The sequence below is a fragment of the Cetorhinus maximus genome, unplaced genomic scaffold (genome assembly GCF_964194155.1).
Source record: "Cetorhinus maximus unplaced genomic scaffold, sCetMax3.hap1.1 HAP1_SCAFFOLD_393, whole genome shotgun sequence".
Classification (NCBI taxonomy): domain Eukaryota; kingdom Metazoa; phylum Chordata; class Chondrichthyes; order Lamniformes; family Cetorhinidae; genus Cetorhinus; species Cetorhinus maximus.
In genome coordinates, this window is record NW_027596339.1 from 9,192 (window position 1) to 81,280 (window position 72,089).

General features: G+C 40.1%; 1 protein-coding gene across 1 annotated transcript; it reads left to right on the forward strand.

The window, feature by feature from the left end:
• The first annotated feature begins 10,690 nt into the window (after window positions 1-10,690).
• wfdc2 (WAP four-disulfide core domain 2) lies at window positions 10,691-38,363 on the forward strand. Its single transcript, XM_078535350.1, has 2 exons — window positions 10,691-10,850; window positions 36,601-38,363. Exons 1-2 carry the CDS (start codon window positions 10,691-10,693, stop codon window positions 36,732-36,734), a joined length of 294 nt encoding a protein of 97 aa, XP_078391476.1. The 3' UTR covers window positions 36,735-38,363.
• The last annotated feature ends 33,726 nt before the right edge of the window (window positions 38,364-72,089 follow it).

Below are 72,089 nucleotides of genomic sequence, written 5' to 3' on the forward strand. Positions count from 1 at the left end.
AGGAGGGTGGAGGAGAGATGAATGAACTAGGGTGGAAGAGAGTGGAGGAGGGAGGAGGAGAGATGAATGAAGCAGAGTGTAGGAGGGTGCAGGAGAGTTGAATGAACTAGAGTGGAGGAGGGTGGAGGAGATGTGAATGAACAAGAGTGGTGGAGGGAGGAGGAGGGAGGAGGAGAGTTGAATGAACTAAAGTGGATGTGGGTGGAGGAGAGATGAATGAACAAGGGTTGAGGAGCGATGAATGAACTAGAGAGCAGGAGGGTGGAGGAGAAATGAATGAACTAGAGTGGAGGAGGGTGGAGGAGAGATGAATGAACTAGAGTGGAGGAGGGTTGAGGGGAGATGAATGAACTAGAGCGAAGGAGGGTGGAGAGATGAATGAACTAGAGTGGGGGAGGGAGGCGGATAGTGGAGGAGAGATGAAAAAACTAAACTGGAGGTGGGTGGAGGAAAAATTAATGAACTAGAGAGGAGGAGGGTGGAGGAAAGATGGATCAACTAGAGTGGAGGAGGGTGGAGGAGAGATGAATGAACTGGAGTGGAGGAGGGTGGAGGAGAGATGAATGAACTAGAGTGTGGTAGGGTGGATGGCAGATGAATGAACGAGGATGGAGGTGGGTGGAGGAGATAAGAATGAACTAGAGTGGAGGATGGCGGAAGAGAGATGAATGAACTAAGGTGGAGGATGGTTGAGGAGGGTGGAGGAGAGATGAATAAATCAGGGTTGAGCAGAGCTGAATGAACTAGGATGGAGGAGGGTGGAGGTGGGTGGAGGATAGATGAATGGAATAGATTTGAGGAGGGTGGTGGAGAGATTAATGAACTAGAGTGGAGGAGGATGGAAGAGGGTGGAGGAGAGTTGAATGAACTAGAGTGGAGGACGGTACAGGAGAGATGAATGAACTAGGCTGGAGGAGCGATGAGGGGAGATGAATGAACTAGAATGGAGGAAGGTTGAGGAGGGTGGAGGAGAGATGACTGACCTAGGGAGGAGGAGAGTGGAGGATAGATGAATAAACTAGGGTGGATGAGGGTGGAGGAATGATGAATGAACTTGGGTGGTGGTGGGTGGAGGAGAGATGAATGAATTAGGGTGGAGGAGGGAGGATGAGGGTGGAGTAGAGATGAATGAACTAGAGTGGAGAAGTGTGCAGTGGAGATGATTGAGCTAGGGTGGAGGAGGTTGGAGGAGAGATGAATGAACGAGAGTGGATGAGAGATGAACGAACTAGGGTGGAGGACGGTGGAGGAGAGATAAATGAACTAGACTGGAGGAGGGTGGAGCAGAGATGAATGAACTAGAGTGGAGGAGAGTTGAGGAGGGTGGAGGAGAGATGAATGAACTAGAGTGGAGGAGGATGGAGGAGGGAGGAGGAGAGATGAATGAACTAGAGTGGAGGAGGGTGGAGGAGAGTTGAATGAACTAGAGTGGAGGCGGGTGGAGGAGATACGAATGAACCAGAGTGTTGGAGGGAGGATGAGGGTGGAGGAGAGATGAATGAACTAAAGTGGATCTGGGTGGGGGAGAGATGAATGAACAAGTTTGGAGGAGCGATGAATGAACTAGAGAGCACGAGGGTGGAGGAGAAATGAATGAACTAGAGTGGAGGAGGGTGGAGGAGAGATGAATGAACTAGAGTGGAGGAGGGTTCAGGGGAGATGAATGAACTAGAGCGGAGGAGGGTGGAGAGATGAATGAACTAAGGTGGAGGAGGGTGGAGGAGAGATGAATGATCTAGGCTGGATGAGGGTGGAGGAGAGATGAATGATGTAGGCTGGATGAGGGTGGAGGAGAGATGAATGAACTAGAGTGGAGGTAGGTGGAGGAGAGTTGAATAAACTAGAGTGCAGGAGGGTGGAGTAGACATGAATGAACTACAGCGGAGGAGGGTGGAGGAGAGATGAATGAACTAGGTTGGAGGAGGATGGAGGAGGGTGGAGGAGAGATGAATGAGCTAGGGTGGAGGAGGGTGGAGGAGAGATGAATAAACTAGGATGGAGGAGGCTGGAGGAGAGATGAATGAACTAGGGTGGCGGATGGTGGTGGAGAGATGAATGAACTAGGGTGAGGAGGGTGGAGGAGAGATGATTGAACTAGGATGGATGATGTTGGAGGAGAGATGATTGAACTAGGGTGGAGGAGGGGGGAGGAGAGATGAACAAACTAGGGTGGAGGATGTTGAAGGAGAGATAAATGAACTAGAGTAGAGGAGGGTGGAGCAGAGATGAATGAACGAGGGTGGAGGTTGGTGAAGGAGAGACGAATGAACTAGATTGGAGGAGGGTGGAGGAGAGATGGATGAACTAGAGTGGAGGAGGGTGGAGGAGAGATGAATGAACTAGAGTGGAGGTTGGTGAAGGAGAGACGAATGAACTAGATTGGAGGAGGGTGGAGGAGAGATGAATGATCTAGAGTGGAGAAGGATGGAGGAGAGATGAATGAACTAGAGTGGAGGAGGGTGGAGGAGCGATGAATGAACTAGGGTGGAGGAGGATGAAGGAGGGTGGCGGAGAGTTGAATGAACTAGAGTGGAGGAGGATGTAGGTGAGTGGAGGAGAGATGAATGAACAAGGGTGGAGGAGGGTGGAGGAGAGATGAATGAAATAGAGTGGAGGAGGGTGGAGGTTAGATGAATGAACTAGAGTGGAGGAGGATGTAGGTGAGTGGAGGAGAGATGAATGAACAAGGGTGGAGGAGGGTGGAGGAGAGATGAATGAAATAGAGTGGAGGAGGGTGGAGGTTAGATGAATGAACTAGAGTGGAGGAGGATGTAGGTGAGTGGAGGAGAGATGAATGAACAAGGGTGGAGGAGGGTGGAGGAGAGATGAATGAAATAGAGTGGAGGAGGGTGGAGGTTAGATGAATGAACTAGAGTGGAGGAGGATGGAGGATGTTGGAGGAGAGATGAATGAACTAGAGTAGGGGAGGATGGAGGAGGGTGGAGGAGAGATGAATGAGCTAGGGTGGAGGAGGTGGAGGAGAGATGAATAAACTGGGATGGAGGAGGGTGGAGGAGAGATTAATGAACTAGGGTGGAGGAGGGTAGAGGAAAAATGAATGAACTACGGTGTAGGAGGGTGGAGGAGAGATGAATAAACTAGGGTGGAGGAGGGTGGAGGAGATATGAATGAACTAGAGTGGAGGAGTGTGGTGGAGTGATGAATGAACGAGTGTGGTGGAGGGTGGAGGAAAGATGAATGAAGTAGAGTGGAGGAGGGTGGAGGAGGGTGGAGGAGAGATGAATGAACTAGGGTGGAGGAGAGTGGAGGAGGGAGGAGGAGAGATGAATGAACTAGAGTGGAGGAGGGTGGAGGAGAGTTGAATGAACTAGAGTGGAGGAGGGTGGAGGAGATACGAATGAACCAGAGTGTTGGAGGGAGGATGAGGGTGGTGGAGAGAATAATGAATTAAAGTGGATCTGGGTGGAGGAGAGATGAATGAACAAGGTTGGAGGAGCGATGAATGAACAAGAGAGCACGAGGGTGGTGGAGAAATGAATGAACTAGAGTGGAGGAGGGTGGAGGAGAGTTGAATGAACTAGAGTGGAGGAGGGTTCAGGGGAGATGAATGAACTAGAGCGGAGGAGGGTGGAGAGATGAATGAACTAAGGTGGAGGACGGTGGAGGAGAGATGAATGAACTAGAGTGGAGGGGGGAGGAGGAGAGTGGAGGAGAAATGAAAAAACTAAACTGGAGGTGGGTGTAGGAAAAATCAATGAACTAGAGAGGAGGAGGGTGGAGGAAAGATCAATGAACTAGAGTGGAGGAGGGTGGAGGATCCAGTTGTCCAGTTGTGTATCATCATCTGCTTTTCCAGAATGCCCAGTTGCATATAGACATCTCCATTTATCAAAGATAATGGCTGATTGTAGACAACATAGAAGGTGTGAATGATCTGTCGCTGCTTGTAGCGATGGGCGGTGATTTGCTGAAGTTTTATTTAAAGATTCATACCACCTAGACCTTGCAACGTAATGTCTGATGGATAGAGGGGTATTGTTTGGAGTCAGTCCAGGAGATCGGTTAATATTGTAACGCCAGCTCTAGTGTCAATTTTAAAGTCAGTGTTAAAGACTTTAACTTCCACTGTGACTGGCCAATAGTCTTGATCATGACCATTTACTTTAATTTCGTATCTGTCATTATTTCCAATTTCTTGGATAGTTTGTATTTCATTAATAGAGGAAGAAAACAGGAGAATGTTTAAGTTGTTGGATTTACAGAACCTCTTGGAGTGTCCTGTCTTTCTGCACTGGAAACGCTCTGCTTCCCCTGCTGAGCAACCTTGGCCCCTGTGCTGCTTCTTTGTGCCGTAGCATAAACACCTCAAGATGGCTGCTGTGGGGTTTCCCGCCCTTTTGCCCATTTTGGCAGGCTTTAGAATGGGTTGGCCTGCCACCCTTGGGGCTACCCAGCTAACAGAGTCATCTAGAGCCTCAGTGTCACCATGAATGATAGCCTGATTTAGCTGTCAGAGTTCAGCCTGCTGAGCATACTGAACCACTTGATCAAGAGTGAGGTAATCTTTCATCTGGAAACAATCCAAGAGGTTTTCATCATGGACTCCAACCACGATGCACTTGTGAATAAATTTATCTTTCAACGCACCATATCCGTAAGAACTAGCTAGGCGATATAGGTCAGTAAGAAATAATACAACTGATGCCCCTGGTCTTTGAGATCTTTGAGTAAATCAAGCTCATTCAATCTTGAGGTTTAATTTCAAACTAAAATACATGTTGAAGGCTTTGAGGATGGTCTATGGATGTCACTTCCACCATCTGTCTCAAGAGGACATCGTCAGCGACCGGTCCTAATGTGTAAAGGAGTGAACTAACCTCATGCTTCTGCTCTATAGCATGAAGGTCCAATGCTGCTCGATACTGGAGCAAACGTTTCTTCCTGAACTCCCATTTTTGGACTCTCTGTGGGCCCTTGAGACTTTCAGACAGGCGAGGTAGGGGCAGTGACTGCTCACCTGGTGCTGACATTGTTACAGTTTTCCAGGGTGCCTCCCTCGTAGGTACATGTGCAGATTCTTACTTTTAACAGGCTTTCTTCTGTTTTCTTGCTGTGGATGTTGTCGATGGCACCAACCCTTCATTAGTAGCAGCGGTAGTGACACCAGTCTATGTTTTGTATGTTGGTTGCGTGGCATATCTAGAGTTCTCTGCTTTATTAGCACTGAGTCACACCAGTTTGAAGTAACTGACCTATGTACAAGAAAGGCTACAGAGTCGGTACACCTCTCTCGAGTACAGACTATTCCATCTGCCCTACTGAGTCCCTAGCACATGACTGCTGATGCCACTGCTACATCATGATAAACATCAAGCAGCTTGACACCATCCAGGACAAAGCAGCCACTTGATTGGCACCTCATCCACAAACATTCTCTCCCTCCACCACCGATGCACAGTAGCAGCAGTGTGTACCATCCACAAGATGCACTGCAGGAATTCACCAAGGCTCCTTAGACAGCACATTCCAAACCCACGACCACTATCATCTAGAAGCACAAGGGCAACAGACACATGGGAACATCACCACTTGGAAGTTCCCCTCCAAGTCACTCACCATCCTGACTTGGAAATATATCACCGTTCCTTCACTGCCTCTGGGTCAAAATCCTGGAACTCCCTTCCTAACAGCACAGTGAGTGTACCTACACCACAGGGACTGCAGCAGTTCAAAAAGGCAGCTCACCACCACCTTCTCAAAGGCAACTAGGGATGGGCAATAAATGCTGGCCTAGACAGCGATGCCAACATCCTGTAGATGAATAAAAATAAATCACCAACTCATAATCATAAGTATTCTATTAACCTATTATATTACATTGCTACATTTGGACATGGACTGCTTCAGTAACTGACGAGTCGCGAATGGTGATGAACATAGTGCAATCATCAGCGAACATCCCCACTTCTGACCTTATGATGGAAGGACAATCATTGATGAAGCAGCTGAAGATGGTTGGACCGAGGACACTACCCTGAGGAACTCCTGCAGAGATTTCCTGGAGCTGAGATGACTGACCTGCAACAAGCACAACCATCTTCCTTTGTGCTAGGCATGACTCCAACCAGTGGGGAGTTTTCCCACCTGATTCCCATTGACAGTGATTCTGTGATTCTGTAGCTCCAGTTTTGCTAGGACTCCTTGATGCCACACTTAGCCAAATGCTGCCTTGATGTCAAGGGCAGTCGCTCTCACCTACTTTGGGAGTTGAGCTCTTTTGTCCATGTTTGAATTAAGGCTGTAATGAGGTCAGAAGCTGATTGGCCCTGGCGGAACCCAAACTGGGCATCAGTGAGCAGGTTTTTGCTGAGTTAGTGCCACTTGATAACACTTCCATTTCTTTATTAATGATCAAGAGTAGACTGATGGGGCAGTAATTGGCCGGGTTGGATTTGTCCTGTTCTTTGTGTACTGTACATACCTGGGCAATTTTCCACATAGCCGGGTAGATGCCAGTGTTGTAGCTGTACTGGAACAGCTTGGCTAGGGGCGTGACAAGTTCTGGAGCACAAGTCTTCAGTACTATTGCAGGAATATTGTCAGGGCCCATAGCCTTTGCAGTACCCAGTACCTTCAGACGTTTCTTGCTATCACATGGAGTGAATTGAACTGGCTGAAAGCTGGCATCTGTGATGCTGGGGACCTCCAGAGGAGGCTGAGATGGATCATCCACTCAGCGCTTCTGGCTGGAGATTGTTGAAAACGCTTCAGCCTTGTCTTTTTGCACTGATGTGCTGGAGTATATACCACTATGCCACTGCTACCTCTGATGGGTCTGTCCTGCCAGTGGGTCAGGACATACTCAGGATGGTGGTGGAGGGGTCTGGGACACTGTCTATAAGGTATGATTCAGTGAGTCTGACTATGCCAGGCTGTTGGTTGATCAACTGTGGGACAGCTCTCCCAATTTTGGCAGAAGTCCCCAGATGTTAGTGAAGAGGGCTTTGCAGGGTTGACTGGGCAGGGTGTGCTGGTACAGTGTCTGCTTACCGAGGGCAATGCAGCTGGCCGTTTTACTTATTTCTTAAACTGGTTTGATGCAAATGAATGGTTTGCCAGGACATTTCAGAGGGCAACCCCATTGCTGTGGGTCTGGCATCACATGTAAGCCAGACTGGGTAAGGATGGCCGATTTCCTCCTTGGGGTGGGGGCATTATTGAATCAGGTCTTGGTGGACAACCTGGCAGTTTCATGCTTTTTCGTCCAGATTTCCAAAATTAATTGAATTTAAATTCCCCAGCTGCCATGGTGGGATTTTCTGGAGCATTATTCCAGGTTTCTGGATTACTAACCCTGTATCAGTCCCATTGTGTTACAGTACCCTTTGACTTAACATTTGACAAAGATGAGCGACTGTTAGCTAAAGTTGAAGCTCATGGGATTAAAGAAGACTTTTTGACTTGTGAGGAAATTGGCTGGGCACCGTGAGGAAAAGGGATGGATTTTCAGGCGATGGACTCTGCCAAATTGATACCAGGGCCCCAAATCCGGAAGTCCCATGTGCAAACCTGGCACCCGCCATTTTCGCTGGGAGTGGGGAGGGAGGGTGGGGTAACAGAGGCGGATTGTAGTTTGCACATCCCTGTTAAAATGCAGCTGCCTTCAAACAGATGCAATTTTAATAGTTAGTGGGATGTGAAAAACACAACTTGTTGGCTTTAGGCATTTGAGCAGAAGTTCTAAAGCTGAGGAGATATTTGGAGAGGGAGGGTACACTTTTAGGAGAGGTCAAGTGCCTTTTGGAGAAATAAGGTGCCTCTTGGGATTTACAAAATTAGACATGAATGTATGGAAAAAGTGGATAAACTCATTGGAAATGTGAGACTGTCAAGGCACTTAAATTCCCAAGCTCTTCAATTTAAAACAATGAAATCCAACCTTCTGTGGCTGTTTGCAATTTCGATAGATGGTTATTGACATTAGCCTGAGGATTATCATTATAGGATTAGTGCTGCATGACTGATTCCACAGCCTGTAAATTTGCCGTTTGATTGACAGCTCCATGCAGTTATAAATCTTTGATGTGGGGCTATAAATACAAATGGTTATTTTCAAAAAGGATTAAGCATTGGAGGAATTTAAGTATCAATGCATTGAATAGGCTTTTATCAATGAGAATTTTTTTAAACATTGAAGTCATCAATAGACACAATGGGATTGCCCTCTGAAATGTCCTGGCAAACCATTCATTTGTACCAAACTAGTTTAAGAAATAAGTAAAATGGCCAGTTGCATTGACCTCAATAAGCAGCCATTTTTAAAAATGTAATCTCAACATGGCTGCCAAGGTCTGCCCTTGGTGGTTACTGGGTGAGTTGTCATGGAGGGTGTAAGGGCAAATGTTGGTGGGCGGGGGGGGGGCGGGAGGGGTCATGGGTTGGCATGAGTTTGCACTAAGTTGGCATCGGGGTTATAAAGGGTCATGAGGGTGGGTAGAGGGGTCTAGGTTGACATGGAGGGCCTGAGGGGCCATGAGAGAGTGGGTGGGGCATGAGGCAACATGAGTTATCATGGATGGGACATGGGGAGTGTGTGGCGGGGGGAGGGGTTGGAGGTGAGAGTTGGAGAGCTGTTTTTTGTTTTATAGTTTTTTTACAGCTGGGATGAAGTCCTGGAGTGCCCACATGGGCCTTTCACACAGGTCGCCTATGTACCCGGCAGCTCCTATGCTGCCCCCTCACTGTTTCCGGGGGCAATGGGCCTGACTCCTGTTAACACCTGCATCACAGAACAACAATTAGGACATCCAGGGCACTTTCTGCCGAGTCGGGTTGGAGATGTTGGGAATGTGTCCGACTCTGTGCTCCAGACTCAGGAGCAAAAAGTCGGCCCAGAAGTGCAGATAATGGGCAGATACTCTCATTGGCAGGGTGTGATTAGTGATGTCCCATAAGGATTTGTGTTCGGAGCTCAACTAGTCACCCTAAATTATTAAAAATAACCAGAAAGGCTAATGGAATGCTGGCATTTATATCTGGAGAAACATCTGGTCAAAGTTATACAAAGTTCTGGTTAGACCAGACTTGAGAATACAGTGAGCAGCTCCAGGTACCACAACCTAGACAGGGCATATTGGCCTTGGAGGGAGTGGAACATAGGGTTATTGGAGGGATACCTGGACTCTATGGGTTAATTTACAAGGAGAGGTTACACAAACTGGAATTTAGAATTGAAGTTTTCTAGATATTAAGGGGATAGAGTAGACAAAGAGAACATATTTCTCCTGGTTGGAGAGTCTGGGACTGGTAGCATAGTCTAAACATTGGAATGAAATTAGGAAACACTTCAACACACACAGGATGGTAGAAGTTTGGAACTGGCTTCCACAACAACAGTTAAAGCGAGATCAATTATGAATTTTAAATCTGAAATTGAGCAATCTTTGTTAACCAAAGATATTAAGGCGTATGGGTTAAAGGAAGGTATGTGGAGTTGGGTCACAGATCAGCTATGACCTCATTAAATGGCAGAAGAGGCTCGAGGGGGTAAATGGCCTCCTCCTGTTTCTGTGTTTTTTGTGATTGCAGCCACCTTGTGTTTCCACGTCATCTCTCAATACGATCATGGCTGATCCTTGGCCTTAACTCCACTTACCTGCCCGCTCCCCATTTCAGTGGATTTCAATCAAAGAGATTAGATATCTATCAATCCCAGCCTTGGACTGGTTTACAACAGTTATTCTCGTGAACCTTCACTGTACCACCTCCAGTGCAAGCATATCCTTCCTTAAATATGGAGACCAAAACTGCACAGAGTAATCCAGGTGTGTTCTCAGCAAACCCGGTACAATTGTGGAAGATTCCTTTGCTCTGTACTCCCCTTGCAGTAAAAACCAACATGCCATTTCTTGATTGCTTGCTGGGCCTGCATGCTAACTCTGTGTGTTCCTTGTACACGTCTCTCTGAATACCAGCATTTACTACGACACGTGAATAAACTCACACTTCCACACATTATACTTCATCTGTCATCTTGTTGTTCACTCACTTAATATCTCTTTGCAGCCTCTTTGATCCTCCTCATAGCTTACATTCCCACCTGGCATCGTATCATCAGCAAACTGAGGCAAGGAGACAGAGGGTAAAGTATCTAAGTCTACAAAGCTTATTTCCTGAATGGTTTAAAGTGGGAAAGGGTAACACTGGATATTTCTTACAAGATCTAAATGTTTATTGAAGGGTGTAGACTAAAACTACGACTGCTGAGAACAGAACGTGGATGGCTATTCAGCAAAAATTTTCATTTATATATCACCTTTAATATGTCAAAACCAACCTTCCAATGGAAAAGGAATAGGCCTAAAGTCGATTGAATCCGACACAAGAAGAAACCTTAAAACCAGAGCCAGGTTATTCAGCAAAGAAATGAGAAAACACTCCATCACATACAAGAGGGAGAAGTGTGGAACTCTCTCCCACCACAAATCGATGTTAGCTCGGGTTTTTAGATTTAAATCTGGCATCGATAGAAATTTGATAGCCGGGGGTGGTAAACACTATGGAGCCATGGATGGAATGAGGACACAGAACTGCCACGATCTAACTCAATGGCTGAATAAAGTCAAGGAGCCGAATGGCTCAATACTGTTCCTAACAGCTGAGCAAGAGGGACATCAGAGCAGCAATGTGAAAGGAAGTTTTACATGTGATAATCTGATCCAGTTTAACAATGATGTGTTTCTACTCCACAGGTAAACCTGGGGTCTGTCCACAGAGACACGGTGGAGTTGGTGTGTGTGCAGAATATTGTACAGACGACAGTGACTGCCCTGGCGATGAGAAATGCTGCAGTAATGGATGTGGCCATTCTTGTGCTGCTGCCCAGAAAGGTACAAAACAACACCCAGGCACAATGGAGCTGAATCCTCAGCATATACATAACTGTAGCACATACTGGATATCCACAGATTACCAACACAGTTTAATACCAAACATACCTCAGACAGGTACATGAGACACACTCGCACCTCAAACAGGTACAAGATACACACTCACAGCCCAGACAGGCACAAGATACAAGCTCACAACTCAGACAGGTACAAGATACACTCTCATAACTCAGATAAGTATCAAGATACACACTCACAGCTCAGACCGGTTCAAGATACACACTCACAGCTCATACAGGTACAAGATACACACTCACAGCTCAGGACAGTTCAAGATGCACACTCAGAGCTCAGACAGGTACACGATACACTCAGAGTTCAGACAAGTACCATGGTACACACTCACAGCTCAGACAGGTACAAGATACACACTCACAGCCCTGACAGGTGCATGATACACACTCACAGCTCAAACAGGTACATGATATACACTCACAGCACAGACAAGTATCAAGATACACACTTACAGCTCAGACAGGTACATGACACACACTCACAGCTCAGACAGGTACATTATACACACTCACAGCTCAGACAGGTACAAGATACACACTCACAGCTCAAACAGGTACATGATATACACTCACAGCACAGACAAGTATCAAGATACACACTTACAGCTCAGACAGGTACATGACACACATTCACAGCTCAGACAAGTACATTATACACACTCACAGCTCAGACAGGTACATGATACACACTCACAGCTCAGACAAGTATCAAGATACACACACAGCTCAGACAGGTACATGGTACACACTCACAGCTCAGACAACTATCAAGATACAACCTCACAGCTCAGACAGGTACAAGATACACACTCACAGCTCAGACAGGTACACGATACACACTCACAGCTCAGACAGGTACAAGATACACACTCACAGCTCAGACAAGTATCAAGATGCACACTAACAGCTCAGACAGTTAGAAGATATACACACTCACAGCTCAGAAAGGTACATGACACACACTCACAGCTCAGACAGGTACAACATACCAACTCACAGCTCAGAGATTACAAGATACACACTCACAGCGCAGAGAACAATCAAGATACACCCTCACAGCTCAGACTGGTACACGATACACCCTCACAGCTCAGACTGGTACACGATACACACTCACAGCTCAGAGAGGACAAGATACACCCACGATGCACACTCACATCTCAGACAGCGCAGACAACTATCAAGATACACCCTCATAGCTCAGACAGGTACATGATACACACTCATAGCTCAGAGAGTACAAGGTACACACTCATAGCTCAGTCAGGTAGAAGATACACACTCACAGCTCAGACAACTATCAAGATACACCCTCACAGCTCAGACAACTATAAAGATACACCCTCACAGCTCAGACAGGTACACAAAGCATACTCACAGCTCAGAGAGTCCAAGATACAAACTCAAAGCTCAGACAACTATCAAGATACACACTCACAGCTCAGACAGGTACTTGACACACACTCACAGCTCAGACAGTACAAAATACATGCTCATAGCCCAGACAGGTATCACGATACACACTCACAGGTCAGACAGTACAAGATACACACACAGGTCAGACAGTACAAGATACACACTCACACTTGAAACAGGTACATGATACACACACACCTCAGACAGTTACAAATACGCACTCACAGCTCAGACAGGTACAAGATACGCACTCACAGCTCAGACAGGTACAAGATACACACTCACAGCTCAGATAGGTTCAAGATACACACTCAGAGCTCATACAAGTATCAAGATACACACTCACAGCTCAGACAGGTACAAGATACACACTCACAGCTCAGACAGGTACAAGATACACACTCACAGCTCATACAGGTACTAGATACACACTCACAGCTCAGGTAGGTTCAAGATACACACTCATAGCTCATACAAGTATCAAGATACACACTCACAGCTCAGACAGATACAAGATACACAGTCACAGCTCATACAGGTACAAGATACACACTCACAGCTCAGGTCATTTCAAGATACACACTTAGAGCTCAGACAGGTACACGATACACTCACAGCTCAGACAAGTACCATTGTAAACACTCACTGCTCAGACAGGTACATGATACACACTCACAGCTCAGACAAGTATCAAGATACACACTCACAGCTCAGACAGGTACAAGATACACACTCACAGCTCAGACAGGTACAAGATACACACTCACAGCTCAGACAGGTAATTGACACACACTTACAGCTCAGACAGGTACAAGGTGCACACTAACAGCTCAGACAGGTACACAATACACATTCACAGCTCAGGCAGGTACATGAAGAGCACTCACACCTCAGACAGGCACAAGATACACACTCACATCTCAGACAGGTACATGATACACACTCACATTTCAGACAAGTATCAAGATGCACACTCACAGCTCCGACAGTTAGAAGATATACACACTCACAGCTCACAGAGGCAATTGACACACAGTCTCAGCTCACACAGGTACATTATATGCACTCACAGCTCAGAGAGGTACATGACACACAGTCACAGCTCAGACAGGTATATGATACACACTCACAACTCAGGTCAGTTCAAGATACACATTTAGATCTCAGACAGGTACACGATACACTCACAGCTCAGACAAGTACCATGGTACACATTCACAGCGCAGACAGGTACATGATACACACTCACAGCTCAGATAGGTACAAGATGCACACCATCAGCTCAGACAGGTGGGAGATATACACACTCACAGCTCAGACAGGTACATGACACACACTCAGCTCAGAGAGGCACAAGGTACACACTCACAGCTCAGACAAGTCTCAAGATACACACTCACAGCTCAGACAGGTACATGACACACACTCACAGCTCAGAGAGGCACAAGATACACACTCACAGCTCAGACAAGTCTCAAGATACACACTCACAGCTCAGACAGGTACTTGACACACACTCACAGCTCAGACAGGTGCACGATACACACTCACAGCTCAGACAAGTCTCAAGATACACACGCATAGCTCAGATAGGTACTTGACACACACTCACAGCTCAGACAGGTACAAGATACACACTCACAGCTCAGACAAGTACTTGACACACACTTACAGCTCAGACAGGTACAAGGTGCACACTAACAGCTCAGACAGGTGCACAATACACACTCACAGCTCAGACAAGTATCAAGATACACACTTATAGCTCAGACAGGTTGAAGATACACACTCACAGCTCAGACAACTATCATGTTACACCCTCACAGCTCAGACAACTATAAAGATACACTCTCACAGCTCAGACAGGTACACGATACACACTCAAAGCTCAGAGAGTACAAGATACACACTCAGAGCTCAGACAATTATCAAGATACATCTTGACAGCTCAGACAGGTACACGAAACGCACTCACAGCTCAGAGAGTACAAGATACATGCTCACAGCTCCGACAGGTATCAAGATACACACTCACAGGTCAGACAGTACAAGATACACACTCACACTTGAAACAGGTACATGAAGCACACTCATTGCTCACACAGGTACAAGATACACACTCACACCTCAGACAGGTACATGATGCACACTCACATCTCAGACAGGCACAAGATACAAGCTCACAGCTCAGACAGGTACAAGATACACTCTCACAGCTCAGACAGGTACAAATACACACTCACAACTCAGACAGGTACAAGATACACACTCACAGCTCAGGTCGGTTCAAGATACACACTCAGAGCTCAGACAGGTACATGATACACTCAGAGCTCAGACATATACCATGGTACACACTCACAGCTCATACAAGTATCAAGATAAACACTCACAGCTCAGACAGGTACAGGATACACGCTCTGCTCAGACAGCTACAAGATACACACTCACAGCTCATACAGCTACAGGATACACACTCACAGCTCATACAGGTACAAGATACACACTCACAGCTCAGACAGGTACAAGATACACACTCACAGCTCAGACAGGTACAAGATACACACTCACAGCTCAGACAGGTACAAGATACACACTCACAGCTCAGACAGGTACAAGATACACACTCACAGCTCAGACAGGTACAAGATACACACTCACAGCTCAGACAGGTACAAGATACACACTCACAGCTCATACAGGTGCAGGATACACACTCACAGCTCAGGTCGGTTCAAGATACACACTTAGAGCTCAGACAGGTACACGATACACTCAGAGCTCAGACAAGTACCATGGTACACACTCACAGCTCAGATAGGTATAAGATACACACTCACAGCTCAGACAAGTATCAAGTTACACACTCACAGCTCAGACAGGTACAGGATACACACTCACAGCTCAGGTCGGTTCAAGATACACACTTAGAGCTCAGACAGGTACACGATACACTCAGAGCTCAGACAAGTACCATGGTACACACTCACAGCTCAGATAGGTATAAGATACACACTCACAGCTCAGACAAGTATCAAGTTACACACTCACAGCTCAGACAGGTACAAGATACACACTCACAGCTCAGACAAGTATCAAGTTACACACTCACAGCTCAGACAGGTACAAGATACACACTCACAGCTCAGACCGGTTCAAGATACACACTCACAGCTCATACAGGTACAAGATACTAGCTCACAGCTCAGGTCAGTTCAAGATACACATTTAGATCTCAGACAGGTACACGATACACTCACAGCTCAGACAAGTACTATGGTACACACTCACAGCACAGACAGGTACATGATACACACTCACAGCTCAGATAGGTACAAGATGCACACCATCAGCTCAGACAGGTGGGAGATATACACACTCACAGCTCAGACAGGTACTTGACACACACTCACAACTCAGACAGTTACATTATATGCACTCACAGCTTAGACAGGTACATGACACACACTCGCAGCTCAGAGAGGCACAAGATACACACTCACAGCACAGACAAGTCTCAAGATACACACGCATAGCTCAGACAGGTAGAAGATACACACTCACAGCTCAGTCAATTATCAAGATACACCCTCACAGCTCAGATAGGTACTTGACACACACTCACAGCTTAGACAAGTACTTGACACACACTTACTGCTCAGACAGGTACAAGGTGCACACTAACAGCTCAGACAGGTGCACGATACACACTCACAGCTCAGACAAGTATCAAGATACACACTTATAGCTCAGACAGGTTGAAGATACACACTCACAGCTCAGACAACTATCAAGTTACACCCTCACAGCTCAGTTAGGTATTTGACACACACTGACAGCTCAGACAGGTACAAGATACACACTCACAGCTCAGAGAGTACAAGATACATGCTCACAGCTCCGACAGGTATCAAGATACACACTCACAGGTCAGACAGTACAAGATACACACTCACACTTGAAACAGGTACATGAAGCACACTCATTGCTCACACAGGTACAAGATACACACTCACACCTCAGACAGGTACATGATGCACACTCACATCTCAGACAGGCACAAGATACAAGCTCACAGCTCAGACAGGTACAAGATACACTCTCACAGCTCAGACAGGTACAAATACACACTCACAACTCAGACAGGTACAAGATACACACTCACAGCTCAGGTCGGTTCAAGATACACACTCAGAGCTCAGACAGGTACACGATACACTCAGAGCTCAGACATATACCATGGTACACACTCACAGCTCAGACAGGTACATGATGCACACTCACAGCTCATACAAGTATCTAGATAAACACTCACAGCTCAGACAGGTACAGGATACACACTCTGCTCAGACAGGTACAAGATACACACTCACAGCTCATACAGCTACAGGATACACACTCACAGCTCATACAGGTACAAGATACACACTCACAGCTCAGACAGGTACAAGATAGACACTCACAGCTCAGACAGGTACAAGATACACACTCACAGCTCAGACAGGTACAAGATACACACTCACAGCTCAGACAGGTACAAGATACACACTCACAGCTCAGACAGGTACAAGATACACACTCACAGCTCATACAGGTACAGGATACACACTCACAGCTCAGGTCGGTTCAAGATACACACTTAGAGCTCAGACAGGTACACGATACACTCAGAGCTCAGACAAGTACTATGGTACACACTCACAGCTCAGATAGGTATAAGATACACACTCACAGCTCAGACAAGTATCAAGTTACACACTCACAGCTCAGACAGGTACAAGATACACACTCACAGCTCAGACAAGTATCAAGTTACACACTCACAGCTCAGACAGGTACAAGATACACACTCACAGCTCAGACAGGCACAATATGCACACTCACAACTCAGACAGGTAGACGTTATACACACTCACAGCTCAAACAGGTACTTGACAAACACTCACAGCTCAGACAGGTACACGACACACACTTACAGCTCAGACAGATACATTATATGCACTCACAGCTCAGACAGGTACATGATACACACTCACAGCTCAGACAAGCATCAGGATACACACTCAGCTCAGACAGGTACATGGTACACCCTCACATCTCAGACAACTATCCAGATACAACCACACAGTTCAGACAGGCACATGAAACACACTCACAGCTCAGACAACTAGCAAGATACACCCTCACAGCTCAGACAGGTACATGGTACACACTCACAGCTCAGACAACTATCAACATACAACCTCACAACACGGACAGGTACATGATACACACTCACAGGTCAAACAACTATCAAGATACACCCTCACAGCTCAGACCGGTTCAAGATACACACTCACAGCTCATTCAGGTACAAGGTACACACTCACAGCTCAGAGAGTACAAGATACACACTCACAGCTCAGACAGGTACAAGATACACACTCACAGCTCAGACAGGTACATGATGCACACTCACAGCCCAGACAGGCACAAGATAGAAGCTCACAGCTCACACAGGTACAAGATACACTCTCACAACTCAGATAAGTATCAAGATACACACTCACAGCTCAGACCGGTTCAAGATACACACTCACAGCTCATACAGGTACAAGATACTAGCTCACAGCTCAGGTCAGTTCAAGATACACATTTAGATCTCAGACAGGTACACGATACACTCACAGCTCAGACAAGTACCATGGTACACACTCACAGCACAGACAAGGTACATGATACACACTCACAGCTCAGATAGGTACAAGATGCACACCATCAGCTCAGACAGGTGGGAGATATACACACTCACAGCTCAGACAGGTACTTGACACACACTCACAACTCAGACAGTTACATTATATGCACTCACAGCTTAGACAGGTGCATGACACACACTCGCAGCTCAGAGAGGCACAAGATACACACTCACAGCACAGACAAGTCTCAAGATACACACGCATAGCTCAGACAGGTAGAAGATACACACTCACAGCTCAGTCAATTATCAAGATACACCCTCACAGCTCAGATAGGTACTTGACACACACTCACAGCTCAGACAAGTACTTGACACACACTTACTGCTCAGACAGGTACAAGGTGCACACTAACAGCTCAGACAGGTGCACGATACACACTCACAGCTCAGACAAGTATCAAGATACACACTTATAGCTCAGACAGGTTGAAGATACACACTCACAGCTCAGACAACTATCAAGTTATACCCTCACAGCTCAGACAACTATAAAGATACACTCTCACAGCTCAGACAGGTACACGATACACACTCAAAGCTCAGAGAGTACAAGATACACACTCAAAGCTCAGACAATTATCAAGATACAGCCTGACAGCTCAGACAGGTACACGAAACACACTCACAGCTCAGAGAGTACAAGATACATGCTCACAGCTCCGACAGGTATCAAGATACACACTCACAGGTCAGACAGTGCAAGATACACACTCACACTTGAAACAGGTACATGAAACACACTCATTGCTCACACAGGTACAAGGTACACACTCACACCTCAGACAGGTACATGATGCACACTCACATCTCAGAGAGGCACAAGATACAAGCTCAGAGCTCAGACAGGTACAAGATACACACTCACAGCTCAGACAGGTACAAATACGCACTCACAACTCAGACAGGTACAAGATACACACTCACAGCTCATACAGGTACAAGGTACACACTCACAGCTCAGGTCGGTTCAAGATACACACTCAGAGCTCAGACAGGTACACGATACAATCAGAGCTCAGACAAATACCATGGTACACACTCACAGCTCAGACAGGTACAAGATACACACTCACAGCTCAGACAGGTACAAGATACACACTCACAGCTATGACAATTGCATGTTACACACTCACAGCTCAGACAGGTACATGATGCACACTCACAGCTCAGACAAGTATCAAGATAAACACTCACAGCTCAGACAGGTACATGATACACACTCTGCTCAGACAGGTACAAGATATACACTCACAGCTCATACAGGTACAAGATACACACTCACAGCTCAGGTCGGTTCAAGATACACACTTAGAGCTCAGACAGGTACACGATACACTCAGAGCTCAGACAAGTACCATGGTATACACTCACAGCTCAGATAGGTATAAGATACACACTCACAGCTCAGACAAGTATCAAGTTACACACTCACAGCTCAGACAGGTACAAGATACACACTCACAGCTCAGACAGGTACAATATGCACACTCACAACTCAGACAGATAGAAGTTATACACACTCACAGCTCAAACAGGTACTTGACACACACTCACAGCTCAGACAGGTACATTATATGCACTCACAACTCAGACAGGTACATGATACACACTCACAGCTCAGACAAGCATCAGGATACACACTCAGCTCAGACAGGTACATGGTACACCCTCACATCTCAGACAACTATCCAGATACAACCTCACAGCTCAGACAGGCACATGATACACACTCACAGATCAGACAACTAGCAAGATACACCCTCACAGCTCAGACAGGTACATGGTACACACTCACAGCTCAGGCAACTATCAACATACAACCTCACAACACGGACAGGTACATGATACACACTCACAGATCAAACAACTATCAAGATACACCCTCACAGCTCAGACCGGTTCAAGATAAATCATCACAGCTCATTCAGGTACAAGGTACACACTCACAGCTCAGAGAGAACAAGATACACACTCATAGCTAAGACAGGTACAAGATACACACTCACACTTCAAACAGGTACATGATACACACTCATACCTCAGACAGGTACAAATACGAACTCACAGCTCAGACAGGTACAAGATACACACTCACAGCTCAGACAGGCACAAGATACAAGCTCACAGCTCAGACAGGTATCAAGACACACACTCACAGGTCAGACAGTACAAGATACACACTCACACTTCAAACAGGTACATGACACACACTCACACCTCAGACAGGTACAAATACAAACTCACAGCTCAGAAAGGTACAAGATACACACTCACAGCTCAGACAGGTACATGATGCACACTCACAGCCCAGACAGGCACAAGATACAAGCTCACAGCTCAGACAGGTACAAGATACACTCTCACAACTCAGATAATATCAAGATACACACTCACAGCTCAGACCGGTTCAAGATACACACTCACAGCTCAGTCAGGTACAAGATACACACTCACAGCTCATACAGGTACAAGATACAAGCTCACAGCTCAGGTCAGTTCAAGATACACGTTTAGATCTCAGACAGGTACACAATACACTCACAGCTCAGACAAGTACCATGGTACACACTCACAGCGCAGACAGGCACATGATACACACTCACAGCTCAGATAGGTACAAGATGCACACCATCAGCTCAGACAGGTGGGAGATATACACACTCACAGCTCAGACAGGTACTTGACACACACTCACAGCTCAGACAGTTACATTATATGCACTCACAGCTCAGAGAGGCACAAGATACACACTCACAGCTCAGACAGGTACGTGACACACACTCGCAGCTCAGAGAGGCACAAGATACACACTCACAGCTCAGACAAGTCTCAAGATACACACTCATAGCTCAGACAGGTAGAAGATACACACTCACAGCTCAGTCAATTATCAAGATACACCCTCACAGCTCAGATAGGTACTTGACACACACTCACAGCTCAGACAGGTACAAGATACACACTTACAGCTCAGACAAGTACTTGACACACACTTACAGCTCAGACAGGTACAAGGTGCACACTAACAGCTCAGACAGGTGCACGATACACACTCACAACTCAGACAGGTACAAGATACACTCTCACAACTCAGATAAGTATCAAGATACACACTCAGCGCAGACAGGCACATGATACACACTCACAGCTCAGATAGGTACAAGATGCACACCATCAGCTCAGACAGGTGGGAGATATACACACTCACAGCTCAGACAGGTACTTGACACACACTCACAGCTCAGACAGTTACATTATATGCACTCACAGCTCAGTCAGGTACAAGATACACACTCACAGCTCAGTCAGGTACAAGATACACACTCACAGCTCAGGACAGTTCAAGATGCACACTCAGAGCTCAGACAGGTACACGATACACTCAGAGCTCAGACAACTACCATGGTACACACTCAGAGCTCAGACAGGTACAACATGCACACTCACAACTCAGACAGGTAGAAGTTATACACACTCACAGCTCAAACAGGTACTTGACACACACTCACAGCTCAGACAGGTACACGACACACACTTACAGCTCAGACAGGTACATTATTTGCACTCATAGCTCAGGCAGGTACATGATACACACTCACAGCTCAGACAAGCATCACGTTACACATTCAGCTCAGACAGCTACATGGTACACCCTCACATCTCAGACAACTATCCAGATACAACCTCACAGCTCAGACAGGTGGGAGATATACACACTCACAGCTCAGACAGGTACTTGACACACACTCACAGCTCAGACAGTTACATTATATGCACTCACAGCTCAGAGAGGCACAAGATACACACTCACAGCTCAGACAGGTACGTGACACACACTCGCAGCTCAGAGAGGCACAAGATACACACTCACAGCTCAGACAAGTCTCAAGATACACACTCATAGCTCAGACAGGTAGAAGATACACACTCACAGCTCAGTCAATTATCAAGATACACCCTCACAGCTCAGATAGGTACTTGACACACACTCACAGCTCAGACAGGTACAAGATACACACTTACAGCTCAGACAAGTACTTGACACACACTTACAGCTCAGACAGGTACAAGGTGCACACTAACAGCTCAGACAGGTGCACGATACACACTCACAACTCAGACAGGTACAAGATACACTCTCACAACTCAGATAAGTATCAAGATACACACTCAGCGCAGACAGGCACATGATACACACTCACAGCTCAGATAGGTACAAGATGCACACCATCAGCTCAGACAGGTGGGAGATATACACACTCACAGCTCAGACAGGTACTTGACACACACTCACAGCTCAGACAGTTACATTATATGCACTCACAGCTCAGTCAGGTACAAGATACACACTCACAGCTCAGGACAGTTCAAGATGCACACTCAGAGCTCAGACAGGTACACGATACACTCAGAGCTCAGACAACTACCATGGTACACACTCAGAGCTCAGACAGGTACAACATGCACACTCACAACTCAGACAGGTAGAAGTTATACACACTCACAGCTCAAACAGGTACTTGACACACACTCACAGCTCAGACAGGTACACGACACACACTTACAGCTCAGACAGGTACATTATTTGCACTCATAGCTCAGGCAGGTACATGATACACACTCACAGCTCAGACAAGCATCAGGATACACATTCAGCTCAGACAGCTACATGGTACACCCTCACATCTCAGACAACTATCCAGATACAACCTCACAGCTCAGACAGGCACATGATACACACTCACAGCTCAGACAACTAGCAAGATTCACCCACACAGCTCAGACAGGTGCATAGTACAGACTCACAGCTCAGACAACTATCAATATACAACCTCAAAACACGGACAGGTACATGATACACACTCACAGGTCAAACAACTATCAAGATACACCCTCACAGCTCAGACCGGCTCAAGATACAGACTCACAGCTCATTCAGATACAAGGTACACACTCACAGCTCACAGAGTACAAGATACATACTCATAGCTAAGACAGGTAGAACATACACACTCACAGCTCAGACAGGTATCAAGATACACACTCACACTTCAAACAGGTACATGATACACACTCATACCTCAGACAGGTACAAATACGAACTCACAGCTCAGACAGGTACAAAATACACACTCACAGCTCTGACAGGCACAAGATACACACTCACAGCTCAGACAGGTACATGATGTACACTAACAGCCCAGACAGGCACAAGATACAAGCTCACAGCTCAGACAGGTACAAGATACACTCTCACAACTCAGATAAGTATCAAGATACATACTCACAGCTCAGACCAGTTCAAGACACACACTCACAGCTCAGTCAGGTACAAGATACACACTCACAGCTCATACAGGTACAAGATACACACTCACAGCTCATACAGGTACAAGATACAAGCTCACAGCTCAGGTCAGTTCAAGATACACATTTAGATCTCAGACAGGTACACAATACACTCACAGCTCAGTCAGGTACATGACACACACTCAGCTCAGAGAGGCAGAAGATACACTCTCACAACTCAGATAAGTATCAAGATACACACTCACAGCTCAGACCAGTTCAAGATACACACTCACAGCTCAGACAGGTATCAAGACACACACTCACAGGTCAGACAGTACAAGATACACACTCATACTTCAAATAGGTACATGATACACACTCACACCTCAGACAGGTACAAATACGAACTCACAGCTCAGACAGGTACAAGATACACACTCACAGCTCAGCCAGGTACATGATGCACACTAACAGCCCGGACAGGCACAAGATACAAGCTCACAGCTCAGACAGGTACAAGATACACTCTCACAACTCAGATAAGTATCAAGATACACACTCACAGCTTAGACCGGTTCAAGATACACACTCACAGCTCAGTCAGGTACAAGATACACACTCACAGCTCATACAGGTACAAGATACACACTCACAGCTCAGACCGGTTCAAGATACACACTCACAGCTCAGTCAGGTACAAGATACACATTCACAGCTCATACAGGTACAAGATACACACTCACAGCTCATACAGGTACAAGATACAAGCTCACAGCTCAGGTCAGTTCAAGATACACATTTAGATCTCAGACAGGTACACGATACACTCACAGCTCAGACAAGTACCATGGTACACACTCACAGCACAGACAGGTACATGATACACACTCACAGCTCAGATAGGTACAAGATGCACACCATCAGCTCAGACAGGTGGGAGATATACACACTCACAGCTCAGACAGGTACTTGACACACACTCACAACTCAGACAGTTACATTATATGCACTCACAGCTTAGACAGGTACATGACACACACTCGCAGCTCAGAGAGGCACAAGATACACACTCACAGCACAGACAAGTCTCAAGATACACACGCATAGCTCAGACAGGTAGAAGATACACACTCACAGCTCAGTCAATTATCAAGATACACCCTCACAGCTCAGATAGGTACTTGACACACACTCACAGCTCAGACAAGTACTTGACACACACTTACTGCTCAGACAGGTACAAGGTGCACACTAACAGCTCAGACAGGTGCACGATACACACTCACAGCTCAGACAAGTATCAAGATACACACTTATAGCTCAGACAGGTTGAAGATACACACTCACAGCTCAGACAACTATCAAGTTATACCCTCACAGCTCAGACAACTATAAAGATACACTCTCACAGCTCAGACAGGTACACGATACACACTCAAAGCTCAGAGAGTACAAGATACACACTCAAAGCTCAGACAATTATCAAGATACAGCCTGACAGCTCAGACAGGTACACGAAACACACTCACAGCTCAGAGAGTACAAGATACATGCTCACAGCTCCGACAGGTATCAAGATACACACTCACAGGTCAGACAGTGCAAGATACACACTCACACTTGAAACAGGTACATGAAGCACACTCATTGCTCACACAGGTACAAGGTACACACTCACACCTCAGACAGGTACATGATGCACACTCACATCTCAGAGAGGCACAAGATACAAGCTCAGAGCTCAGACAGGTACAAGATACACACTCACAGCTCAGACAGGTACAAATACGCACTCACAACTCAGACAGGTACAAGATACACACTCACAGCTCATACAGGTACAAGGTACACACTCACAGCTCAGGTCGGTTCAAGATACACACTCAGAGCTCAGACAGGTACACGATACAATCAGAGCTCAGACAAATACCATGGTACACACTCACAGCTCAGACAGGTACAAGATACACACTCACAGCTCAGACAGGTACAAGATACACACTCACAGCTATGACAAGTGCATGTTACACACTCACAGCTCAGACAGGTACATGATGCACACTCACAGCTCAGACAAGTATCAAGATAAACACTCACAGCTCAGACAGGTACATGATACACACTCTGCTCAGACAGGTACAAGATATACACTCACAGCTCATACAGGTACAAGATACACACTCACAGCTCAGGTCGGTTCAAGATACACACTTAGAGCTCAGACAGGTACACAATACACTCAGAGCTCAGACAAGTACCATGGTACACACTCACAGCTCAGATAGGTATAAGATACACACTCACAGCTCAGACAAGTATCAAGTTACACACTCACAGCTCAGACAGGTACAAGATACACACTCACAGCTCAGACAGGTACAATATGCACACTCACAACTCAGACAGGTAGAAGTTATACACACTCACAGCTCAAACAGGTACTTGACACACACTCACAGCTCAGACAGGTACACGACACACACTTACAGCTCAGACAGGTACATTATATGCACTCACAACTCAGACAGGTACATGATACACACTCACAGCTCAGACAAGCATCAGGATACACACTCAGCTCAGACAGGTACATGGTACACCCTCACATCTCAGACAACTATCCATATACACCCTCACAGCTCAGACAGGCACATGATACACACTCACAGATCAGACAACTAGCAAGATACACCCTCACAGCTCAGACAGGTACATGGTACACACTCACAGCTCAGGCAACTATCAACATACAACCTCACAACACGGACAGGTACATGATACACACTCAGAGATCAAACAACTATCAAGATACACCCTCACAGCTCAGACCGGTTCAAGATAAACACTCACAGCTCATTCAGGTACAAGGTACACACTCACAGCTCAGAGAGAACAAGATACACACTCATAGCTAAGACAGGTACAAGATACACACTCACACTTCAAACAGGTACATGATACACACTCATACCTCAGACAGGTACAAATACGAACTCACAGCTCAGACAGGTACAAGATACACACTCACAGCTCAGACAGGCACAAGATACAAGCTCACAGCTCAGACAGGTATCAAGACACACACTCACAGGTCAGACAGTACAAGATACACACTCACACTTCAAACAGGTACATGACACACACTCACACCTCAGACAGGTACAAATACAAACTCACAGCTCAGAAAGGTACAAGATACACACTCACAGCTCAGACAGGTACATGATGCACACTCACAGCCCAGACAGGCACAAGATACAAGCTCACAGCTCAGACAGGTACAAGATACACTCTCACAACTCAGATAATATCAAGATACACACTCACAGCTCAGACCGGTTCAAGATACACACTCACAGCTCATACAGGTACAAGATACAAGCTCACAGCTCAGGTCAGTTCAAGATACACGTTTAGATCTCAGACAGGTACACGATACACTCACAGCTCAGACAAGTACCATGGTACACACTCACAGCGCAGACAGGCACATGATACACACTCACAGCTCAGATAGGTACAAGATGCACACCATCAGCTCAGACAGGTGGGAGATATACACACTCACAGCTCAGACAGGTACTTGACACACACTCACAGCTCAGACAGTTACATTATATGCACTCACAGCTCAGAGAGGCACAAGATACACACTCACAGCTCAGACAGGTACGTGACACACACTCGCAGCTCAGAGAGGCACAAGATACACACTCACAGCTCAGACAAGTCTCAAGATACACACTCATAGCTCAGACAGGTAGAAGATACACACTCACAGCTCAGTCAATTATCAAGATACACCCTCACAGCTCAGATAGGTACTTGACACACACTCACAGCTCAGACAGGTACAAGATACACACTTACAGCTCAGACAAGTACTTGACACACACTTACAGCTCAGACAGGTACAAGGTGCACACTAACAGCTCAGACAGGTGCACGATACACACTCACAACTCAGACAGGTACAAGATACACTCTCACAACTCAGATAAGTATCAAGATACACACTCAGCGCAGACAGGCATATGATACACACTCACAGCTCAGATAGGTACAAGATGCACACCATCAGCTCAGACAGGTGGGAGATATACACACTCACAGCTCAGACAGGTACTTGACACACACTCACAGCTCAGACAGTTACGTTATATGCACTCACAGCTCAGTCAGGTACAAGATACACACTCACAGCTCAGTCAGGTACAAGATACACACTCACAGCTCAGGACAGTTCAAGATGCACACTCAGAGCTCAGACAGGTACACGATACACTCAGAGCTCAGACAACTACCATGGTACACACTCAGAGCTCAGACAGGTACAACATGCACACTCACAACTCAGACAGGTAGAAGTTATACACACTCACAGCTCAAACAGGTACTTGACACACACTCACAGCTCAGACAGGTACACGACACACACTTACAGCTCAGACAGGTACATTATTTGCACTCATAGCTCAGGCAGGTACATGATACACACTCACAGCTCAGACAAGCATCAGGATACACATTCAGCTCAGACAGCTACATGGTACACCCTCACATCTCAGACAACTATCCAGATACAACCTCACAGCTCAGACAGGCACATGATACACACTCACAGCTCAGACAACTAGCAAGATTCACCCACACAGCTCAGACAGGTGCATAGTACAGACTCACAGCTCAGACAACTATCAATATACAACCTCAAAACACGGACAGGTACATGATACACACTCACAGGTCAAACAACTATCAAGATACACCCTCACAGCTCAGACCGGCTCAAGATACAGACTCACAGCTCATTCAGATACAAGGTACACACTCACAGCTCACAGAGTACAAGATACATACTCATAGCTAAGACAGGTAGAACATACACACTCACAGCTCAGACAGGTATCAAGATACACACTCACACTTCAAACAGGTACATGATACACACTCATACCTCAGACAGGTACAAATACGAACTCACAGCTCAGACAGGTACAAAATACACACTCACAGCTCTGACAGGCACAAGATACACACTCACAGCTCAGACAGGTACATGATGTACACTAACAGCCCAGACAGGCACAAGATACAAGCTCACAGCTCAGACAGGTACAAGATACACTCTCACAACTCAGATAAGTATCAAGATACACACTCACAGCTCAGACCAGTTCAAGACACACACTCACAGCTCAGTCAGGTACAAGATACACACTCACAGCTCATACAGGTACAAGATACACACTCACAGCTCATACAGGTACAAGATACAAGCTCACAGCTCAGGTCAGTTCAAGATACACATTTAGATCTCAGACAGGTACACAATACACTCACAGCTCAGTCAGGTACATGACACACACTCAGCTCAGAGAGGCAGAAGATACACTCTCACAACTCAGATAAGTATCAAGATACACACTCACAGCTCAGACCAGTTCAAGATACACACTCACAGCTCAGACAGGTATCAAGACACACACTCACAGGTCAGACAGTACAAGATACACACTCATACTTCAAATAGGTACATGATACACACTCACACCTCAGACAGGTACAAATACGAACTCACAGCTCAGACAGGTACAAGATACACACTCACAGCTCAGCCAGGTACATGATGCACACTAACAGCCCGGACAGGCACAAGATACAAGCTCACAGCTCAGACAGGTACAAGATACACTCTCACAACTCAGATAAGTATCAAGATACACACTCACAGCTTAGACCGGTTCAAGATACACACTCACAGCTCAGTCAGGTACAAGATACACACTCACAGCTCATACAGGTACAAGATACACACTCACAGCTCAGACCGGTTCAAGATACACACTCACAGCTCAGTCAGGTACAAGATACACATTCACAGCTCATACAGGTACAAGATACACACTCACAGCTCATACAGGTACAAGATACAAGCTCACAGCTCAGGTCAGTTCAAGATACACATTTAGATCTCAGACAGGTACACGATACACTCACAGCTCAGACAAGTACCATGGTACACACTCACAGCACAGACAGGTACATGATACACACTCACAGCTCAGATAGGTACAAGATGCACACCATCAGCTCAGACAGGTGGGAGATATACACACTCACAGCTCAGACAGGTACTTGACACACACTCACAACTCAGACAGTTACATTATATGCACTCACAGCTTAGACAGGTACATGACACACACTCGCAGCTCAGAGAGGCACAAGATACACACTCACAGCACAGACAAGTCTCAAGATACACACGCATAGCTCAGACAGGTAGAAGATACACACTCACAGCTCAGTCAATTATCAAGATACACCCTCACAGCTCAGATAGGTACTTGACACACACTCACAGCTCAGACAAGTACTTGACACACACTTACTGCTCAGACAGGTACAAGGTGCACACTAACAGCTCAGACAGGTGCACGATACACACTCACAGCTCAGACAAGTATCAAGATACACACTTATAGCTCAGACAGGTTGAAGATACACACTCACAGCTCAGACAACTATCAAGTTATACCCTCACAGCTCAGACAACTATAAAGATACACTCTCACAGCTCAGACAGGTACACGATACACACTCAAAGCTCAGAGAGTACAAGATACACACTCAAAGCTCAGACAATTATCAAGATACAGCCTGACAGCTCAGACAGGTACACGAAACACACTCACAGCTCAGAGAGTACAAGATACATGCTCACAGCTCCGACAGGTATCAAGATACACACTCACAGGTCAGACAGTGCAAGATACACACTCACACTTGAAACAGGTACATGAAGCACACTCATTGCTCACACAGGTACAAGGTACACACTCACACCTCAGACAGGTACATGATGCACACTCACATCTCAGAGAGGCACAAGATACAAGCTCAGAGCTCAGACAGGTACAAGATACACACTCACAGCTCAGACAGGTACAAATACGCACTCACAACTCAGACAGGTACAAGATACACACTCACAGCTCATACAGGTACAAGGTACACACTCACAGCTCAGGTCGGTTCAAGATACACACTCAGAGCTCAGACAGGTACACGATACAATCAGAGCTCAGACAAATACCATGGTACACACTCACAGCTCAGACAGGTACAAGATACACACTCACAGCTCAGACAGGTACAAGATACACACTCACAGCTATGACAAGTGCATGTTACACACTCACAGCTCAGACAGGTACATGATGCACACTCACAGCTCAGACAAGTATCAAGATAAACACTCACAGCTCAGACAGGTACATGATACACACTCTGCTCAGACAGGTACAAGATATACACTCACAGCTCATACAGGTACAAGATACACACTCACAGCTCATACAGGTACAAGATACAAGCTCACAGCTCAGGTCAGTTCAAGATACACATTTAGATCTCAGACAGGTACACAATACACTCACAGCTCAGTCAGGTACATGACACACACTCAGCTCAGAGAGGCAGAAGATACACACTCACAGCTCAGACAAGTCTCAAGATACACACTCATAGCTCAGACAGGTAGAAGATACACCCTCACAGCTCAGATAGGTACTTGACACACACTCACAGCTCTGACAGGTACAAGATACACACTCACAGCTCAGACAGGTAGAAGATACACCCTCACAGCTCAGATAGGTACTTGACACACACTTACAGCTCAGACAGGTACAAGGTGCACACTCACAGCTCAGACAAGTATCAGGATACACACTCACAGCTCAGACAGGTTGAAGATACACACTCACAGCTCAGACAACTATCAAGTTACACCCTCACAGCTCAGACAACTATATAGATACACTCTCACAGCTCAGACAGGTACACGATACACACTCAAAGCTCAGAGAGTACAAGATACACACTCAAAGCTCAGACAATTATCAAGATACATCCTGACAGCTCAGACAGGTACACGAAACACACTCACAGCTCAGAGAGTACTAGATACATGCTCACAGCTCCGATAGGTATCAAGATACACACTCACAGCTCAGATAATTATCAAGATACACACTCACAGCTCAGATAGGTACTTGACACACACTCACAGCTCAGACAGGTACAAGATACACACTCACAGCTCAGACAAGTACTTGACACACACTTACAGCTCAGACAGGTACAAGGTGCACACTAACAGCTCAGACAGGTGCACGATACACACTCACAGCTCAGACAAGTATCAAGATACACACTTATAGCTCAGACAGGTTGAAGATACACACTCACAGCTCAGACAACTATCATGTTACACCCTCACAGCTCAGACAACTATATAGATACACTCTCACAGCTCAGACAGGTACACGATACACACTCACAGCTCAGAGTGTACTAGATACATGCTCACAGCTCCGACAGGTATCAAGATACACACTCACAGGTCAGACAGTACAAGATACACACTCACACTTGAAACAGGTACATGAAGCACACTCATTGCTCACACAGGTACAAGATACACACTCACACCTCAGACAGGTACATGATGCACACTCACATCTCAGACAGGCACAAGATACAAGCTCACAGCTCAGACAGGTACAAGATACACTCTCACAGCTCAGACAGGTACAAATACGCACTCACAGCTCAGACAGGTACAAGATACACACTCACAGCTTAGACAGGTACAAGATACACACTCACAGCTCATACACGTACATGGTACACACTCACAGCTCAGGTCGGTTCAAGATACACACTCAGAGCTCAGAGAGGTACACGATACACTCAGAGCTCAGACAAGTACCATGGTACACACTCACAGCTCAGATAGGTATAAGATACACACTCACAGCTCAGACAAGTATCAAGTAACACACTCACAGCTCAGACATGTACAAGATACACACTCACAGCTCAGACAGGTACAACATGCACACTCACAACTCAGACAGGTAGAAGTTATACATACTCACAGCTCAAACAGGTACTTGACACACACTCACAGCTCAGACAGGTACACGACACACACTTACAGCTCAGACAGGTACATGATGCACACTCACAGCTCAGACAAGCATCAGGATACACATTCAGCTCAGACAGCTACATGGTACACCCTCACATCTCAGACAACGATCCAGATACAACCTCACAGCTCAGACAGGCACATGATACACACTCACAGCTCAACTAGCAAGATACACCCTCACAGCTCAGACAGGTAGATGGTACACACTCACAACTCAGATAAGTATCAAGATACACACTCACAGCTCATACAGGTACAAGATACACACTCACAGCTCATACAGGTACAAGATACAAGCTCACAGCTCAGGTCAGTTCAAGATACACATTTAGATCTCAGACAGGTACACGATACACTCACAGCTCAGACAAGTACCATGGTACACACTCACAACGCAGATAGGTACAAGATGCACACCATCAGCTCAGACAGGTGGGAGATATACACACTCACAGCTCAGACAGGTACTTGACACACACTCACAGCTCAGACAGTTACATTATATGCACTTACAGCTTAGACAGGTACATGACACACACTCACAGCTCAGAGAGGCACAAGATACACTCTCATAGCTCAGACAGGTAGAAGATACACATTAACAGCTCAGACAATTATCAAGATACACCCTCACAGCTCAGATAGGTTCTTGACACACACTCACAGCTCAGACAGGTACAAGATACACACTTACAGCTCAGACAAGTACAAGTTACACACTCACAGCTCAGACAATTACTTGACACACACTTACAGCTCAGACAGGTACAAGGTGCACACTAACAGCTCAGACAAGTGCACAATACATACTCACAGCTCAGACAGGTACAAGATACACACTCACAGCTCAGACAAGTACTTGACACACACTTACAGCTCTGACAGGTACAAGGTGCACACTAACAGCTCAGACAAGTGCACAATACATACTCACAGCTCAGACAAGTATCAAGATACACACTTATAGCTCAGACAGGTTGAAGATACACACTCACAGCTCAGACAACTATCAAGTTACACCCTCACAGCTCAGACAACTATAAAGATACACTCTCACAGCTCAGACAGGTACACGATACACACTCAAAGCTCAGAGAGTACAAGGTACACACTCAAAGCTCAGACAATTATCAAGATACATCCTGACTGCTCAGACAGGTACACGAAACGCACTCACAGCTCAGAGAGTACAAGATACACACTCACAGCTCCGACAGGTATCAAGATACACACTCACAGCTCAGACAGTACAAGATACACACTCACACTTGAAACAGGTACATGAAGCACACTCATTGCTCAGACAGGTAGAAGATACAAGCTCACAGCTCAGACAGGTACAAGATACACTCTCACAGCTCAGACAGGTACAATTACGCACTCACAACTCAGACAGGTACCAGATACACACTCACAGCTCATACAGGTACAGGATACACACTCACAGCTCAGGTCGGTTTAAGATACACACTCAGAGCTCAGACAGGTAAACGATACACTCAGAGCTCATACAAGTACCACGGTACACACTCACAGCTCAGACAGGTACAAGATACACACTCACAGCTATGACAAGTGCATGTTACACACTCACAGCTCAGACAGGAACATGATGCACACTCACAGCTCAGACAAGTATCAAGATAAACACTCACAGCTCAGACAGGTACAAGATACACACTCACAGCTCAGACAAGTATCAAGTTACACACTCACAGCTCAGACAGGTACAATATGCACACTCACAACTCAGACAGGTAGAAGTTATACACACTCACAGCTCAAACAGGTACTTGACACACACTCACAGCTCAGACAGGTACACGACACACACTTACAGCTCAGACAGGTACATTATATGCACTCACAGCTCAGACAGGTACATGATACACACTCACAGCTCAGACAAGCATCAGGATACACACTCAGCTCAGACAGGTACATGGTACACCCTCACATCTCAGACAACTATCCAGATACAACCTCACAGCTCAGACAGGCACATGATACACACCCACAGCTCAGACAACTAGCAAGATACAACCTCACAGCTCAGATAGGCACCTGGTACACACTCACAGCTCAAACAACTATCAACATACAACCTCACAACACAGACAGGTACATGATACACACTCACAGGTCAAACAACTATCAAGATACACCCTCACAGCTCATACAGGCTCAAGATACACACTCACAGCTCAGACCGGTTCAAGATACACGCTCACAGCTCATTCAGGTACAAGGTACACACTCACAGCTCAGAGAGTACAAGATACACACTCACAGCTCAGACAGGCACAAGATACAAGCTCACAGCTCAGACAGGTATCAAGACACACACTCACAGGTCAGACAGTACAAGATACACACTCACACTTCAAACAGGTACATCATACACACTCACACCTCAGACAGGTACAAATATGAACTCACAGCTCAGAAAGGTACAAGATGCACACTCACAGCCCAGACAGGCACAAGATACAAGCTCACAGCTCATACAGGTACAAGATACACTCTCACAACTCAGATAAGTATCAAGATACACACTCGCAGCTCAGACCGGTTCAAGATACACACTCACAGCTCAGTCAGGTACAAGATACACACTCACAGCTCATACAGGTACAAGATACACACACAGCTCAGGACAGTTCAAGATGCACACTCAGAGCTCAGACAGGTACACGATACACTCAGAGTTCAGACAAGTGCCATGGTACACACTCACAGCTCAGACAGGTACAAGATACACACTCACAGCCCTGACAGGTGCATGATACACACTCACAGCTCAAACAGGTACATGATATACACTCACAGCACAGACAAGTATCAAGATGCACACTTACAGCTCAGACAGGTACATGACACACACTCACAGCTCAGACAACTATCAAAATACAACCTCACAGCTCAGACAGGAGCACGATACACAATCACAGCTCAGACAGGTACACGATACACACTCACAGCTCAGACAGTTACAAGATACACACTCACAGCTCAGACAAGTATCAAGATGCACACTAACAGCTCAGACAGTTAGAAGATACACACACTCACAGCTCAGAGATTACAAGATACACACTCACAGCGCAGAGAACTATCAAGATACACCCTCACAGCTCAGACAGGTACACGATACACACTCACAGCTCAGACAGTACAAAATACATGCTCATAGCCCAGACAGGTATCAAGATACACACTCACAGGTCAGACAGTACAAGATACACACTCATACTTGAAACAGGTACATGATACACACACCTCGACAGTTACAAATACGCACTCACAGCTCAGACAGTTACAAATACGCACTCACAGCTCAGACAGGTTCAAGATACACACTCACAGCTCATACAGGTACTAGGTACACACTCACAGCTCAGGTAGGTTCAAGATAAACACTCAGAGCTCATACAAGTATCAAGATACACACTCACAGCTCAGACAGATACAAGATACACAGTCACAGCTCAGGTCATTTCAAGATACACACTTAGAGCTCAGACAGGTACACGATACACTCAGAGCTCAGACAAGTACCATTGTAAACACTCACTGCGCAGCCAGGTACATGATACACACTCACAGCTCAGACAGGTACAAGATACACACTCACAGCTCAGACAGGTACTTGACACACACTCACAGCTCAGACAGGTACATGATACACACTCACAGCTCAGATAGGTACAAGATGCACACTCACAGCTCAGACAGGTACATGATACACACTCACAGCTCAGACAGGTACTTGACACACACTCACAGCTCAGACAGGCACATGATACACACTCACAGCTCAGATAGGTACTTGACACACACTCACAGCTCAGACAGGTACAAGATACACACTCACAGCTCAGACAGGTACACGATACACACTCACAGCTCAGGCTGGTACATTAAAAGCACTCACACCTCCGACAGGCACAAGATACACACTCACAGATCAGATAAGTGAAATATCTCCTGTTTGTTCTGGGTAACTGTTCCTCACTTCCCAATTGTGCAGTCACATTGATCCAGAGTAACAGTTACTCCCTGTGTTACTCCCTGTGGTACTCTCAGTCTGTGTTCCCATCTTTGACTATTTGCAGTTTATTCTTCTATGTCTGTCAGGGAGAAGGGTGAACACGTGTCTCCTGTTGCTAGTACATATGCCCAATATTTATAATTGCTGACTTAATTTCTATTGTGTTTATACAGTGAAACCAGGAAGGTGCTCTCTCCCACGTGGAACTAAGATGTGTGCTGAATTTTGCCATCACGATGGAGACTGCCCCGCGGAACAGAAATGCTGCAAAACTACCTGTGGGCATGCCTGTTCGGAGCCCTGTTAAATGCCTTTTAGTGTCATGTTAAAGCCCTGTTAGTTTCTTCTTGAAATATAGCTATTGCTGTATCATTATCCTGTTTAATCCCTGCTAGACTACTGTTGGAGTGTTGCTGGAGTTATACTGGAGCTTTGATGAAGTGTTATAAAGCCTCAAGAGAACTATGCTGGAATTAAATTCAGGGCCCTGCTGGAGCTGTTTTAGAGCCCTGTTAGAATCCTGCTGGAGCCCAGTTGGAGCTCTGCTGGAGCCCTGTTAGAATCCTGCTGGAGCCCTGTTGGAGCTCTGCTGGAGCCCTGTTAGAATCCTGCTGGAGCCCTGTTGGAGCTCTGCTGGAGCCCTGTTAGAATCCTGCTGGAGCCCAGTTGGAGCTCTGCTGGAGCCCTGTTAGAATCCTGCTGGAGCCCTGTTGGAGCTCTGCTGGAGCCCTGTTAGAATCCTGCTGGAGCCCAGTTGGAGCTCTGCTGGAGCCCTGTTAGAATCCTGCTGGAGCCCTGTTGGAGCTCTGCTGGAGCCCTGTTAGAATCCTGCTGGAGCCCAGTTGGAGCTCTGCTGGAGCCCTGTTAGAATCCTGCTGGAGCCCAGTTGGAGCTCTGCTGGAGCCCTGTTAGAATCCTGCTGGAGCCCTGTTGGAGCTCTGCTGGAGCCCTGTTAGAATCCTGCTGGAGCCCAGTTGGAGCTCTGCTGGAGCCCTGTTAGAATCCTGCTGGAGCCCTGTTAGAATCCTGCTGGAGCCCTGTTGGAGCTCTGCTGGAGCCCTGTTAGAATCCTGCTGGAGCCCAGTTGGAGCTCTGCTGGAGCACAATCAGGATTGTTCAGCAAGTGCTAACCAATCGTAGAATCACATCTAACAGTAGACGTTTTGTTTTGTGCTTTGTGATGTGGGTTGTGCAGCACTCACTGAACAATTCTGTGTGCTCTAATAGCTACTCTAACAATATATTTAAGATAATCTGTTGAGCTTGTATTATGGCTCACTTACGCTTGCTAGAGCAACATACATTCATACATAGAGACCCGTTCTCTGCAAACAAAAGAAATATGTTCAAGCCTTGTGCATTTTATGAATTACGCAGGAGTTTGGGGAGCCTAACGTTCCCATTGATTTCTCCATGGCAACACCTTGTCCAATCAGAGTTAACTTGTCAACGAACCAGCACCCTGACATTCTCCTGTAGTACAAATTGCTGTGCACGTTTGAAATTTGGCAATCTTGCATTTGTCTTGTCAAGTGTAAGATGAAAACCTTCGGTAACATGTCTCTCTTTTCACCAATAGCTTTGTATCATCAGCAAACCTAGATAAACAGACTGAGTAATTATCAAAGATAATTAATATAGACTGTAAATAGCTGAGGCCCCAGCGCTGATCCTCGCAACACTCCAGTAGTCACTGCTTGCCAACTTGAGAATTCCCCATTTTTGCCTGCTCTTTGTTTCCTGTCCATTGACCAATCCTTTATCTATACTAATATATTATTCCCAATTCCATAAATACTTAACTTGTGTATTAACCTATTCTGTGGCACATTATCGAATGCATTTTGGAATCCAAGAATATTAAATCTACTGGTTCCCCTTTATGTACCTCACCAGTTATATCCTCAAAAAATTCTAATAAATTCGTCAAACACGATTTCCCTTCCCTGGTTGGAGAATCGAAAACATGGGGGCACAGTCTCAGGATAAGGGGCCAATCATTTAGGACTGAGATGAGGAGAAATTACTTCACACAAAGGGCTGTGAATCTCTGGAATTCTCTACCCCAGAGGGTTGTGGATGCTCCATCACTATTTAATCATCATATTTAAGGCTGGGATAGACAGATTTTTGGTCTCTCAGGGAACAGGGATACGGGGGATGGGCAGGAAAGTAGAGTTGACGCCAAAGCTCAGCTATGATAGTATTGAATGGCAGAGCAGGCTCGATAGGCTGAATGGTCTACTCCTGCTCCTATTTCTTGTCTTCTGGTGTTCTCTGATCCTTTTTTTCATTCATTCATGGGATGTGGGCATCGCTGCCTGGGCCAGCATTTATTGCCCATCCCTAACTGCCCTTGAGAAGGTGGTCGTGAGCTGCCTTCTTGAACCACTGCAGTCCATATGGTGTAGGTACACCCACAGTGCTGTAGGAAGGGAGTTCCAGGGTTTTGACCCGGTAACAGTGAAGGAACGGCGATATATTTCCAATTCAAGATGGTGAGTGGCCTGGAGGGGAATTTCCAGGTGGTGGTGTTCCCATGTGTCTGCTGCCCTTGTCCTTCTAGATGGTAGAGGTTGTGTGTTTGGAACATGCTGCCTTGGTGAGTTTCTGCAGTGCATCTTGTAGATGCACACTGTTGCTACTGTGCGTCAGTAGTGGAGGGAGTGAATGTTTGTGGATGTGGTGCCAATCAAGTGGGCTGCTTTGTCCTGGATGGTGTCAACCTTCTTGAGTGTTGTGGGAGCTGCATTCATCCAGGCAAGTGGGGAGTATTCCATCACACTCCTGACTTGTGTCTTGTAGATGGTGGACAGGCTTTGGGGAGTCAGGAGGTAAGTTACTCGCCACATGATTCCTATCCTCTGACCAGCTTTTGTAGCCACAGTATTTATATGTCTAGTCCAGTTCAGTTCCTGGTCAATGGTAACCCCCAGGACGTTGATAGTGGAGGACTCAGCGATGATAATACCATTGAATATTAAGGGGCAATGGTTAAATTCTCTCTTGATGGAGATGGTCATTGCCTGGCAAATGCTTGGATCTCAACCCCTTGAAAATATTACTCATCTATAAGTCAACCCCTTACTTTTTGCCTAAAAATTTGATCTCAGAAAGACAACTTTTTCGCAAGTATATACATTACTCACAATGTATACTCCCGGGCAATATTTTTCTGAGTATATACAGTAATCCCATTCATTCGAGCACTATACACTCATCAAACAACATCGGAGAGCTGTTTCTGGAAACAGAAAACGGTTTCTAGTCTTTTCATTTTTGCATATTCACTCTCACGTTTATTAAACAATTCTACTTCATTGGCTGTAAAATATTTGGCACATCCTGAGGTCATTAAAGTCAGTACAGACTGCAAATAAATATAGACGGCAAATCAATATGGACTGCAAGTCAATATGAACTGCAAATCATTATAGACTGCAAATCAATATAGACTGCAAATCATTACAGACTGCAAATCAATATAGAGTGTAAATCAATATAGACTGCAAATCAATATAGACTCAAATCATTACAGACTGCAAATCAATATAGGCTGCAAATCAATATAGACTGCAAATCAATATAGAGTACAAATCAATATAGACTGCAAATTATTAGAGACTGCAAATCAATATAGACTGCAAATCATTACAGACTGCAATTCAATATAGACTGCAAATCATTACAGACTGCAATTCAATATAGACTGCAAATCATTATAGACTGCAAATCAATATAGAGTGCAAATCAATATAGACTGCAAATCATTATAGACTGCAAATCAATATAGACTGCAAATCATTATAGACTGCAAATCATTACAGACTGCAAATCATTATAGACTGCAAATCATTACAGACTGCAAATCAATATAGACTGCAAATCAATATAGACTGCAAATCATTATAGACTGCAAATCAATATAGACTGCAGATCATAACAGTCTGCAAATCAATATAGACTGCAAATCATTATAGACTGCAAATCATTATGGACAGTAAATCATTATTAATTTGTAGTCTATAATGATTTGCCATCCATAATGATTTGCAGTCTGTATTGATTTGCAGTCAATAATAATTTGAAGTCTATATAGACTGCAAATCATCCAAGATTGCAGGTTCTTGTAGACTGGATATCATTATAGAATGCAAATCATTATAGGCTGCTAATCATTATACAAAGCAAGTGATTATGGACTGCAAATCATTATAGGCTGCAAATCAATATAGACAGCAAATCAATGTAGACTGCAAATCATTATAGGTTGTGAAACATTATAGATAGCAAATCAATAAAGACTGGAAATTATTATGAAGTGCAAATCATTACCAACTGCAAATCATTATAAACTGTAAACCATTATAGACTGCAAACCAATGTAGACTGCAAACCAATATAGACTGCAAATCAATATAGACTGCAAACCAATGTAGACTGCAAAGCAATATAAATTGCAAATCAATATAGACTGGAAACTCAGTATAGACTGCAATCAATATAGACTGCAAATCAATACAGAATGCAAAACATTATAGAATGAAAAACAATATACACTGCAAATCAGTATAGACTGCAAATTAATATAGACTGCAAATCATTATGGACTGCATTTCAATATTGGCTGCAATTCATTATAGACTGCAAATCATTGTAGACTACAAATCATTATGGACTGCAAATCATTATAGACTGGAAATCGTTATAGGCTGCAAATCATTATACACTACAAATCATCATAGACTGCAAATCAGTGTAGACTGCAAATCAGTATAGACAGCAAATGATTGCAAACTGCAAATCAATGTAAGCTACAAATCATCATGGATGGAAATTAACGGAGGACGGAAATCAATACAGCCTGCATATCATTACAGGCTGGAAGTCATTATTGACTGCTAACCATTAAAGACGGGCAATCGCTATGGACTGGAAATCAGTGTAGACTTAAGATCATTATACATTGCCAATCATTATAGATTGCAATTATTATAGACTCATTACCAACTGCAAATCAATACATAATGCAAATCAATATGGACCAGAAATCATAATAGGCTATATATCAATGTAGACTCGAAATCACTATAGACTGCAAATTAAAGCAGACTGCAAATCATTACAGCCTCAAATCAATCTTTAGTGACTGGAAGCCAGTGTCCAGTGGAGTACCACAGGGATCTGTGCTGGGTCCCCTATTATTCGTCATTTATATAAACAACATAGATGACTATGTGGGGGGTAGGTTTAGTAAGTTTGTGGATGACACAAAGATTAGCCCAGTGGTTAACAGTGAGGTTGAGTGTCTTGGGCTCCAGGAAGATATAGACAGGATGGTCAAATGGGCAGATAAGTGGCAGATGGAATTTAACCCTGAAAAGTGAGAGGTGATACACTTTGGGAAAAGTAATTTGACAAGGAAGTATTCAATGAACGGCATGACACTAGGAAGTTCTGAGGAACAAAGGGACGTTGGCTTGTATGTCCATAGATCTCTGAAGGCGGAGGGGCATGTTAGTGGGGTAGTGAAAAAGGCATATGGGACACTTGCCTTTATCAGTCGAGGCATAGATTAAAAAAATAGGGAGGTCATGTTGGAATTGTATGGAACCTTGGTGAGGCCACAGCTAGAGTACTGTGTGCAGTTCTGGTCACCACATTATAGGAAGGATGTGATTGCACTGGAGAGGGTGCAGAGGAGATGCACCAGGATGTTGCCTGAGATGAAATATTTAAGTTATGAAGAGAGGTTGATAGACTTGGGTTGTTTTCGTTAGAGCAGAGAAGACTAAGGGGCGACCTGATCAAGGTGTACAAGATTATGAGGGCCATGTACAGGGTGGATAGGGAGCAACTGTTCCCCTTAGTTGAAGGGTTAGTCACAAGGGGACATAAGTTCAAGATGAGGGGCATGAGGCTTAGTGGGGATGTGAGGAAAAACTTTTTTACCCAGAGGGTGGTGACTGGAATGCACTGCCTGCGAGGGTGGTGGAGGCGGGTTGCCTCAGATCCTTTAAAAATTACCTGGATGAGCACTTGGTACATCATAACATTCAAGGCTATGGGCCAAGTGCTGGTAAATTGGATTAGGTAGGTAGGTCAGGTGTTTCTCACTTGTCAGTGCAGACTCGATGGGCCAAAGGGCCTCTTCTGCACTGTGTGATTCAGTGATTCTGTGATTCTGAATGTAGGCTTCAAATCATTATTGACTTTAAATCATTATAGGCTTCAAATCATTATAGACAGCAAATCAATACAGACGGCAAATCAACAAAATCATTATAGACTGCAAAACCTTATGGACTGCAAATGATTATAGACTACAAATCATTATGGACTACAAATCATTAGAGACGTCAAATCAATATAGACTGGAAATCATTATAAGCTGCAAATCATTATGGGCTGCAAATCAATATAGACTACAAATCATTATAGGCTACAAATCATTATGGAATGCAAATAATTACAGAATGCAAATCATTATGGAGTGCAAAACAATATAGACTGAAAATCATTATACACTGCAAATCATCATAGGCTGCAAATCAGTGTAGACTGCAAATCAATATAGACAGCATATGATTACAAACTGCAAATCAATATAGGCTGCAAATCATCATAGATGGAAATCAATGGAGACTGGAAATTAATACAGCCAGCATAGCATTACAGGCTGGAAGTCATTATTGACTGTCAATCATTATAGACTGGCAACCACTACAGACTGGAAATCAGTGTAGACTTAAAATCATTACACACAGCCAATTGTTATAGACTGCAATTATTATAGACTCATTACAGACTGCAAATCAATATAAACTGCAAATCATTATGGACTGCAAATCAATGTAGACTGCAAAATAATATATACTACAAATCTTTATTGAATACAAATCATTATGGACTGCAAATTATAATAGACTGCAAATCATTAAGGACTGCATTTCTAGACCGACTGCAACTCATTATAGACTGCAAATCATTATAGACTGCAAATCATTATAGATGACAAATCATTATTGGCTGTCAATTATTAGAGACTGGCAACCACTACAGACTGGATATCAGTGTAAACTTAAAATCATTATACATTGCCAAACATTATAGATTGCAATTATTATAGACGCATAATAGACTGCAATTCAATACAGACTGCAAATCAATATAGACCGGAAATGATTATAGACTATATATCAATGTAGACTGGAAATCACTAAAGACTGAAAATTACTATAAACTGCAAATCAAAATAGGCTGCAAATCATTATGGACCGCAAATCATTATGGACTGCAAATCATTATAGACTGAAAATCATTATAGACTGCAAATCATTCTGGACTGCAAATCATTATAGACTGCAAATCATTATAGAATGCAAATCAATATAGACTGTAAATCATTCTGGACTGGAAATCAATATAGACTGCAAATCATTATAGACTGCAAATCAATATGGACTGCAAATCATCATGGACTGCAAATCATTATGGATTGCAAATCATTATAGACTGCAAATCATTATAGATTGCAAATCATTATAGATTGCAAGTCATTATAGACTGCAAATCATTATAGACTGCAAATCATTATACACTGCAAATTATTCTGGACAGCAAATCATTATAGACTGCAAATTATTATAGACTGCAAATCATTCTGGACTGCAAATCATTACAGACTGCAAATCATTATGGAATGCAAATCATTATAGACTGCAAATCATTATAAACTGGAAATCATTATAGACTGCAAATCATTATAGACTGCAAAACATTCTGGACTGCAAATCATTATAGACAGCAAATCATTATAGACTGCAAATCATTCTGGACTGGAAATCATTATAGACTGCAAATCATTATAGACTGCAAATCATTATAGACTGCAAAACATTCTGGACTGCAAATCATTATAGACTGCAAATCATTATAGACTGCAAATCAATATAGACTACAGGTCATTCTGGACTGCAAATCATTATAGACTGCAAATCATTATGGACTGCAAATCATCATAGACTGCAAATCATTATGGATTGCAAATCATTATAGACTGCAAATCATAGATTGCAAATCATTATAGACTGCAAATCATTTTAGACAGTAAATGATTATAGTCTACAAATTATAATGGGCTGCAAATAATTATACACTGCTAAATAATATAGGTTACAAATCAATATAGACTACAAATCATTTCAGATGGCAAATTATTATAGACCGTGAAACAGTATAGACAGTAAATGATTATAGACTACAAATTATTATGGACTACAATTTATTATAGACTGCAAATCATTATCGGCTGCATATCAACACCTACTGCAAATCATTATAGACTGCAACTCATTATGGACTGCAAATCATTATGGACTACAAATCATTATAGACTGCAAATCATTCTGGACTGCAAATCATTCTAGACTGCAAATCATTATAGATTGCAAATCATTAAGGGCTGCAAATCATTATAGACTGCAAATAATTATAGAATGCAAATCATTAAGGGCTGCATTTCAATACCGACTGCAAATCGTTATAGACTGCTAATGATTATAGACTGCAAATCATAATAGAATGCAAATCAATATAGACTGCAAAACAATATAAATTGCAAATCATAATACACTGCAAATCATTACAGATTGCAAATCAATATAGACTGCAAAATAAAATAGACTGCAAATCATTATAGACTGCAAATCATTAGAGATTGCAAATCAATATAGACTGCAAAACAATATAGACTGCAAATCATTATAGAATGCAAATCATTATAGATTGTAAATCAATATAGACTGAAAAACAACATACACTGCAAAACATTTTAGATTGCAAATGATTATAGACTGCAAACCATTAAAGACTGCAGATTATTTTGGACTGAAAATCATTCTAGACTGCAAATCATTATAGACAGCAAATCATTATAGACTACAAATCATTACAGACTGCAAATCATTTTGTACTGCAAATCATTATAGACTGCAAATCATTAAGGGCTGCAAATCATTATAGACTGCAAATAATTATAGACTGCAAATCATTAAAGGCGGCATTTCAATACCGACTGCAAATCGTTATAGACTGCAAATGATTATAGACTGCAAATAATTATACACTGTAAATCATTATACACTGCAAATCATTATAGACTGCAAATCAATATAGGCTGCAAATCATTCTGGACTGCAAATCATTATAGACTGCAAAGCATAATAGACTGCAAATCATTATAGATGGCAGATTATTATAGACTGCAAATCTTTCTGGACTGCAAAACATTATAGACTGCAAAACAATATACACTGCAAATCATTATAGATTGCAAATGATTATAGACTGCAAATCATTATAGACTGCAGATTATTAAAGAATGCAAATCCATCTGGACAGTAAATCATTATAGACTGCAAATCATTATAGACTGCAAATAATTATAGACTACTAATCATTAAGGGCTGCCTTTCAATACCGACTGCAAATCGTTATAGACTGCAAATGATTATAAACTGCAAATCATTATGGACTGCAAATCATTATGGACTGCCTTTCAATACCGAATGCAAATCATTCTGGACTGCAGATCATTATGGACTGCAAATCATTAAGGGCTGCCTTTCAATACCGAATGCAAATCATTCTGGACTGCAGATCATTATGGACTGCAAATCATTATAGACTGTAAATCATTATAGATTGCAAATCATTATAGACTGAAAATCATTAGAGACTGCAAATCAATATAGGCTGCAAATAATTATGGACTGCAAATCATTATAGATTGCACATCATTATGGACTGCAAATCATTATAGAATGCAAATCATTATAGACTGCAAATTATTATAGACTTCAAAACAATATAGACTGCAAAACATTATAGATTGCAAATCATTATAGACGGCAAATTATTACAGACTCCAAAACAATATAGACTGCAAATCATAGTAGACTGCAAATCATTATAGATTGTAAATCAATATAGACTGCAAAACAATATACACTGCAAATCATTATAGATTGCAAATGATTATAGACTGCAAATCATTATAGACTGCAAATAATTATAGACTGCAAATCATTAAGGACTGCATTTCAATACCGACAGCAAATCGTTATAGACTGCAAATCATTATAGACTGAAAATCAATATAGACTGCAAATCATTATAGATTGCATCTTATTATAGACTGCAAATCATTCTGGACTGCATATCATTATAGACGACAAATCATTATAGACTGCAAATCATTATAGACTGCAAATCATTATCGTCTGCAGAATATTATAGACTGCAAATCTTTCAGGACTGCAAATCATTATAGACTACAAATCATTATAGACTGCAAATCTTTCTGGACTGCAATTTATTATAGACTGCAAATAATTATAGAATGCAAATCATTAAGGGCTGTAAATCACGATCGACGGCAAATAATTATAGACTGCTAATCATTTAGGGCTGCATTTCAATACCGAATGAAAATCGTTATAGACTGCAAATCATTATGGACTGCAAATCATTATAGACAACAAATCATTATGGACTGCAAATCATTAAGGGCTGCATTTCAATACAGACTGCAAATCATTATAGACTGCAAATCATTATAGACTGCAAATCATTATAGACTGCAAATCAATATAGACTGCAAATCATTATGGACGGCAACTCATTATAGACTGCATATCATTATGGACTGCAAATCATTATGGAATGCAAATCATTATAGACTGCAAATCATTATAGTCTGCAAATCAATATAGACTGCAAATCATTATAGACTACAAATCATTAAGGGCTGCAAATCATTATAGACTGCAAATAATTATAGACTGCTAATCATTAAGGGCTGCATTTCTATACCGACTGCAAATCATAATAGACTGCAAATGATTATAGACTGCAAATCATTATGGACTGAAAATCATTATGGACTGCAAATCATTATAGACTACAAATCATTATGGACTGCAAATCATTAAGGGCTGCCTTTCAATACCGAATGCAAATCATTCTGGACTGCACAACATTATGGACTGCAAATCATTATAGACTGCAAATCATTATACATTGCAAATCATTATAGACTGAAAATCATTATAGACTGCAAATCAATATAGGCTGCAAATAATTATGGACTGCAAATCATTATAGACTGCACATCATTATGGACTGCAAATCATTATAGACTGCAAATTGTTACAGACTGCAAATCATTATAGACTGCAAATAATTATAGACTGTAAATCATTATAGACTGCAAATTATTATAGACTGCAAAACAATATAGACTGCAAATCATTATAGATTGCAAATCAATATAGACTGCAAAACAATATCGACTGCAAAACATTTTAGATTGCAAATCATTATAGACTGCAAATTATTACAGACTCCAAAACAATATAGACTGCAAATCATTATAGACTGCAAATCATTATAGATTGTAAATCAATATAGACTGCAAAACAATATACACTGCAAATCATTATAGATTGCAAATGATTATACACTGCAAATCATTATAGACTGCAGATTATTAAAGACTGCAAATCCATCTGGACTGCAAATCATTATAAACTGCAAATCATTATAGACTGAAAATCATTAAGGGCTGCACTTCAATACTGACTGCAAATCGTTATAGACTGCAAATCATTATAGACTGCCAATCATTATAGACTGTAAATCATTCTGGACTGCATATCATTATAGACTACAAATCATTATAGACTGCAAATCTTTCTGGACTGCAATTTATTACAGACTGCAAATAATTATAGACTGCAAATCATTGAGGGCTGCAAATCATTATCGACTGCAAATAATTATAGACTGCTAATCATTTAGGGCTGCATTTCATTACCGAATGAAAATCGTTATAGACTGCAAATGATTATAGACTGCAAATCGTTATGGACTGCAAATCATTATGGACTGCACATCATTATAGACTACAAATCATTATGGACTGCAAATCATTAAGGGCTGCATTTCATTACCGACTGCAAATCATTCTGGACTTCAAATCATTATAGACTGCAAATCATTATAGACTGCAAAGCGTTAAGGGCTGCAAATCATTGTAGACTGCAAATCATTATAGACTGCTAATCTTTAAGGGCTGCATTTCAATACCGACTGCCAATCCTTATAGTTTGCAAATGATTACAGACTGCAAATCATTATGGACTGTAAATCATTAAGGGCTGCATTTCAATACAGACTGCAAATCATTATAGACTGCAAATCATTATGGACTGCAAATCAATATAGACTGCAAATCATTATGGACTGCAACTCATTATAGACTGCATATCATTATGGACTGCAAATCATTATAGACTGCAAATCATTATGGAATGCAAATCATTATAGACTGCAAATCATTATAGACTGCAAATCATTAAGGGCTGCAAATCATTATAGACTGCAAATAATTATAGACTGCTAATCATTAAGGGCTGCATTTCTATACCGACTGCAAATCGTTATAGACTGCAAATGATTATGGACTGCAAATCATTATGGACTGAAAATCATTATAGACTGCAAATCATTATAGACTACAAATCATTATGGACTGCAAATCATTAAGGGCTGCCTTTCAATACCGAATGCAAATCATTCTGGACTGCACAACATTATGGACTGCAAATCATTATAGACTGAAAATCATTATAGACTGCAAATCAATATAGGCTGCAAATAATTATGGACTGCAAATCATTATAGACTGCACATCATTATGGGCTTCAAATCATTATAGACTGCAAATCGTTACAGACTGCAAATCATTAAGGGCTGCAAATCATTATAGACTGCAAATTATTATAGACTGCAAAACAATATAGACTGCAAATCATTATAGATTGCAAATCAATATAGACTGCAAAACAATATCGACTGCAAAACATTTTAGATTGCAAATCATTATAGACTGCAAATTATTACAGACTCCAAAACAATATAGACTGCAAATCATTATAGACTGCAAATCATTATTGATTGTAAATCAATATAGACTGCAAAACAATATACACTGCAAATCATCATAGATTGCAAATGATTATACACTGCAAATCATTATAGACTGCAGATTATTAAAGACTGCAAATCCATTTGGACTGCAAATCATTATAGACTGCAAATCATTATAGACTGCAAATCATTAAGGGCTGCAAATCATTAAGGGCTGCATTTCAATACTGACTGCAAATCGTTATAGACTGCCAATCATTATAGACTGTAAATCATTCTGGACTGCATATCATTATAGACGACAAATCTTTATAGACTGCAAATCATTATAGACTGCAAATCATTATCGTCTGGAGATTATTATAGCCTGCAAATCTTTCTGGACTGCAAATCATTATAGACTACAAATCATTATAGACTGCAAATCTTTCTGGACTGCAATTTATTACAGACTGCAAATAATTATAGACTGCAAATCATTGAGGGCTGCAAATCATTATCGACTGCAAATAAATATAGACTGCTAATCATTTAGGGCTGCATTTCATTACCGAATGAAAATCGTTATAGACTGCAAATGATTATAGACTGCAAATCGTTATGGACTGCAAATCATTATGGACTGCAAATCATTATAGACTGCAAATCATTATAGACTGAAAAGCAATATAGACTGTAAATCATTATGGACTGCAAATCATTATAAACTGCACATCATTATGGACTGCAAATCATTATAGACTGCAAATCATTATGGACTGCAAATCATTATTAACTGCAAATCATTATGGACTGCAAATCATTATGGGCTGCAAATCATTATAGACTGCAAATCATTATAGACTGGAAATCATAATGCGCTGCAAATCATTATAGACTGAAAATCATTATTGACTGCAAATAATTATAGACTGCAAATCATTATAGACTGCAAATAATTATAGACTGCAAATCATTAAGGGCTGCATTTCAATACCGACTGCAAATCGTTATAGACTGCAAATCAACATAGACTGCACATCATTATAGACTGTAAATCATTATAGACTGTAAATTATTATAGACTGCAAAACAATATAGACTGCAAATCATTACAGATTGCAAATCAATATAGACTGCAAAACAATATAGACTGCAAATCATTATAGATTGCAAATCATTATAGACTGCAAATCATTATAGACTGCAAATCATTATAGACTGCAAATCATTATAGATTGTAAATCAATATAGACTGCAAAACAATATACATTACAAATCATTATAAATTGCAAATGATTATATACTGCAAATCATTATAGACTGCAGATTATTAAAGACTGCAAATCCATCTGGACTGCAAATCATTATAGAATGCAAATCATTATAGACTGCAAATAATTATTGACTGCTAATCATTTAGGGCTGCATTTCAATACCGACTGCAAATCATTATGGACTGCAAGTCATTATGGACTGCAAATCATTATAGACTACAAATCAATATGGACTGCAAATCATTAAGGGCTGCATTTCAATACCGACTGCAAATCATTCTGGACTGCAAATCATTATAGATTGCAGATAATTATAGGCTGCAAATCATTCTGGACTGCAAATCGTCATGGACAACAAATCATTATAGATTGCAAATCAATATAGACCGCAAAACAATATAGACTGCAAATCATTATAGACTGCAAAACATGATAGATTGTAAATCAATATAGACTGCAAAACAATATACATTGCAAATCATTATAGATTGCAAATGATTATAGACTGCAAATCATTAAAGACTGCAGATTATTATAGACTGCAAATCATTCTGGACAGAAAATCATTATAGACAGCAAATCATTATAGACTACAAATCATTATAGACTGCAAATCTTTCTGGCCTGCAAATCATTATAGGCTGCAAATCATTATAGACTGCAAATTATTAAGGGCTGAAAATCAATATAGACTGCAAATAATTATAGACGGCAAATCATTAAGGGCTGCATTTCAATACCGACTGCAAATCGTTATAGACTGCAAATGATTATAGACTGCAAATCATTATAGACTGCAAGTCATTCTGGACTGCAAATCATTATAGACTGCAAATCATTATAGACTGCAAATCATTATAGATGGCAGATTATTATACACTGCAAATCATTCTGGCCCGCAAATCATTACAGACTGCAAATCATTATAGACTGCAAATCATTTAGACTACAAATCATTATAGACTGCAAATCATTATAGACTGTAAATCTTTCTGGACTGCAAATCATTATAGACTGCAAATAATTATAGATTGCTAATCATTAAGGGCTGCATTTCAATACCGACTGCAAATCGTTATAGACTGCAAATGATTATAGACTGCAAATCAATATGGACTGCAAATCATTATGGACTGCAAATCATTATAGACTACAAATCATTATGGACTGCAAATCATTAAGGGCTGCCTTTCAATTTCGACTGCAAATCATTCTGGGCTGCACAACATTATGGACTGCAAATTATTATAGACTGCAAATCATTATAGTCTGCACATCATTATGGACTGCAAATCATTATAGACTGTAAATCATTATGGACTGCAAATCATTATGGACTGCAAATCATTATGGGCTGCAAATCATTATAGACTGCAAATCATTATAGACTGGAAATCATAATGCGCTGCAAATCATTATAGACTGAAAATCATTATTGACTGCAAATAATTATAGACTGCAAATCATTATAGACTGCAAATAATTATAGACTGCAAATCATTAAGGGCTGCATTTCAATACCGACTGCAAATCGTTATAGACTGCAAATCAACATAGACTGCACATCATTATAGACTGTAAATCATTATAGACTGCAAATTATTATAGACTGCAAATCATTATAGACTGCAAATCATTATAGATGGCAGATTATTATACACTGCAAATCATTCTGGCCTGCAAATCATTATAGATTGCAAATCATTACAGACTGCAAATCATTATAGACTGCAAATCATTTAGACTACAAATCATTATGGACTGCAAATCATTATAGACTGCAGATTATTATAGACTGCAAATCATTCTGGACAGAAAATCATTATAGACAGCAAATCATTATAGACTACAAATCATTATAGACTGCAAATCTTTCTGGCCTGCAAATCATTATAGGCTGCAAATCATTATAGACTGCAAATCATTAAGGGCTGAAAATCAATATAGACTGCAAATAATTATAGACGGCAAATCATTAAGGGCTGCATTTCAATACCGACTGCAAATCGTTATAGACTGCAAATGATTATAGACTGCAAATCATTATAGACTGCAAGTCATTCTGGACTGCAAATCATTATAGACTGCAAATCATTATAGACTGCAAATCATTATAGATGGCAGATTATTATACACTGCAAATCATTCTGGCCTGCAAATCATTACAAACTGCAAATCATTATAGACTGCAAATCATTTAGACTACAAATCATTATAGACTGCAAATCATTATAGACTGTAAATCTTTCTGGACTGCAAATCATTATAGACTGCAAATAATTATAGATTGCTAATCATTAAGGGCTGCATTTCAATACCGACTGCAAATCGTTATAGACTGCAAATGATTATAGACTGCAAATCAATATGGACTGCAAATCATTATGGACTGCAAATCATTATGGACTGCAAATCATTAAGGGCTGCCTTTCAATTTCGACTGCAAATCATTCTGGGCTGCACAACATTATGGACTGCAAATTATTATAGACTGCAAATCATTATAATCTGCACATCATTATGGACTGCAAATCATTATAGACTGTAAATCATTATGGACTGCAAATCATTATGGACTGCAAATCATTATGGGCTGCAAATCATTATAGACTGCAAATCATTATAGACTGGAAATCATAATGCGCTGCAAATCATTATAGACTGAAAATCATTATTGACTGCAAATAATTATAGACTGCAAATCATTATAGACTGCAAATAATTATAGACTGCAAATCATTAAGGGCTGCATTTCAATACCGACTGCAAATCGTTATAGACTGCAAATCAACATAGACTGCACATCATTATAGACTGTAAATCATTATAGACTGCAAATTATTATAGACTGCAAATCATTATAGACTGCAAATCATTATAGATGGCAGATTATTATACACTGCAAATCATTCTGGCCTGCAAATCATTATAGATTGCAAATCATTACAGACTGCAAATCATTATAGACTGCAAATCATTTAGACTACAAATCATTATGGACTGCAAATCATTATAGACTGCAAATAATTATAGACTGCAAATCATTAAGGGCTGCATTCAATACCGACAGCAAATCGTTATAGACTGCAAATCATTCTGGACTGCATATCATTATAGACGACAAATCATTATAGACTGCAAATCATTATAGACTGCAAATCATTATCGTCTGCAGAATATTATAGACTGCAAATCTTTCAGGACTGCAAATCATTATAGACTACAAATCATTATAGACTGCAAATCTTTCTGGACTGCAATTTATTATAGACTGCAAATAATTATAGAATGCAAATCATTAAGGGCTGTAAATCACTATCGACGGCAAATAATTATAGACTGCTAATCATTTAGGGCTGCATTTCAATACCGAATGAAAATCGTTATAGACTGCAAATCATTATGGACTGCAAATCATTATAGACAACAAATCATTATGGACTGCAAATCATTAAGGGCTGCATTTCAATACAGACTGCAAATCATTATAGACTGCAAATCATTATAGACTGCAAATCAATATAGACTGCAAATCATTATGGACTGCAACTCATTATAGACTGCATATCATTATGGACTGCAAATCATTATGGAATGCAAATCATTATAGACTGCAAATCAATATAGACTGCAAATCATTATGGACTGCAACTCATTATAGACTGCATATCATTATGGACTGCAACTCATTATAGACTGCATATCATTATGGACTGCAAATCATTATGGAATGAAAATCATTATAGACTGCAAATCATTATAGTCTGCAAATCAATATAGACTGCAAATCATTATAGACTACAAATCATTAAGGGCTGCAAATCATTATAGACTGCAAATAATTATTGACTGCTAATCATTAAGGGCTGCATTTCTATACCGACTGCAAATCGTTATAGACTGCAAATGATTATAGACTGCAAATCATTATGGACTGAAAATCATTATGGACTGCAAATCATTATAGACTACAAATCATTATGGACTGCAAATCATTAAGGGCTGCCTTTCAATACCGAATGCAAATCATTCTGGACTGCACAACATTATGGACTGCAAATTATTATAGACTGCAAATCATTATAGTCTGCACATCATTATGGACTGCAAATCATTATAGACTGTAAATCATTATGGACTGCAAATCATTATGGACTGCAAATCATTATGGGCTGCAAATCATTATAGACTGCAAATCATTATAGACTGGAAATCATAATGCGCTGCAAATCATTATAGACTGAAAATCATTATTGACTGCAAATAATTATAGACTGCAAATCATTATAGACTGCAAATAATTATAGACTGCAAATCATTAAGGGCTGCATTTCAATACCGACTGCAAATCGTTATAGACTGCAAATCAACATAGACTGCACATCATTATAGACTGTAAATCATTATAGACTGCAAATTATTATAGACTGCAAATCATTATAGACTGCAAATCATTATAGATGGCAGATTATTATACACTGCAAATCATTCTGGCCTGCAAATCATTATAGATTGCAAATCATTACAGACTGCAAATCATTATAGACTGCAAATCATTTAGACTACAAATCATTATGGACTGCAAATCATTATAGACTGCAGATTATTATAGACTGCAAATCATTCTGGACAGAAAATCATTATAGACAGCAAATCATTATAGACTACAAATCATTATAGACTGCAAATCTTTCTGGCCTGCAAATCATTATAGGCTGCAAATCATTATAGACTGCAAATCATTAAGGGCTGAAAATCAATATAGACTGCAAATAATTATAGACGGCAAATCATTAAGGGCTGCATTTCAATACCGACTGCAAATCGTTATAGACTGCAAATGATTATAGACTGCAAATCATTATAGACTGCAAGTCATTCTGGACTGCAAATCATTATAGACTGCAAATCATTATAGACTGCAAATCATTATAGATGGCAGATTATTATACACTGCAAATCATTCTGGCCTGCAAATCATTACAAACTGCAAATCATTATAGACTGCAAATCATTTAGACTACAAATCATTATAGACTGCAAATCATTATAGACTGTAAATCTTTCTGGACTGCAAATCATTATAGACTGCAAATAATTATAGATTGCTAATCATTAAGGGCTGCATTTCAATACCGACTGCAAATCGTTATAGACTGCAAATGATTATAGACTGCAAATCAATATGGACTGCAAATCATTATGGACTGCAAATCATTATAGACTACAAATCATTATGGACTGCAAATCATTAAGGGCTGCCTTTCAATTTCGACTGCAAATCATTCTGGGCTGCACAACATTATGGACTGCAAATTATTATAGACTGCAAATCATTATAGTCTGCACATCATTATGGACTGCAAATCATTATGGACTGTAAATCATTATGGACTGCAAATCATTATGGACTGCAAATCATTATGGGCTGCAAATCATTATAGACTGCAAATCATTATAGACTGGAAATCATAATGCGCTGCAAATCATTATAGACTGAAAATCATTATTGACTGCAAATAATTATAGACTGCAAATCATTATAGACTGCAAATAATTATAGACTGCAAATCATTATAGACTGCAAATAATTATAGACTGCAAATCATTAAGGGCTGCATTTCAATACCGACTGCAAATCGTTATAGACTGCAAATCAACATAGACTGCACATCATTATAGACTGTAAATCATTATAGACTGCAAATTATTATAGACTGCAAATCATTATAGACTGCAAATCATTATAGATGGCAGATTATTATACACTGCAAATCATTCTGGCCTGCAAATCATTATAGATTGCAAATCATTACAGACTGCAAATCATTATAGACTGCAAATCATTTAGACTACAAATCATTATGGACTGCAAATCATTATAGACTGCAAATAATTATAGACTGCAAATCATTAAGGGCTGCATTCAATACCGACAGCAAATCGTTATAGACTGCAAATCATTCTGGACTGCATATCATTATAGACGACAAATCATTATAGACTGCAAATCATTATAGACTGCAAATCATTATCGTCTGCAGAATATTATAGACTGCAAATCTTTCAGGACTGCAAATCATTATAGACTACAAATCATTATAGACTGCAAATCTTTCTGGACTGCAATTTATTATAGACTGCAAATAATTATAGAATGCAAATCATTAAGGGCTGTAAATCACTATCGACGGCAAATAATTATAGACTGCTAATCATTTAGGGCTGCATTTCAATACCGAATGAAAATCGTTATAGACTGCAAATCATTATGGACTGCAAATCATTATAGACAACAAATCATTATGGACTGCAAATCATTAAGGGCTGCATTTCAATACAGACTGCAAATCATTATAGACTGCAAATCATTATAGACTGCAAATCAATATAGACTGCAAATCATTATGGACTGCAACTCATTATAGACTGCATATCATTATGGACTGCAAATCATTATGGAATGCAAATCATTATAGACTGCAAATCAATATAGACTGCAAATCATTATGGACTGCAACTCATTATAGACTGCATATCATTATGGACTGCAACTCATTATAGACTGCATATCATTATGGACTGCAAATCATTATGGAATGAAAATCATTATAGACTGCAAATCATTATAGTCTGCAAATCAATATAGACTGCAAATCATTATAGACTACAAATCATTAAGGGCTGCAAATCATTATAGACTGCAAATAATTATTGACTGCTAATCATTAAGGGCTGCATTTCTATACCGACTGCAAATCGTTATAGACTGCAAATGATTATAGACTGCAAATCATTATGGACTGAAAATCATTATGGACTGCAAATCATTATAGACTACAAATCATTATGGACTGCAAATCATTAAGGGCTGCCTTTCAATACCGAATGCAAATCATTCTGGACTGCACAACATTATGGACTGCAAATTATTATAGACTGCAAATCATTATAGTCTGCACATCATTATGGACTGCAAATCATTATAGACTGTAAATCATTATGGACTGCAAATCATTATGGACTGCAAATCATTATGGGCTGCAAATCATTATAGACTGCAAATCATTATAGACTGGAAATCATAATGCGCTGCAAATCATTATAGACTGAAAATCATTATTGACTGCAAATAATTATAGACTGCAAATCATTATAGACTGCAAATAATTATAGACTGCAAATCATTAAGGGCTGCATTTCAATACCGACTGCAAATCGTTATAGACTGCAAATCAACATAGACTGCACATCATTATAGACTGTAAATCATTATAGACTGCAAATTATTATAGACTGCAAATCATTATAGACTGCAAATCATTATAGATGGCAGATTATTATACACTGCAAATCATTCTGGCCTGCAAATCATTATAGATTGCAAATCATTACAGACTGCAAATCATTATAGACTGCAAATCATTTAGACTACAAATCATTATGGACTGCAAATCATTATAGACTGCAGATTATTATAGACTGCAAATCATTCTGGACAGAAAATCATTATAGACAGCAAATCATTATAGACTACAAATCATTATAGACTGCAAATCTTTCTGGCCTGCAAATCATTATAGGCTGCAAATCATTATAGACTGCAAATCATTAAGGGCTGAAAATCAATATAGACTGCAAATAATTATAGACGGCAAATCATTAAGGGCTGCATTTCAATACCGACTGCAAATCGTTATAGACTGCAAATGATTATAGACTGCAAATCATTATAGACTGCAAGTCATTCTGGACTGCAAATCATTATAGACTGCAAATCATTATAGACTGCAAATCATTATAGATGGCAGATTATTATACACTGCAAATCATTCTGGCCTGCAAATCATTACAAACTGCAAATCATTATAGACTGCAAATCATTTAGACTACAAATCATTATAGACTGCAAATCATTATAGACTGTAAATCTTTCTGGACTGCAAATCATTATAGACTGCAAATAATTATAGATTGCTAATCATTAAGGGCTGCATTTCAATACCGACTGCAAATCGTTATAGACTGCAAATGATTATAGACTGCAAATCAATATGGACTGCAAATCATTATGGACTGCAAATCATTATAGACTACAAATCATTATGGACTGCAAATCATTAAGGGCTGCCTTTCAATTTCGACTGCAAATCATTCTGGGCTGCACAACATTATGGACTGCAAATTATTATAGACTGCAAATCATTATAGTCTGCACATCATTATGGACTGCAAATCATTATGGACTGTAAATCATTATGGACTGCAAATCATTATGGACTGCAAATCATTATGGGCTGCAAATCATTATAGACTGCAAATCATTATAGACTGGAAATCATAATGCGCTGCAAATCATTATAGACTGAAAATCATTATTGACTGCAAATAATTATAGACTGCAAATCATTATAGACTGCAAATAATTATAGACTGCAAATCATTAAGGGCTGCATTTCAATACCAACTGCAAATCGTTATAGACTGCAAATCAACATAGACTGCACATCATTATAGACTGTAAATCATTATAGACTGCAAATTATTATAGACTGCAAATCATTATAGACTGCAAATCATTATAGATGGCAGATTATTATACACTGCAAATCATTCTGGCCTGCAAATCATTATAGATTGCAAATCATTACAGACTGCAAATCATTATAGACTGCAAATCATTTAGACTACAAATCATTATGGACTGCAAATCATTATAGACTGCAAATAATTATAGACTGCAAATCATTAAGGGCTGCATTCAATACCGACAGCAAATCGTTATAGACTGCAAATCATTCTGGACTGCATATCATTATAGACGACAAATCATTATAGACTGCAAATCATTATAGACTGCAAATCATTATCGTCTGCAGAATATTATAGACTGCAAATCTTTCAGGACTGCAAATCATTATAGACTACAAATCATTATAGACTGCAAATCTTTCTGGACTGCAATTTATTATAGACTGCAAATAATTATAGAATGCAAATCATTAAGGGCTGTAAATCACTATCGACGGCAAATAATTATAGACTGCTAATCATTTAGGGCTGCATTTCAATACCGAATGAAAATCGTTATAGACTGCAAATCATTATGGACTGCAAATCATTATAGACAACAAATCATTATGGACTGCAAATCATTAAGGGCTGCATTTCAATACAGACTGCAAATCATTATAGACTGCAAATCATTATAGACTGCAAATCAATATAGACTGCAAATCATTATGGACTGCAACTCATTATAAACTGCATATCATTATGGACTGCAAATCATTATGGAATGCAAATCATTATAGACTGCAAATCATTTAGACTACAAATCATTATGGACTGCAAATCATTATAGACTGCAGATTATTATAGACTGCAAATCATTCTGGACAGAAAATCATTATAGACAGCAAATCATTATAGACTACAAATCATTATAGACTGCAAATCTTTCTGGCCTGCAAATCATTATAGGCTGCAAATCATTATAGACTGCAAATCATTAAGGGCTGAAAATCAATATAGACTGCAAATAATTATAGACGGCAAATCATTAAGGGCTGCATTTCAATACCGACTGCAAATCGTTATAGACTGCAAATGATTATAGACTGCAAATCATTATAGACTGCAAGTCATTCTGGACTGCAAATCATTATAGACTGCAAATCATTATAGACTGCAAATCATTATAGATGGCAGATTATTATACACTGCAAATCATTCTGGCCTGCAAATCATTACAAACTGCAAATCATTATAGACTGCAAATCATTTAGACTACAAATCATTATAGACTGCAAATCATTATAGACTGTAAATCTTTCTGGACTGCAAATCATTATAGACTGCAAATAATTATAGATTGCTAATCATTAAGGGCTGCATTTCAATACCGACTGCAAATCGTTATAGACTGCAAATGATTATAGACTGCAAATCAATATGGACTGCAAATCATTATGGACTGCAAATCATTATAGACTACAAATCATTATGGACTGCAAATCATTAAGGGCTGCCTTTCAATTTCGACTGCAAATCATTCTGGGCTGCACAACATTATGGACTGCAAATTATTATAGACTGCAAATCATTATAGTCTGCACATCATTATGGACTGCAAATCATTATAGACTGTAAATCATTATGGACTGCAAATCATTATGGACTGCAAATCATTATGGGCTGCAAATCATTATAGACTGCAAATCATTATAGACTGGAAATCATAATGCGCTGCAAATCATTATAGACTGAAAATCATTATTGACTGCAAATAATTATAGACTGCAAATCATTATAGACTGCAAATAATTATAGACTGCAAATCATTAAGGGCTGCATTTCAATACCAACTGCAAATCGTTATAGACTGCAAATCAACATAGACTGCACATCATTATAGACTGTAAATCATTATAGACTGCAAATTATTATAGACTGCAAATCATTATAGACTGCAAATCATTATAGATGGCAGATTATTATACACTGCAAATCATTCTGGCCTGCAAATCATTATAGATTGCAAATCATTACAGACTGCAAATCATTATAGACTGCAAATCATTTAGACTACAAATCATTATGGACTGCAAATCATTATAGACTGCAAATAATTATAGACTGCAAATCATTAAGGGCTGCATTCAATACCGACAGCAAATCGTTATAGACTGCAAATCATTCTGGACTGCATATCATTATAGACGACAAATCATTATAGACTGCAAATCATTATAGACTGCAAATCATTATCGTCTGCAGAATATTATAGACTGCAAATCTTTCAGGACTGCAAATCATTATAGACTACAAATCATTATAGACTGCAAATCTTTCTGGACTGCAATTTATTATAGACTGCAAATAATTATAGAATGCAAATCATTAAGGGCTGTAAATCACTATCGACGGCAAATAATTATAGACTGCTAATCATTTAGGGCTGCATTTCAATACCGAATGAAAATCGTTATAGACTGCAAATCATTATGGACTGCAAATCATTATAGACAACAAATCATTATGGACTGCAAATCATTAAGGGCTGCATTTCAATACAGACTGCAAATCATTATAGACTGCAAATCATTATAGACTGCAAATCAATATAGACTGCAAATCATTATGGACTGCAACTCATTATAGACTGCATATCATTATGGACTGCAAATCATTATGGAATGCAAATCATTATAGACTGCAAATCAATATAGACTGCAAATCATTATGGACTGCAACTCATTATAGACTGCATATCATTATGGACTGCAACTCATTATAGACTGCATATCATTATGGACTGCAAATCATTATGGAATGAAAATCATTATAGACTGCAAATCATTATAGTCTGCAAATCAATATAGACTGCAAATCATTATAGACTACAAATCATTAAGGGCTGCAAATCATTATAGACTGCAAATAATTATTGACTGCTAATCATTAAGGGCTGCATTTCTATACCGACTGCAAATCGTTATAGACTGCAAATGATTATAGACTGCAAATCATTATGGACTGAAAATCATTATGGACTGCAAATCATTATAGACTACAAATCATTATGGACTGCAAATCATTAAGGGCTGCCTTTCAATACCGAATGCAAATCATTCTGGACTGCACAACATTATGGACTGCAAATTATTATAGACTGCAAATCATTATAGTCTGCACATCATTATGGACTGCAAATCATTATAGACTGTAAATCATTATGGACTGCAAATCATTATGGACTGCAAATCATTATGGGCTGCAAATCATTATAGACTGCAAATCATTATAGACTGGAAATCATAATGCGCTGCAAATCATTATAGACTGAAAATCATTATTGACTGCAAATAATTATAGACTGCAAATCATTATAGACTGCAAATAATTATAGACTGCAAATCATTAAGGGCTGCATTTCAATACCGACTGCAAATCGTTATAGACTGCAAATCAACATAGACTGCACATCATTATAGACTGTAAATCATTATAGACTGCAAATTATTATAGACTGCAAATCATTATAGACTGCAAATCATTATAGATGGCAGATTATTATACACTGCAAATCATTCTGGCCTGCAAATCATTATAGATTGCAAATCATTACAGACTGCAAATCATTATAGACTGCAAATCATTTAGACTACAAATCATTATGGACTGCAAATCATTATAGACTGCAGATTATTATAGACTGCAAATCATTCTGGACAGAAAATCATTATAGACAGCAAATCATTATAGACTACAAATCATTATAGACTGCAAATCTTTCTGGCCTGCAAATCATTATAGGCTGCAAATCATTATAGACTGCAAATCATTAAGGGCTGAAAATCAATATAGACTGCAAATAATTATAGACGGCAAATCATTAAGGGCTGCATTTCAATACCGACTGCAAATCGTTATAGACTGCAAATGATTATAGACTGCAAATCATTATAGACTGCAAGTCATTCTGGACTGCAAATCATTATAGACTGCAAATCATTATAGACTGCAAATCATTATAGATGGCAGATTATTATACACTGCAAATCATTCTGGCCTGCAAATCATTACAAACTGCAAATCATTATAGACTGCAAATCATTTAGACTACAAATCATTATAGACTGCAAATCATTATAGACTGTAAATCTTTCTGGACTGCAAATCATTATAGACTGCAAATAATTATAGATTGCTAATCATTAAGGGCTGCATTTCAATACCGACTGCAAATCGTTATAGACTGCAAATGATTATAGACTGCAAATCAATATGGACTGCAAATCATTATGGACTGCAAATCATTATAGACTACAAATCATTATGGACTGCAAATCATTAAGGGCTGCCTTTCAATTTCGACTGCAAATCATTCTGGGCTGCACAACATTATGGACTGCAAATTATTATAGACTGCAAATCATTATAGTCTGCACATCATTATGGACTGCAAATCATTATAGACTGTAAATCATTATGGACTGCAAATCATTATGGACTGCAAATCATTATGGGCTGCAAATCATTATAGACTGCAAATCATTATAGACTGGAAATCATAATGCGCTGCAAATCATTATAGACTGAAAATCATTATTGACTGCAAATAATTATAGACTGCAAATCATTATAGACTGCAAATAATTATAGACTGCAAATCATTAAGGGCTGCATTTCAATACCAACTGCAAATCGTTATAGACTGCAAATCAACATAGACTGCACATCATTATAGACTGTAAATCATTATAGACTGCAAATTATTATAGACTGCAAATCATTATAGACTGCAAATCATTATAGATGGCAGATTATTATACACTGCAAATCATTCTGGCCTGCAAATCATTATAGATTGCAAATCATTACAGACTGCAAATCATTATAGACTGCAAATCATTTAGACTACAAATCATTATGGACTGCAAATCATTATAGACTGCAAATAATTATAGACTGCAAATCATTAAGGGCTGCATTCAATACCGACAGCAAATCGTTATAGACTGCAAATCATTCTGGACTGCATATCATTATAGACGACAAATCATTATAGACTGCAAATCATTATAGACTGCAAATCATTATCGTCTGCAGAATATTATAGACTGCAAATCTTTCAGGACTGCAAATCATTATAGACTACAAATCATTATAGACTGCAAATCTTTCTGGACTGCAATTTATTATAGACTGCAAATAATTATAGAATGCAAATCATTAAGGGCTGTAAATCACTATCGACGGCAAATAATTATAGACTGCTAATCATTTAGGGCTGCATTTCAATACCGAATGAAAATCGTTATAGACTGCAAATCATTATGGACTGCAAATCATTATAGACAACAAATCATTATGGACTGCAAATCATTAAGGGCTGCATTTCAATACAGACTGCAAATCATTATAGACTGCAAATCATTATAGACTGCAAATCAATATAGACTGCAAATCATTATGGACTGCAACTCATTATAGACTGCATATCATTATGGACTGCAAATCATTATGGAATGCAAATCATTATAGACTGCAAATCAATATAGACTGCAAATCATTATGGACTGCAACTCATTATAGACTGCATATCATTATGGACTGCAACTCATTATAGACTGCATATCATTATGGACTGCAAATCATTATGGAATGAAAATCATTATAGACTGCAAATCATTATAGTCTGCAAATCAATATAGACTGCAAATCATTATAGACTACAAATCATTAAGGGCTGCAAATCATTATAGACTGCAAATAATTATTGACTGCTAATCATTAAGGGCTGCATTTCTATACCGACTGCAAATCGTTATAGACTGCAAATGATTATAGACTGCAAATCATTATGGACTGAAAATCATTATGGACTGCAAATCATTATAGACTACAAATCATTATGGACTGCAAATCATTAAGGGCTGCCTTTCAATACCGAATGCAAATCATTCTGGACTGCACAACATTATGGACTGCATATCATTATAGCCTGCAAATCATTATAGACTGAAAATCATTATAGACTGCAAATCAATATAGGCTGCAAATAATTATGGACTGCAAATCATTGTGGACTGCACATCATTATGGACTGCAAATCATTATAGACTGCAAATAATTATGGACTGATAATCATTATAGACTGCAAATTATTATAGACTGCAAAACAATATAGACTGCAAATCATTATAGATTGCAAATCAATATAGACTGCAAAACAATATCGACTGCAAAACATTTTAGATTGCAAATCATTCTGGACTGCAAATCATTATAGTGTACAAATCATTATAGACTGCAAATCATTATAACTGCAAATCTTTCTGGACTGCAATTCATTATAGACTGCAAATCATTATAGAATGCAAATCATTAAGGGCTGCAAATCATTATAGACTGCAAATAATTATAGACTGCTAATCATTTAGGGCTGCATTTCAATACCGACTGCAAATCATTATGGCCTGCAAATCATTATGGACTGCAAATCATTACAGACTACAAATCAATATGCACTGCAAATCATTAAGGGCTGCATTTCAATACCGACTGCAAATCATTCTGGACTGCAAAACAATATAGACTGCAAATCATTATAGATTGCAAATCAATATAGACTGCAAAACAATATCGACTGCAAAACATTTTAGATTGCAAATCATTATAGACTGTAAATTATTACAGACTCCAAAACAATATAGACTGCAAATCATTATAGACTGCAAATGATTATACACTGCAAATCATTATAGACTGCAGATTATTAAAGACTGCAAATCCATCTGGACTGCAATTCATTATAGACTGCAAATCATTATAGACTGCAAATCATTAAGGGCTGCAAATCATTAAGGGCTGCATTTCAATACTGACTGCAAATCGTTATAGACTGCAAATCATTATAGACTGCCAATCATTATAGATTGTAAATCATTCTGGACTGCATATCATTATAGACGACAAATCTTTATAGACTGCAAATCATTTTAGACTGCAAATCATTATCGTCTGCAGATTATTATAGCCTGCAAATCTTTCTGGACTACAAATCATTATAGACTGCAAATCTTTCTGGACTGCAATTTATTACAGACTGCAAATAATTATAGACTGCAAATCATTGAGGGCTGCAAATCATTATCGACTGCAAATAATTATAGACTGCTAATCATTTAGGGCTGCATTTCATTACCGAATGAAAATCGTTATAGACTGCAAATGATTATAGACTGCAAATCGTTATGGACTGCAAATCATTATGGACTGCAAATCATTAAGGGCTGCATTTCAATACCGACTGCAAATCATTCTGGACTGCAAATCATTATAGACTGCAAATCATTATAGACTGCAAATCATTATAGACTGCAAAACAATATAGACTGCAAATCATTACAGATTGCAAATCAATATAGACTGCAAAACAATATAGACTGCAAATCATTATAGATTGCAAATCATTATAGACTGCAAATTTTTACCGACTCCAAAACAATATAGACTGCAAATCATTATTGACTGCAAATTTTTAGCGACTCCAAAACAATATAGACTGCAAATCATTACAAATTGCAAATCAATATAGACTGCAAAACAATATAGACTGCAAATCATTATAGATTGCAAATCATTATAGTCTGCAAATTTTTACCGACTCCAAAACAATATAGACTGCAAATCATTATAGACTGCAAATCATTATAGATTGTAAATCAATATAGACTGCAAAACAATATACATTACAAATCATTATAAATTGCAAATGATTATATACTGCAAATCATTATAGACTGCAGATTATTAAAGACTGCAAATCCATCTGGACTGCAAATCATTATAGAATGCAAATCATTATGGACTGCAAATAATTATTGACTGCTAATCATTTAGGGCTGCATTTCAATACCGACTGCAAATCATTATGGACTGCAAGTCATTATGGACTGCAAATCATTATAGACTACAAATCAATATGGACTGCAAATCATTATAGACCGCAAAACAATATAGACTGCAAATCATTATAGACTGCAAAACATGATAGATTGTAAATCAATATAGACTGCTAATCATTATAGACTGCAAATCATTAAGGGCTGCATTTCAATACCGACTGCAAATCGTTATAGACTGCAAATGATTATAGACTGCAAATCAATATGGACTGCAAATCATTATAGACTGCAAATCATTATAGACTACAAATCATTATAGACTGCAAATCATTATAGACTGCAAATCATTATAGATTGTAAATCAATATAGACTGCAAAACAATATACATTACAAATCATTATAAATTGCAAATGATTATATACTGCAAATCATTATAGACTGCAGATTATTAAAGACTGCAAATCCATCTGGACTGCAAATCATTATAGAATGCAAATCATTATGGACTGCAAATAATTATTGACTGCTAATCATTTAGGGCTGCATTTCAATACCGACTGCAAATCATTATGGACTGCAAGTCATTATGGACTGCAAATCATTATAGACTACAAATCAATATGGACTGCAAATCATTATAGACCGCAAAACAATATAGACTGCAAATCATTATAGACTGCAAAACATGATAGATTGTAAATCAATATAGACTGCTAATCATTATAGACTGCAAATCATTAAGGGCTGCATTTCAATACCGACTGCAAATCGTTATAGACTGCAAATGATTATAGACTGCAAATCAATATGGACTGCAAATCATTATGGACTGCAAATCATTATAGACTGCAAATCATTATAGACTACAAATCATGAAAGACTGCAAATCATTATAGACTGCAAATCTTTCTGGACTGCAATTCATTGTAGACTGCAAATCATTATAGACTGCAAATCATTATGGGCTGCAAATCATTATAGACTACAAATAATTATAGACTGCTAATCATTAAGGGCTGCCTTTCAATTTCGACTGCAAATCATTCTGGACTGCACAACATTATGGACTGCAAATTATTATAGACTGCAAATCATTATAGTCTGCACATCATTATGGATTGCAAATCATTATAGACTGTAAATCATTATAGAATGCAAATCAATATAGACTGCAAATCATTATAGACTGCAAATCATTATAGACGACAAATCATTATAGACTGCAAATCATTATAGACTGCAAATCTTTCTGGACTGCAATTCATTGTAGACTGCAAATCATTATAGACTGCAAATCATTATGGGCTGCAAATCATTATAGACTACAAATAATTATAGACTGCTAATCATTTAGGGCTGCATTTCAATACCGAATGCAAATCGTTATAGACTGCAAATGATTATAGACTGCAAATCATTATAGACTGCAAATCTTTCTGGACTGCAATTCATTGTAGACTGCAAATCATTATGGACTGCAAATCATTATGGACTGCAAATCATTATAGACTGCAAATCATTATAGACTGCAAACCATTATGGACTGCAAATCATTATAGACTACAAATCATTATGGACTGCAAATCATTAAGGGCTGCAAATCATTATAGACTGCAAATCATTATAGACTGCAAATCGTTATGGGCTGCATTTCAATACAGACTGCAAATCATTCTGGACTGCAAATCATTATAGACTGCAAATCATTATAGATTGCAAATAAATACTGACTGCAAAACAATATAGACTGCAAATCATTATAGATTGCAAATCATTATAGACTGCAAATTATAACAGACTCCAAAACAATATATAGTGCAAATCATTATAGACTGCAAATCATTCTGGACTGCAAATCATTATAGACTGCAAATCATTATACACTGCAAATCGTTAAGGGCTGCAAATCATTGTAGACTGCAAATCATTATAGACTGCTAATCATTAAGGGCTGCATTTCAATACCGAATGCAAATCGTTATAGATTGCAAATTATTACAGACTGCAAATCATTATGGACTGCAAATCATTATAGACTGCAATTCATTATAGACTACAAATCATTATGGACTGCACATCATTAAGGGCTGCATTTCAATACAGAATGCAAATCATTCTGGACTGCAAATCATTATAGACTGCAAATCATTATAGACTACAAATCATTCTGGACTGCAAATCATTATAGACTGCAAATCATTATGGACTGCAAGTCATTATACAGTGCAAATCATTATAGACTGCAAATCAATATAGACTGCAAATCATTATAGACTGCAAATCATTATAGACTACAAATCATTATAGACTGCAAATCATTATAGACTGCAAATCTTTCTGGACTGCAATTCATTGTAGACTGCAAATCATTATAGACTGCAAATCATTATGGGCTGCAAATCATTATAGACTACAAATAATTATAGACTGCTAATCATTTAGGGCTGCATTTCAATACCGAATGCAAATCGTTATAGACTGCAAATGATTATAGACTGCAAATCATTATAGACTGCAAATCTTTCTGGACTGCAATTCATTGTAGACTGCAAATCATTATGGACTGCAAATCATTATGGACTGCAAATCATTATAGACTGCAAACCATTATGGACTGCAAATCATTATAGACTACAAATCATTATGGACTGCAAATCATTAAGGGCTGCAAATCATTATAGACTGCAAATCATTATAGACTGCAAATCGTTATGGGCTGCATTTCAATACAGACTGCAAATCATTCTGGACTGCAAATCATTATAGACTGCAAATCATTATAGATTGCAAATAAATACTGACTGCAAAACAATATAGACTGCAAATCATTATAGATTGCAAATCATTATAGACTGCAAATTATAACAGACTCCAAAACAATATATAGTGCAAATCATTATAGACTGCAAATCATTCTGGACTGCAAATCATTATAGACTGCAAATCATTATACACTGCAAATCGTTAAGGGCTGCAAATCATTGTAGACTGCAAATCATTATAGACTGCTAATCATTAAGGGCTGCATTTCAATACCGAATGCAAATCGTTATAGATTGCAAATTATTACAGACTGCAAATCATTATGGACTGCAAATCATTATAGACTGCAATTCATTATAGACTACAAATCATTATGGACTGCACATCATTAAGGGCTGCATTTCAATACAGAATGCAAATCATTCTGGACTGCAAATCATTATAGACTGCAAATCATTATAGACTACAAATCATTCTGGACTGCAAATCATTATAGACTGCAAATCATTATGGACTGCAAGTCATTATACAGTGCAAATCATTATAGACTGCAAATCAATATAGACTGCAAATCATTGTGGACTGCAAATCATTATAGACTGCACATCATTATGGACTGCAAATCATTATAGACTGCAAATCATTATAGACTGCAAATCATTGTGGACTGCCAATCAATATAGACTGCACATCATTATGGACTGCAAATCATTATAGACTGCACATCATTATGGACTGCAAATCATTATAGACTGCAAATCATTATAGACTGCAAATCAATATAGACAGCAAATCATTATGGACTGCAAATCTTTCTGGACTGCAAATCATTATAGACTGCAAATCATTATAGACTGCAAATCATTAAGGGCTGCAAATCATTATAGACTGCAAATAATTATAGACTTCTAATCATTAAGGGCTGCATTTCAATACCAACTGCAAATCGTTATAGACTGCAAATCATTATGGACTGCAAATCATTATGGACTGCAAATCATTATGGACTGCAAATCATTATAGACTACAAATCATTATGGACTGCAAATCATTATGGACTGCAAATCATTATAGACTACAAATCATTATGGACTGCAAATCATTAAAGGCTGCCTTTCAATACCGACTGCAAATCATTCTGGACAGCAAATCATTGTAGACTGCAAATTATTATACACTGCAAATCATTCGGGACTGCATATCATTATAGACGACAAATCATTATAGACTGCAAATAATTATAGGCTGCAAATCATTAAGGCCTGCATTTCAATACCGAATGCAAATCGTTATAGACTGCAAATGATTATGGACTGCAAATCATTATGGACTGCAAATCATTATGCACTGCAAATCATTATAGACCTCAAATCATTATGGACTGCAAATCGATAAGGGCTGCAAATCATTATAGACTGCAAATCATTATAGACTGCAAATCGTTAAGGGCTGCATTTCAATACAGACTGCAAATCATTCTGGACTGCAGATTATTAAAGACTGCAAATCCATCTGGACTGCAAATCATTATAGACTGCAAATCATTATGGACTGCTAATCATTATAGACTGCAAATCATTATAGACTGCAAATCATTATAGACTGCAAATTATTATAGACTGCAAAACAATATACACTGCAAATCATTATAGATTGCAAATCAATACAGACTGCAAAACAATATGGACTGCAAATCATTATAGATTGCAAATCATTATACACTGCAAATTATTACAGACTCCAAAACAATATAGACTGCAAATCATTATAGATTGTAAATAATTATAGACTGCACAGCATTATAGACTGCAGATTATTAAAGACTGCAAATCCATCTGGACTGCAAATCATTATAGACTGCAAATCATTATAGACTGCAAATAATTATAGACTGCAAATCATTAAGGCCTGCATTTCAATACCGACTGCAAATCGTTATAGACTGCAAATCATTATAGACTGCCAATCATTATAGCACTGCAAATCAATATAGACTGCAAATCATTATAGACTGCTAATCAATATAGGCTGCAAATAATTATGGACTGCAAATCTTTATAGACTGCACATCATTATGGACTGCAAATAATTATAGACTGCAAATCATTATGAACTGCAAATCATTATAGACTGCAAATCATTATAGACTGAAAATCAATATAGACTGCAAAAAAATATAGACTGCTAATCATTATTGACTGCAAATCATTATAGACTGCAAATCATTATAGTTT

What these genes read in the sequence shown, in the direction of transcription:
- wfdc2 (XM_078535350.1), top strand. Translation starts at nt 10,691, where the DNA reads ATGATGTGTTTCTACTCCACAGGTAAACCTGGGGTCTGTCCACAGAGA. An exon ending in TTGTGCTGCTGCCCAGAAAG is followed by an intron (nt 10,851 to 36,600) that starts GTACAAAACAAC and finishes GTGTTTATACAG; the next exon opens with TGAAACCAGGAAGGTGCTCT.